Source organism: Mobula hypostoma, unplaced genomic scaffold (genome assembly GCF_963921235.1).
Source record: "Mobula hypostoma unplaced genomic scaffold, sMobHyp1.1 scaffold_62, whole genome shotgun sequence".
NCBI classification, from domain to species: Eukaryota; Metazoa; Chordata; class Chondrichthyes; order Myliobatiformes; family Myliobatidae; genus Mobula; species Mobula hypostoma.
The window spans coordinates 243,236-315,324 of record NW_026948193.1 but is presented as its reverse complement, the minus strand read 5'-3'; the positions used below and the strand labels follow the sequence as shown (position 1 = coordinate 315,324).

At 46.5% G+C, this 72,089-nt stretch overlaps 2 protein-coding genes and 1 long non-coding RNA gene across 3 annotated transcripts; 2 read left to right on the top strand and 1 right to left on the bottom strand.

The window, feature by feature from the left end:
• The first annotated feature begins 4,223 nt into the window (after positions 1–4,223).
• On the top strand, positions 4,224–12,329 carry LOC134341752 (uncharacterized). The gene is made up of 3 exons (XR_010016850.1): positions 4,224–4,510; positions 5,185–5,375; positions 11,789–12,329. It is a non-coding gene; the product is annotated as an uncharacterized LOC134341752 (long non-coding RNA).
• A 17,935-nt stretch (positions 12,330–30,264) lies between these two features.
• On the top strand, positions 30,265–51,492 carry LOC134341751 (NACHT, LRR and PYD domains-containing protein 3-like). The gene is made up of 11 exons (XM_063039661.1): positions 30,265–30,321; positions 31,891–31,987; positions 36,337–36,429; positions 37,338–37,504; positions 39,952–40,123; positions 40,209–40,274; positions 46,979–48,716; positions 49,890–49,976; positions 50,132–50,302; positions 50,458–50,625; positions 50,790–51,492. The coding sequence occupies exons 2-11, from the start codon at positions 31,978–31,980 to the stop codon at positions 50,875–50,877; spliced, it is 2,760 nt and encodes a 919-aa protein (XP_062895731.1). The 5' UTR covers positions 30,265–30,321; positions 31,891–31,977; the 3' UTR covers positions 50,878–51,492.
• A 9,248-nt stretch (positions 51,493–60,740) lies between these two features.
• LOC134341762 (zinc finger protein 721-like) lies at positions 60,741–63,278 on the bottom strand. The gene is given in 1 exon segment (XM_063039676.1): positions 60,741–63,278. A coding segment is annotated over 1 exon segment (1,797 nt). The 5' UTR covers positions 62,972–63,278; the 3' UTR covers positions 60,741–61,174.
• Between the last annotated feature and the right edge of the window lie 8,811 nt (positions 63,279–72,089).

Here is a 72,089-nt window from a genome sequence, read left to right as displayed (position 1 = left end):
GAATACAATCCAAAAGCCGACAAAAGCTCCTCATATGTTAGCCTCTGCATTCCAGGAATCATCCTCGCAAATCTTCTCTGAACTCTCTCCAACATCGGTACATCCTTTCTAAGATAGGGGGCCCAAACCTGCACACAGTATTCCAAATGACGTCTCACTCATGCCCCATACAGCCTCATCAACACCTCCTTACTCTTATACACTATTCCTCTTGAAATGAATGCCAACATAGCATTCGCTTCACTTACCGCCGATCCAACTTGGTGGTTAACCTTTAGGGTATCCTGCACAAGGACCCCCAATTCCCTTTGCACTTCCGATTTTTGAATTTTTCTCCCCATCTAAATAATAATCTGCCCGATTATTTCATCTTCCAAACTGTACAACCGTACATTTGTCAACGTCGTATCTCATCTACCATTTATTTGCCCACTCTCCTAAACTGACTAAGTCTCTCTGCAACCTTTCCGTTTCTTTAACATTTCCTGCTCCTCCACCTATCTTGGTGTCATCCACAAACTTAGCCACAAAACCGTTTAATCCATAATCCAAATCATCGATAAGCATCGTAAAAAGAAGCGGCCCCAACACTGACCCCTGCGGAACACCACTAGTAACCGGCAACCAATCAGAATAGGATCCCTTTATTCCCACCCTTTGCTTTATGCCTATCAGCCAATGCTCCACCCATTTCAATATCTTTCCTATAATTCCATGGGCTCTCATCTTATTAAGGAGCCTCATATGCGGCACCTAATCGAAGGCCTTTTGAAAATCCAGATACCCAACATCCACAGCCTCTCCCTTGTCAATCTTATTCGAGATTACCTCAAAAAATTCCAATATGTTGGTGAGGCAGGATCTTCCCTTCATGAAACCATGCTGGCTTAGGCCTATCTTGTCATGCACCTCGAGGTATTTCAAAACCTCGTCCTTGAGGATTGACTGCAATATCTTTCCAACTACAGATGTCAGGCTCATAGGTCTGTAATATTCTTTTTGCTGCCTCCTTCCGTTCTTAAATAGCGGAACTACATTTGCGACCTTCCAGTCCTCCCGAACGATGTCAGAGTCTATTGATTCCTGGAAGATCACTTCCAATGCTTCCACAATCTCCAAAGCCACCTCTTTCAGAACCCGTGGGTGCACCTCATCCGGACCGGGAGACTTATCTATTCTTAGTCCACTTAGCTTCTCAAGCACTTTCTCTCTAGTAATCTTGACTGTACCTAATTCTATTCCATGATACCTCTGTTTATCAGGTATATTGCTCATGTCTTCCACTGTGAAGACTGATTCAAAATACTCATTCAGTTCCTCCGCCATCTCTTTGTTATCCATTATAATTTCCCCAGCATCATTTTCAATCGGTCCCGTATCTACCCTGGTATCTCTTCTGCTCTTCAGATATTAAAAAAAAACTCTTAGTATCCTTTTTTATGTTAATCGCCAACTTCTTTTCATAATTCATCTTTTCTTTCCTAATGACTTTCTTAGTTTCCTTCTGTAAGTTTTAGTTTCCTTCTGTAAGTTTTAAAAAGTCTTCTAGTCCTCATTTTTTCCCCACTAAGTTTTGCTTCCTTTTACGCCATTTCTTTTGCTTTTATGTTTGCCTTAGCCTCTCTCGTTCGCCACATTTGTGCCATTTTTCCATTCATGATTTTCTTTTTTTCTTGGAATATATACTTTTCCTGAATTTTCCTTATTTCTTGTAGGAATTTCATCCAATTCTGCTCTGCCGTCCCTCCTTTTAGCTTAGTTTTCCAATCGACTTGGGCCAGTTCCTCTCTCATACCACTGCAAATTCCCCTGTTCCACTGAAATATCGATACCAGCTTCTCCTTTTCAAATGGTTCCTTCACCTCCAGCTCCCTAATCGCCTCACGTTCATTACACAGCACCCATTCCAAAACAGCCGGTCCCGGTGGGCTTCTGGACTAGCTGCTCCAAAAAGCCATCCTGTAGGCATTCTACAAACTTCCTCTCCTGAGATCCATTACCTTCCTGACTTTCCCAATCCACTTTCATATTAAAATCCCCCATAATTATCGACATTTTCCTTTTGACACGCTTTTTCTATTTCCAGCTGCAACTTGTATTCGACATCCCGGCTGTTGTTTGGAGACCTGTATATAACTGCTATTAGTGTCTTTTTACACTTGCCATTTCTTAATTATCCCCTTAAGGATTCTACCTTTTCAGATCCTATGTCCCTTCTTTCTATAGATTGGATATCGTTACTTACCATCAGGGCCACCCCACCCCCTTTACCTACCTTCCTATCTTTCCTATACACTGTGTATCCTTGGATATTCAGCTCCCAATCACATCCATCGTTTAACCATGACTTGGTGATGGCCACAATGTCATATCTTTTAACCTGTAGCTGCACAACAGGGTCATCCACTTTATTTCTAATGCTGCGTGCATTGAAGTGCAGTACACTTAGATCAGTATCTGTTGCCGATGTTGCTATATTTCTACTTTGCAGCAAATTATCCTGTATATTCACCGGCCTGTCTTTCTTGCAATCTTTGTTCCACAGTATTGTTGAATTATTTCTATTTTCCTCTTCCTCGACCCTAATACCTTGGTTTCTTTTATTTTTAACCTACTTAAAAAGAAACTTTTACTATCTACTTTGATATTATTTGCCAGCTTACTTCCATATTTCATTCTTTCCCTTCTAATGATTTTTTAGTTACTGTAGGGTTTTAAAAACTTCCCAATCCTCTATCTTTCCACCACTTTTTGCTTTGTTGTATGCCCTTTCTTTTGTTTTTACAATGGCTTTGACTTTTCTTGTCAGCCACAGTGGTACTATTTTGCAATTTGAGTATTTCTTCATATTTGGAATACACACGTCCTGCAGATTCCTCATTTTTTTTCCAGAAACGCACGGCTTTGCTGCTCTGCTGACATTCCTGCCACCAACTCCATCCAATTTACTTTGGCCAACTCCTCTCTCATTCCGATGTAATTTCCCTTACTCCACTGAAACACTGCAACATCAGACTATATCAGATTATCAGTCTGGTCTTCCAAAGGTCGAATTTATCCCTTGCAATCCTTTTGCTTTGAACATGTTTGTGGAATTCCCAAGGATTTTCTTTCACCTTGTCTGCTAGAGGAACATCATGCCTTCTTTTAGCCTCCCGGGTTTCTTTCTTGAGCGTTCTCCTGCTCTTGTTATACTCCATAAGGACCTCATGTGATCCTACTTGCCATTCTCTGCTGTGAACCTCATTTCCTCTTTTAACCGGCGCCTCAGTATCTCTTGGCTATCAATGTTCCTATACTTGTTATTCTTACCTTTCATCTGACAGACACTTGCAGGCTTTGTAGTCTCAAACTTCTTTTTTAAAGGCCTCGCACCATCCAAGTACACTTTTGCAAGAAGGCAGCCTGTCTCAATCCACACTTGCCAAATCCTTTCTGATAACATCAAAATTGTGCCTTCTCCAATTCAGAATCTCAACCCACAGGTCAGACCTAACATTTTGCATGTTTACGTGGACATTATGGCATCGTGGTCAGTGGATACAAAGTGTCCCCATACACAAACTTCTGTCCCCTGCCCTGCCCCATTGCTTCATTGCAGATTCAGTATTTCAGGCTCGCTCGTTGGGATTTCGGCGGACCGATGAAGAAAACGTTTGACCATCTCTATCCCACCTCGTCCATTTTCAATATGGGATTCCCAGCCATTATGTGGGAAATTAAAATCACCTACTGTAACAACTACAAGGTTCTTGCAATAGTCTGGGATCTTACAAATGTGTTCCTCTAAATCCCTAGGACTGTTGGGTTGTCTTTAATATAGCCCCATTAACGTGGCCATACCTTAATTATTTCTCATTTCCACACAGAACGCCTCAGTAGTCGGGTTTCTACAATTTCTCCTGACGGAGCACTGCCGTGACATTTTCTCTGATTGGTAACGCCACCCCTTCTTCATTAATCCTCCCCGCTCTGAAACGCCTTAAAGAACGGTTCGCCGAAATAGCTGTGACGGGCGTGTAGTGTTTGTGCTGAAACTCGCCCAGCGCCGGACAGCCCCGTTCACACGCGGGGTGGAGCCTCAACCCGGCTGGATCAAATTCACAGCCTAGGATTGGCTGAATAACACGGAGAAGCTCCGCCCCGCTGGTTGCGTCAGAGGAATAAGGTGAACAAGAGAGATCCACCCGGAAATCCAGACAGAAACTACCTGCGACCGCGAGGGAAGGTTCACACAGCCTCTGTAGTTCTGTCTCTGTTTTCTGCATTTGTCCTAGTCCCCTCTCCCCCGCTGACCGACCTGTACCAGGCCGGTGAGGAGGTGTGGTACCAGAACTACGAACTGCCTCATTAACCCCGGCACATCCGGACCTGTCTGTCTGTAGTCAGCGACTGACACTCTATAACCGAATAGGGTCGGGAGCGGCAGCACTGACTGAATTCTCGGTGCATGGTCGGCACATTTGTCATCCGGGACAGCACTGAACACCGTCCGGTATCAACATCAGAGGTAAATGTTGTCTCCGATTCTGCAAATCAGTGAGCGATTACTGCGAGGCTCGGCTTTTGTCGGGATCGGGAGGGAATACAAGGGTCGAAGGCAGCTCTGACACGTTCAACGAAGAAATTGTTGACCAAATGCATTAAAAGAAACGACATTGTTACCTTCAGTCATACACATATTTTAGGACGGTTTCTACTGAGTCAGTACAGTTGAAGCTTGTTCACGGATAATAATATCAAAAATGTCCCGCGGGGCAGGGCCGTGTCCCTTCTCCGATTTCTCTCTCTCTTTCTCACAGTCACACACAGAGACACAGATACACGCACACACAGTTAAAACTAACCACCCAGAAAAACAGGGCGACCGTGAGATTTTACTGTTTTACTGTTCGGGACGTGACGGTAGAGAATGCCACAGAGCAATTTATTCAATTAAACCGCAAAGTATGATATGGAAACTACAAATGATGGCAGTTTGTGGTAAAATTAAATGCTGGAATCTCACAAAGTCTGGTCACAATCGGAACAATAGTCATTCAGACTGCAGACACTGGGGAACTTTCTTTTCTATATCAACGGGTGTTTATTGTTTTATTTTCTGTAACAGAAATAATTAAATACAACATTAAGCCACCTTTGTGTACAGCTGCAGTGAAGTGGAACTGGTTTGTTTGGTTTCAGCAGAGGATCCGCCCTGTGGACAGGCAGCAGCTTGTACACAGAAAATCGCGCTGTGAGTCTCACAGAACAGCGACACCGGGCCCTCCCCCATAGATAATAAATATCTGTCGCTGCACTGGCTGGAATGAAGTTAGCAGAAAACCACTCGAAAATATATCGACACGGAGACTGAACATTCTTGGTGAATTGAGGTGAGACTGATTCAGATTCTGTTATTTATTTCGGATCTTTATTTCCAATCAGCACGTTATCTGTGTTTTGGATCAGTGATCAAGAAGTCACCATTTCTATTGTAACCCTCCTCGGGCGGTTGTGGTGTCAGTGATCCTGTAGTTTTCCGTCTGCACGTGTGAGAGCTTCCACAATTTATGTCAAACATAAAAGCTGTTCTCGAACCAGGGGTTACGATTTCAAAGCCAGTGTGCGAAAAGCTGTTTTGCCAACACGGGTTCCGTATCCAAACTTGTCATTTCAGATGAATTCGTGTTCTTTCTTCTATGTGACTGTGTTTATTGTGGGTGTTCCGAGCTGATCTCCTCAACGTCGTGTGAAATCAAAGACTTTGATTTTGCTTAAGGCTTCGATACATTGCAAACATCTGGGGGTGGGGATGGGGAAACAGTTTCAGAAAGCAGCACGTGGTATTGCAAAGCGAAAACCATGATTTCACTGTGTGGGACAGAAAGCTCGATGGGCTGAGTGGTCAATTCTGTGTGTCATGTTCACAAGAAAAGCTCTGACGACAGTTACCGTAAATCAATTTAATGCGAACGGAGCAGAACACGTGTAAATACCTGTCGCTGAACCAAAGCCAAACATTGCCGTAATGTTTGGAAGGGAGGAGAACAGGAAAATCTAAAAACAATCTAATCTAAAATTACATCATCCAGGCCGCTGACATAGGTGATAAACAGCAATGGACCCAGCGCCGATCCCTGGGATATCCCACCACCCACTGGTCACCAGTCAGAGGGTTAAACCATCTTTCAGCATTTGCTGGTTTCTCCCGCACAGCCGATGGCGAAGCCAATTTATCACCACATCCAGAATTTCCAAGTCCCTGAGCCTCAGACCATAAGATAGAGGAGCAGCATTAGGCCATTCAGCCCATCGAGTCTGCTCCACCGTTCTATCATGGTTAATCCCGGATCCCACTCAACCCCATACACCTGCCCTCTCACCATATCCTTTAATGCCCTGACCGATCAGGAAACTATCAACTTCCGCCTTAAATATATGCCTGGGCTTGGCCTCCACCGCAGTCCGTGGCAGAGTATTCCACAGATTCATTCCTCTCTGGATAAACAAACAATCTTCCTTACCTCTGTTCTAAATGGTCGCCCCTCAATTTTGAGGCTCTGCCCTCTAGTTCAGGATATCGTCACCATCGGTAACCTCCCCTCTACGTCCATCTTGTCTGGTCCTTTCAACATTCAGTAGGTTTCAATCAGATCCACACACATTCTTCTAAATTCCACTGAGTTCAGGCTCAAAGCTGACATACGCTTCTCATATGTTAACCCCTTCATTCCCGGAATCTTGCTCGTGAACATCCTCTGGACTCTCCAATGACAACACATCCATTCTGAAATATGGAGACCAAAACTGTTAGCTATACTCCGAGCGCGGCCTAACCAGTGTCTTATAAATGTTCAGCACAACCTCCTTGCTTTTATACTCTATTCCACTTCAAATAAATGCCAACATTACATTTGCCTTTTTCCCAAAGACGCAACCTGTAAATTAACCTTCTGGGAGTCTTGCATGAGGACTTCTAAGTCCCTCTGCATCTCCGATGTTTGAAACTTCTCTCCATTTAGATAATAGTCTGCACTATTGCTCTTTTTACCAAAAAGCATTACCATACATTTCCCAACAATTAATCCATCTGCCAAATTTTTGCCCATTCTTCCAATTTGCCTAAATCCTGTTGCAATCGCATTGCTTCCTCAGCCCCACCTACCCCCTCCAGTTATATTCGTATCATCCACAAACTTTGCCACAAAGCCATCAATTCTATTATTTAAATCATTTACAAACAATGTGAAAAGTAGCTGTCCCAATACTGACCCCTGAGAACCACCACTAATCACCGGCAGCCAGCCAGAAAAGGCCCCTTTTATTCCCTCATGTTGCCTCTTGCCTGTCAGGCATTCCAGTCTCCATGCCAGTATCATACCTGTAACGCCATCAGATGTTATCTTGTTAACCTGTCTCACGTGTGGCACCTTATCAAACGCCTTCTGAAAATTCAGGTAAATGATATCCATTGTCTAAGCCCTTCTGGCATCCCTAAGGAAGCCATAATATTGTTTTCGTTACTACTCCGACAGCATCATATCTGAGGCCGGCCTAATAGCGCCAGGAGATGTGACTGTAAGATGACCGGGACGAGATGCTCGTTATCACACGGTGCTGTGAAAGAACAGCAGCTCAAAGGGGAAAACTCGGCGTAGATGTTAACTAAGGATTCCGAATGTCCTTTAATGGAGATATAGAGGTAATAGTAATGCAGAATAAGTGTGATTTTAAATACTTAATAGCAGGGAAAAGGAGGCTGCGGAGAGAGTAAACACCAGAGATTTTGCGGATGCGGAAAAAAAAAGAGATTCGCACCCGAAAAGTAAGCATACAGGTACAGCAGACAGTGAAGAAAGCTAATGGCATATTGGCCTTCATAACGAGGGGAGTTGAGTATAGGAGCAAAGAGGTCCTTTTGCAGTTGTACAAGGCCCTGGTGAGACCCCACCTGGAGTATAAAATGCAGTTTTAGTCTCCAAATTTGAGAAAGGACATTCTTGCCATGGAGGCAGTGCAGCGTCGATTCACTGGGTTAATTCCAGGGGCGGCGGGAATGTCATATGTTGAAAGATTGGAGGGGCTGGACTTGTATACACTGGAATTTAGAAGGATGAGAGGGGATCTGATTGAAACATATAAGATTATTAAGGGATTGGACACGCTAGAGGCAGGACACACGTTCCCGATGTTGGGGGAGTCCAGAACCAGAGGCCACAGTTTAAAAATAAGCGGTAGACCATTTAGAACGGAGCTGAGGAAGCACTTCTTTACGCAGAGGATTGTGGATGTGTCGAATGCTCTGCCTCAGAAGGCAGTGGAGGCCAATTCGCTGGATTCTTTCAAGAAAGTGTTAGATAGAGGTCTTAAAGATAGCGGAGTCAAGGGATATGGCGAGAAAGCAGAAACAGGGTACTGCTTGTGGATGATCAGCCATGATCAGAGTGAATAGCGGTGCTGGCCCGAAAGGCCGAATGTCCTACTCCTGCACCTATTGTCTATTGTTTATTGTCTATTGAAATGCTGGAGGAAGTCCCCAGGCCTGGCAACATCTATGGAGAGAAATCCCTCGACCCGAAACGTCGTCTGTCTATTCCTCTCCCTAGATGCTGCCCGACCTATGATTTCCTCCAGCATTTTGTAGTTGTCATAGACCCCAAAATAAGATCTGTCGGTTGGGTGAAGGTAAGTAGCTTTTGAAGTTTTGCAGATGCATATTGACAGATGAGCCAATTGCCAAGGCTGTCGCAATTTGTCACAATGTTGTTTTAGAGTGTATGTTATAAACTTATGTGGGAAAAGGTTATTTTGGGTTCGCTCCTTTTGTGCAACAAATACGGATTCATATGAAACATTGTGAGTGGCTCCATGCTGTTGGACGCGGGATCAGGCTCCGCTAAATGGGGCTGAGTCAATGGGCCTCCATTGGTTATCTGTAGCCCGGTCATGGCATTAGGTAACATTGGAAACACAGTACATTTGTAAATAGGATTTGTGGTGTTGCTCTGGTCCGACTTTTGCGACAATCGCGACATGGGCTTTAATACTAGACTAGTGCGGGATTAGATGATTAATCCCGTGACCTGGAAGAATGGGAAATGTGTGACTTGGCTCAAGGATTTTTCTAACCTTCTGTTCGTCCATCTGTATTCACTGTATCTCTCTCCCAGTAACACCTTAACCCCGCTCTTCCTGTCACGTTGCTACTCCTGCCGGGGAGTCAGCATCGCGAACATTCAGTCCCTCTCTGTGTACCTTGCGCTCCTGAGTGGGATCAGAACGCCTCATATCATGACCGGGTGCAGTCCCACCCCACTCCCACGTGTACTAAACTTAATTGGTCTGCCATGTCTTTATTCCCCATCATCAATTCACCTGTTTCTGACTGTAAGGGACCTACATTTGTCTTAAAACCAATCTTTTTCTTTTCACATATCTGTAAAAGCTTTTACAGTCAGTTTTTATGTTCCCTGCCAGCTTTCTCTCATAATCTTTTTTTCCCTTTCCTAATTAAGCCCTTTGTCCTCCTCTGCTGGACTCTGAATTTCTCCCAGTCCTCAGCTGTGCCACTTTTTCTGGCAAATTTGTATGGTTTCTTCTTTGGAATTGATACTATCCTTAATTTCCCTTGTCAGCCACGGGTGCACTACCTTCCCTGAATTATTCTTTTTCCAGACTGGGCTGAACAATTGTTGCAGTTCATCCATGCGATCTTTAAATGCTTGCCATTGCATATCCACCGTCAATCCTTTAAGTATCATTTGCCAGTCTATCTTAGCTAATTCACGTCTCATACCTTCAAATTTACCCCTCTTTAAGTTCAGAACCTTTGTTTCTGAATTAACTATATCACTCTCCATCTTAATGAAGAATTCCACCATATTATAGTCACTCTTACCCAAAGGGCATCGCACGACAAGATTGCTAACTAACCCTTCCTCGTTGCCCAATATCCAGTCCAGAATAGCCTGCTCTCTAGTTGGTTCCTCGACATGTTGGTTCAGAAAACTATCCCGCATATATTCCAAGAAATCCTCTTCCTCAGTACCCTTACCAATTTGATTCACCCAATCTATATGTAGACTGAAGTCACCCATTATAACAGCTGCTCCTTTATTGCACTCATTTCTAATTTCCTGTTTGATGCCATCTCCAACCTCACTACTACCGTTAGGTGGCCTGTACACAGCTCCCTCAGTATCGATTGACAGCGAGGTGGAGATCGGCACACATTGTGGTTTCCCGGTGAGGAAATCGAGGACCAGTTGCAGAGGGAGGTAGAAAGGCCTTTTGATCAGATCTCTAAGAATAATTGCATTACAGGCTGACCTCTGGTCGAGAAACAGCATTCTGATATAAGTATTCGTATTGTCAAAGTAATCCAAAGCCGCATGATGAGCCGATGGAATCGCATTGTGGCCTATTGTGGATACAGCCAAATGACAGTGGGCTCAGGTCCTTGCTAAGGGAAGAGCTAATTCAAGGCATCGCAAACCTCTCACAGTAGTGTGAGTACTATGGAATATAGTCCTTAATGCAGCTCATGCTGCTCTCCTTGGGCACTGGTATGATTGTTACCCTTTTAAGGGATGTGGAATCTTCCAACTGCAGGAAAAATGACCGCATCTCCGAAACAGTCATAGAACACAACTGCTGTTGTTCTTGGGTGGCTGAAATCCCTTTTAACTCCGTGCGACGACTGCACCCGCCACATCCTCTCTCTCCCAAAATCGATGGAAACACAAACATTCTCCCACGATGTCATTAGTACCCCAGGATTAGTCTCAGAAAGGTACACTAGTAATGCCATCACTGTCCCAGGTGGGGTTCGGTCTTGGACACTTGTAATGCCATCAGTGTCGCAGGATGGGGCGTAGAATGGGGCAACAGTGATCGGATTTAGTATCGCAAGGGCGTGGTTATCCGGGGCGAGAGCCGTTTGGCCAGGTCATGAGTTATGTGTATCTGGACTGTCTACTGCTGTCCCTGTTACGGCCTGTCTGTATAAAGTTAATTTGACTAATATCTCAACAGTTTGACTCTGGATCTGAAGAGATGTTGGCACACGTTGCTGTGCTGTAATTTTTTAATAAATGCAGAACGACGGTGATGATTGGACCATATTATTTTAACCACTTAACCTGGAAGTTGAACAATTCAACTCATTCTTGTCAATTTGTTGGCCATGGCGGATTTAAAATCTGGAAGAAAATGTCGAACTCGAATGGGTCAAGGACAGTGGAAGCAGACAGGTGAATTGTCTTTGCTCCTGCCACGTGCTTGGAGACGGAAGCTGCCATTTTGTGGAACTATTTTATATCCTCTATTTTGTGAGATAAAGTTGCTTTGCTTTCTGTGTTTTAAAATAGGCACAAAGATACTTCAGGTCATCTGCTAAAATGGAGATCCTTTCCAAAGAAATTACTTGTGAGGTGTTTTTTGTTATAATATGACATGTAGCTTTGTGAATGATGCGGTTGGTGCCTGCCTGATATGATTCGAGCTGGTTACTGAAGAGAATGCATTAGGGTTCTCTCCCTAGTTATTCTCCTGATCTTGATGAATGCTTAGAATGCCTTAGGATTCACCTTAATACAACTTACCAAGAATTTTTCATGACCCATCTTGTCTTTCGTAATTCCCATTTTTAGGTATGTTCTGGTGTCTTTATACTCCTCGTCTGTTTTGTTTGATCCTAACATCTGAAGCTTTATATAAGTTTCATTTTCCTTCTTGACCAAATTTATCACCTCCCTGGCCATCTAATGTTCTCCTGTCTTTTCATCCCCGTCCTTTCTTTTAACAGGAACTTTTGATAAATGTCAAAAGTTGAATAATTCCCCAAGAACAGTCCAACAGCGTTTTGACGTCATTGCAAACTGCCACATACACTTTCTTCACAACTGCTGAAATCAAATAGAACCGATTCGACAAATCACTTTCAATGGAGTGTGAACAAACTCACTTTAATATTGTATGTAACCATTTCTGCTGAAGTGTAGAATGATAGAGCCTTTAATGTGAAATAAAGAAAATGAACTAGGGTCTCGAACCTGTAACGTTACCAGTTAAATTTGCTGCCCTGTTTTCCGTGAGTTTACAAAATTTTACAAATTTTACAAAAAGAGGAAGGGCAGGGTGAGTGTGTGGAAGTTGGAAGCTGGAGAGGGGGAAACTGAACTTATGTGGGGGAAGAATAAATCAAGGAAGGTAGTGCACCCGTGGCTGACAAGAGAAATTATGGATAGTATCAATTCCAAAGAAGAAGCATACAAATTAGCCAGAGAAAGTGGCTCACCTGAGGACTGGGAGAAATTCAGAGTCCAGCAGAGGAGGACAAAGGGCTTAATTAGGAAGGGGAAAAAAGATTATGAGAGAAAACTGGCAGGGAACATAAAAACTGACTGTAAAAGCTTTTATTGATATGTAAAAAGGAAAAGACTGGTAAAGACAAATGTAGGTCCCCTACAGACAGAAACAGGTGAATTAATTATGGGGAGCAAGGACATGGCAGACCAATTGAATAATTACTTTGGTTCTGTCTTCACTAATAGTAGGGACAGAGGGTCCAGTGAGATGGAGGAACTGAGCGAAATACTTGTTAGTAGGGAAGTGGTGTTAGGTAAATTGAAGGGATTGAAGGCAGATAAATCCCCAGGGCCAGATGGTCTGCATCCTAGAGTGCTTAAGGAAGTAGCCCAAGAAATAGTGGATGCATTAGTGATAATTTTTCAAAACTCGTTAGATTCTGGACTAGTTCCTGAGGATTGGAGGGTGGCTAATGTAACCCCACTTTTTAAAAAAGGAGGGAGAGAGAAACCGGGGGATTATAGACCGGTCAGCCTAACGTCGGTGGTGGGGAAACTGCTGGAGTCAGTTACCAAAGATGTGATAACAGCACATTTGGAAAGCAGTGAAATCATCGGACAAATTCAGCATGGATTTGTGAAAGGAAAATCATGTCTGACGAATCTCATAGAATTGTACAAGGCCTTGGTGAGACCACACCTGGAGTATTGTGTGCAGTTTTGGTCCCCTAATCTGAGGAAAGACATCCTTGCCATAGAGGGAGTACAAAGAAGGTTCACCAGATTGATTCCTGGGATGGCAGGACTTTCATATGAAGAAAGACTGGATGAACTAGGCTTGTAATCGATAGAATTTAGAAGATTGAGGGGGGATCTGATTGAAACGTATAAAATCCTAAAGGGATTGGACAGGCTAGATGCAGGAAGATTGTTCCCGATGTTGGGGAAGTCCAGAACGAGGGGTCACAGTTTGAGGATAAAGGGGAAGCCTTTTAAGATTGAGATTAGGAAAAACTTCTTCACACAGAGAGTGGTGAATCTGTGGAATGCTCTGCCACAGGAAACAGTTGAGGCCAGTTCATTGGCTATATTTATGAGGGAGTTAGATATGGCCCTTGTGGCTAGGGGGATCAGACGGTATGGAGGGAAGGCTGGTGCAGGGTTCTGAGTTGGATGATCAGCCGTGATCATAATAAATGGCGGTGCAGGCTCGAAGGGCCGAATGGTCTACTCCTGCACCTATTTTCTATGTTTTCCATGTTTTCTAAGTAGAGAGAGTGGGAGTGAGAGATGGGAAATGAGGGGAGAGGGCAAGAGAGAGGTGGGGTAACAGAGTGAGACGTGGGGAGGGAAAGAAGGGGAGAGGGGCAAAGGGAGGAGTGCGGTGGGGAGAAGGAGAGCAGGGTGAGAGGTCTAGAAAGAGGGGAGAGAGGGACAGAGAGGGGGAGAGGGTCGGAGAGGGAAAGAAAGGACAGAGAAAGGGAGCAATAAACTAGTCCGTGCCATTCCGAACTGCGACATTCTTTAAATTACGGGACATTACCATGTGTAATGAACCTGCAGCCTTTGCAGTCACAGGTTCCACTAAACAGTTAACTGCTGTTATGTAAGGGTGACTGTGAGGGGAAGGGGAAGGGTAGGATGAGTGTGTGGAAGGTGAACAGAGGGACGATAAATTTGTGTGGGGGCTGTAGAGAGTGAGTGGAGAGAGATGGGGAGTGAGAGATGGGCAGTGAGGGTAGAGGGCGAGAGAGAGGGGAGGGAGCGGGAGGGACGGAGAGGGGGGAGTGAGAGAGTGAGACGTAGGGGGGAAAGAAGTGGGAGACAGAGAATGAGGGGGAGTGAGGTTGGGAGAAGGGAAGCAGGATCAGAGAGGTCCAGAAGGAGGAAAAAGGGTGACAGAGATTGGAGCGAGGGACAGAGAGGAAAAGAAGGGCCAGAGAGAGGGAGGAACAAAGAGGGGGTAAAGTGTGGGGAGAGCGACTGAGAGAAAGGGAGTGAGAGGGATGGATGGATGGTGAGAAGGTAATGGGAGGCGTAGAGAGAGGGGAGTGGAAGAGGAGAGAGGATGAAGGAAAGAAGCAGAGAGAGAGAGAGGAGTTAGAGTGCGGAAGGAGTAAATGGTGGGGAGAGTGAGGGAGTGACAGGGAGTAGGAGATAGGGTTAAGGAGAATAGGAGTTAGAGTGCGGAAGGAGTAAATGGTGGGGAGAGTGAGGGAGTGAGGGAGTGACAGGGAGTAGGAGATAGGGTTAAGGAGAATAGGAGTTAGAGTGCGGAAGGAGTAAATGGTGGGGAGAGTGAGGGAGTGAGGGAGTGACAGGGAGTAGGAGATAGGGTTAAGGAGAATAAGAGTTAGAGTGCGGAAGGAGTAAATGGTGGGGAGAGTGAGGGAGCGACAGGGAGTAGGAGATAGGGTTAAGGAGAATAGGAGTTAGAGTGCGGAAGGAGTAAATGGTGGGGAGAGTGAGGGAGCGACAGGGAGTAGGAGATAGGGTTAAGGAGAATAGGAGTTAGAGTGCGGAAGGAGTAAATGGTGGGGAGAGTGAGGGAGCGACAGGGAGTAGGAGATAGGGTTAAGGAGAATAGGAGTTAGAGTGCGGAAGGAGTAAATGGTGGGGAGAGTGAGGGAGCGACAGGGAGTAGGAGATAGGGTTAAGGAGAATAGGAGTTAGAGTGCGGAAGGAGTAAATGGTGGGGAGAGTGAGGGAGCGACAGGGAGTAGGAGATAGGGTTAAGGAGAATAGGAGTTAGAGTGCGGAAGGAGTAAATGGTGGGGAGAGTGAGGGAGCGACAGGGAGTAGGAGATAGGGTTAAGGAGAATAGGAGTTAGAGTGCGGAAGGAGTAAATGGTGGGGAGAGTGAGGGAGCGACAGGGAGTAGGAGATAGGGTTAAGGAGAATAGGAGTTAGAGTGCGGAAGGAGTAAATGGTGGGGAGAGTGAGGGAGCGACAGGGAGTAGGAGATAGGGTTAAGGAGAATAGGAGTTAGAGTGCGGAAGGAGTAAATGGTGGGGAGAGTGAGGGAGCGACAGGGAGTAGGAGATAGGGTTAAGGAGAATAGGAGTTAGAGTGCGGAAGGAGTAAATGGTGGGGAGAGTGAGGGAGCGACAGGGAGTAGGAGATAGGGTTAAGGAGAATAGGAGTTAGAGTGCGGAAGGAGTAAATGGTGGGGAGAGTGAGGGAGCGACAGGGAGTAGGAGATAGGGTTAAGGAGAATAGGAGTTAGAGTGCGGAAGGAGTAAATGGTGGGGAGAGTGAGGGAGCGACAGGGAGTAGGAGATAGGGTTAAGGAGAATAGGAGTTAGAGTGCGGAAGGAGTAAATGGTGGGGAGAGTGAGGGAGCGACAGGGAGTAGGAGATAGGGTTAAGGAGAATAGGAGTTAGAGTGCGGAAGGAGTAAATGGTGGGGATAGTGAGGGAGCGACAGGGAGTAGGGGATATGGTTAAGGAGAATAGGAGTTAGAGTGCGGAAGGAGTAAATGGTGGGGAGAGTGAGGGAGTAGGAGATAGGGTTAAGGAGAATAGGAGTTAGAGTGCGGAAGGAGTAAATGGTGGGGAGAGTGAGGGAGTAGGAGATAGGGTTAAGGAGAATAGGAGTTAGAGTGCGGAAGGAGTAAATGGTGGGGAGAGTGAGGGAGTAGGAGATAGGGTTAAGGAGAATAGGAGTTAGAGTGCGGAAGGAGTAAATGGTGGGGAGAGTGAGGGAGTAGGAGATAGGGTTAAGGAGAATAGGAGTTAGAGTGCGGAAGGAGTAAATGGTGGGGAGAGTGAGGGAGTAGGAGATAGGGTTAAGGAGAATAGGAGTTAGAGTGCGGAAGGAGTAAATGGTGGGGAGAGTGAGGGAGTAGGAGATAGGGTTAAGGAGAATAGGAGTTAGAGTGCGGAAGGAGTAAATGGTGGGGAGAGTGAGGGAGTAGGAGATAGGGTTAAGGAGAATAGGAGGGGAAGGTGGAATAAGTGGTATCCAAGGAAAGGTGAGCGAGTGGAATGCCGAAGGAGGAATGGGTGAGCGAGGGGGGCAGCAAGTAAGGAGGGGTGTGACTAGGCTGGCAAGGAGGGAGGGGTGAGGGATATCAGCAGTGAGTAGGGAGGGGCGGTGGGCTGTGCATTGAGGAGGATGTGTGACCGAGTTGGGCGATGAGGAAAGACGGGCGAGTGAGAATGACATCAATAACAGAGCAGTCAGGGAGACGGGATTGAGGTAGAAGGAGTTAAAGTGTGGGGTGCGGAGGGGTAGGAGGGTGAGCACTAGGGGGGATGATGAGAAAGGACGGCGAGGTTGATGGGTGGTGAGTAGAGTGGGGCGAGTGTGGAGGGTGAGGCAGAGACATGCAGAAGAGAACAGGATGAAGAGCGGTGGTGAGGAGGCAAAGACGAGTGAGGGAGGCCAGAAGTATTGGATTAAATATTTATTCATCCACAGTGGCAAGCATGTTGATCATAGCTGATCACAAGTCACTGTACAAATCTACCGTAGAGATTGTGGTTCCCGGTCGTGGTATTCCACAGCGGGGGTGTTTACCACGCACGTTTCCCGGTCTCCAATCCCATATGGTGATTTTTTTTTTCGCAACCGGCTGCTTTACTGCGAATGATTCCTATTCTCCCTTTCCCACACCGGGAGTTTTCTGTGCACAGTTCCAGGTCTCCGTGTCGAACTGTTAATCCGTCGAGACCCATTGACCTGCCGTCCATCCCCTCCCATCCATGTACCTATCCAAGTTTCTCAAACAGATGTTGTTAAGACCTCAAACAAAGTCAGGAATCGAAGGTTAACCATGTTGTGATTAATATTCTGAGCTGCGTGTATTTCAATGCAACAAGTATTGAAGGAAAGGCAGATGAGCTTAGATTATGGATCAACACATGGAATTATGATATCGTCACCATTATAGAGACTGGCAGCTCGATATCCTGTGGTTCTGGTTAGTCCTGACGAAGGGTCTCGGCCCGAAACGTCGACTGTATTTCTTCCTATTGATGCTGCCTGGCCTGCTGAGTTCCATCAGCAATTTGTGTGTATTGCTTGATTTTCCAGCATCTGTGGTTCTGTTGTTTTAGACACGACAGAGCCGGAGGGGTTAAAGGGTAGCGGGTGGTTTCAGTACGCAGGGAAAATGTCACAGCAGTGTGCGATAAAGACTGATGAGAGAACTCATCTCGTGAGGTTTTATGGGTAGATCGGAGAAATAAAAATTGTTGACCATGTTAATGGATCTGTCTTACAGACCACCTAAGAGTCTGCGGGATTTAGTGGAACAAATTAGTAGACGTCAGAGAATATTGGAAGAAACATAATTCGTTATATTTTCATTTTAACCTTCCACATACGGACGAGAACTCTCATGCTGTATATTGAGTAGATGTACTCATGTATTTGACAAATGTCTTCAGGAAAGTTTCGTCAATCAGCACATTGAAGTCCCAAAAACACAATTGTGATACTTGATCTCCCATTAGGGACTGGGACAGGACACGTAACAGAAGTCTGTGTTGGGAAACTCTTTGCATCGGTGAACACAATGTCATCAGATTCAAAGGAAGTGTGGACAATGATAGCTCTGCTCCAGGGGTTGAGATTCTAAATTGGAGAAAGAACACTTCTGATGGTATCAGAAAGGATCTGACTAGTGTGAATTGGCTATATTCTGGCAAATGTGTACTTGGTAAGTGGGAGACCCTGAAAGATAAAATTTGTAGACTTCAATGTGCCTGTCCGAATAAAAGGTAAATCTACCAGTTTTTCAAGAGATATTGAGGCCCTGGTACAGAGAAAAATATAGGTGCATAACAGGTGTAGGCAGGAAGGGAAAAAGATGATGCAATTATGGAGTCGAGGAAAATCAAGATAACATTGAGGAAAGAAACCAGGAAGGCTATAGGGTTGCGTACGGTTGTCCTAGCTGACAAGGAGAGGGATTATACAGATATCTTAAAAGCAAAATGATTGCAGTGGGCGCAATTTATCGTCTAGATTATCAGAATGGTCATGTATGCATGGAAACTAAGAAGGTATAGGAGTTCTTAAGTGGATTTTTGCTTCTGTGTTCACTCGGGAAAAGAATCTATAGAAGTTAAGCAAAGGAGAAGTGAAGCCATGGATGTTTGACATATTGGGCAAATTCGAGTGTATAAATCCCCAGCGACTGACAGGTTGACCCCTCGGACTCCGATGGAGGCGAGTGCGGAAATTGTAGGGAAGTAGCCGATATGTTTATGTTATTCTCAAAGACAGGGGAGATACCAGAGGACTGGAGGACAGCTAATTTTGATACGCTGTTTAAAAAAGGCTCCAGAATTAAGCCAGGAAATTAAATCAGTGCACCTGATATCAGTCTTGTGAAGATATTGGAAGGGCTGGACATACGAGTACTTAAAAAAACAGGGCTGATTAGGGATATCCAACATGACTTTGTATGTTCTAGAAAATCTTATTGAGGTTCAAGAAATGTTACCAGGAAAGTTGATGAAGGCAAGGCAATAGATATTGTCTACATGGACTTTAGCTAGGCATTTGACAAGGTCCCGCGTAGGATGTTGGCCAAGAAAGTTAATTCTCTTGGCAATCAAGGTGAGGTAGTAAATGGGAGTAGACATTGGCATGGAGGAGGAAGGCAAATAGTGGTAGCAGATAGTAACCTCTCTGACTGGAAACCTGTGACTGGTGGAATACCGCAGGCATCAGTGCTGATATCCGTTCTTGTCATGATTCATTATCAATGATCTCGATGATAATTAGATGAAACGGATCAGCAAGTTTGCGGATGACGCCATGGTTTGGGGTGTATTTGAAGCGAGGAAGACTATCAGAGTTTGTAGCGGGATCTGCATCAGGTGTAAAATGGGCTGATAATGGCAGATGGAATTGAATGCAGCCTGCGAGCTGTTGCACCGGTAGGATCAACCAGAGTAGGTCTTACACAGTGTACGGTAGGGAACTGAGGAGTGCCGTAGAACAAAAGCTTCCGGGAATGCAGGTGCACAATTCATTGAAAGTGACTGCACACCTGGATAAGGTAATAAAGAGATATTTGGCACTCCGGTCTTCATAAATTAAAGTATTCAGTACAGCAGATTGCATGATTTAAGATGGTTATGAGGCCTAATCTGGAGTATCGTGTGCAGCTTACGTAACATACCCACAGGAAAAATGTAAATAGGGGTGACAGAGTATACCGGGAATTTACAAGGATGTTGTTGCCGTGATTGGAGGGCCCAAGTTATAAGGGAAGATTGAATAGGTCACGACCTTGTTTCTTGGAACGCAGAACATTTGGGGGAGATTTGATGGAGGTCTGCAAAATCATGAGGAGTATAGATAGGGTAGATGGGTAGAGGGATGGGGAGAGTGAGGGTTAGGTCAGGAGATAGAGGGGAGTCAGGCTTCCTTTTTAATCAGCACACAACTCCCCCTCCCCCGTGCTCATTTTCAATCAGAGCATCATTCCCTCCCTGTCGGCCATTTAAACATAAGTGAATTTTCAGTGAGTGCGTCTCTTCCTCCCTCGGTAAAACTTCTGGCCATTTGGAATAAATACCTTTAAAGAGAAACAAATTCCACAAGTATTTCCGGCGGGGTGTGGATCAACAATTATTGTTTGTGAAATCAAACCCGTTGTTAACCGTGGGTGAGGGGGTTTCTTGTGAAAATAGTTGTCCGGATGGAAATACAATAATCTTTCCTAGTTCCTTTCCAGTCGAACTTGTTTAGTTTAGTTGCAGCAGAAAGACAGCTCACTGTACTGAACAGGTGAGGGACGTTTGAGCTGAAACTCTACCTACGCCGGACAGTCTCGTTTACACACGGGACGGAGCTCAGACCCGCCCGGAACCCGGACTGGATCAAATTCGCAAACTGGGACTGGCTGAGTTAAACGGAGAAACTCCGCCCCACTGGTTGCGATGAAAGGAAAAGGATGGATCTACACGGAAATCCGGACAGAAAGGTTAACGCAGCCGGTTTGTTTTCCTCTTTAGGGTTGCTACATTGATCCCACTCCCGCTCCTTCCGCTGTCAGACCCGTCCTGAGCCGGTGAGAGTTAGTGTGACCCGGACTGCGGCAGTCCCGCTCTACCCCGGCTCACCCGGCCCTGTCCATCTGTAATGAGCGACGGACACATCACAGCCGAGTGGCCTCGGGAGCGGCAGTTCCGACTCAACTCTCCGTACAGGGTGAGCACACCGGTGCAGGAACATTGTCGGTCACCCGGGTAGTCAGACTGTGATTTCCAGGGATCTCACTGAACGCCGTCCGGTTACAACGTCAGAGGTAAGTGTTGTCTATGATTCTGTATAATTATTCAGCAGTTACAGTGAGGCTCGGCTTTGGTCGTGATCGGGAGTGAATCTAGTGGGAGAAGGGAGTCCTGACATGTTCATGTTAACGAGTCAATTACTGTCCAAATGGAATAAGAGAAACGACATCATTGCCGTCAACCAGAAATACTCTCCAGGGTGATTTCTACTGAGTGCGAGCAGAAGGCATCTTTCACCCCGATAGTGACATATGAAACATCCCACGGGGCAATGACCCGTCACCGATCTCTTTGAAACAAGATAAAGTCAGCGAATACTGGAAATCCGAGCAACACGCACAAAATGCTGGAAGAACTCTACAGGCCGGGCAGCATCTATGTAAAAAAGTACAGTCGGCCTTCGAGCCCACACCTAATGTACTTTACATCACATCATTGGTTCAATCGCTTTTCCCTGTAGCAGAAAGCGTTAAACTTTCTTCACATTTGAATGACAGTGTTTTGTCGAACCGGTTTGGATTTGATTTCAGCGGAACGGCCGCTCCCTGTTCTGAGGAATGTACACGGACAGGCAGCTACTTACACGCAGACCCTGAGCACCGAGTCTCACAGAACAACAAGCCGCACCTTCCAAATCAGTCAATCATCTGCCCTCTTCCCCTTTCCATTCCAGTCCTGATGAAGGGACTCGGTCCGTAACGTCGACTGTTTACACCCATCCGTAGAGCTGCCTGACCTGCTGAGTTCCTCCAGTGTTGTGTGTGTTGCCATGGATACGAGAGATCCGTGTGGGGCGGTGGGCCGGGTTATTTGTAAGAAACGATACACAGCCTCAACACTGTCAGAATATTCTTGGAGAACTCAGGTGGAAATAATTCAGCTTCTGATATTTATTTCCGATCTTTATTTCCAAACAACCAGTTGTCTGTGCATTGGATCAGCGATCAAGAGGATATTTGTTTTTTAAAGCCGCTTCTGGCTGTGGAGCCTTTCGTGTTCCAACTGTTCCCTGCTTACATGATTTATATTTTCCCCAGGTTAGGTAAAGATTAAGATAAGCTCTAGAACAACGGCCTCCTGTTTCAAAGCAAGCGTGCGAGAGCTGCACGGTAAACACATGCTCCGTTTTCAGAGTTTCTTATTTCAGACCAATACATCTATTGTTCCTGTGTCGATTGTGTGCAATTTGAACTCTTCTCGTCAATCGTCAGTGGAAGCAAAGTCGTTGATTCTGTAAAAGGCCGAGATTCTTGATGAACGGCGGGTTTGGAGTATTCCGTGGGGGAAGAGGGAATGAACTTTTAGATCGAATCAGCCATGATTTTATGATCTGCAGCAGCCGTTTCGAGGGCCCGTGTGGTCCAGTGATGCGTGTTGGTCCGCTGACCAGAAAACCTCTGACAATTTAATTAATATAAACTGGTACAATGACTGCATGCGAAGGGAGATAGGATATTATTTATGTATTTGAACTGAAAACAAACATTAATTCTTTACGTCCAGCTTTGTGCGTTATTTACTTGCCCCAGCTGCACTAGGGGGTCGATTTTTTTGACTAACTCGGAGTGCTGGACAGCAGGGTATCGGACCGAGAGACACGCTCCCCGTTCTCTGTTAATCCCGGTGCAGACTCCCTGGGGCTCTCGCTCACCGCCCCGCCCACTGCCCGACACGCGCGCTCTCGCGGAGCTCGTTACCCTCGCGCTTCCGGGATCACGATGAGACCATTTGGTCATCTGTCAGACACCTGTTGTCAGGTGATGTGCGAGTTATTTAGCACCCATTAATGCCCGGAAATGTCAATTTATGCCTCATCTCAGACTGAAGTGTCTGTGCAGGTTAAGGACACTGATTGTGAAAGTCCATTGTCGCTCATCCGGGAAGTCGGGACCGCACCGAACACCATCTGGTAATAGTATCAGATGCAAGTGGTGTCTCCTATATCACGGTATAGATATTATCGGTTTCCCTGCTGGAAAAAGAGGGTTAAAGCGACTTTGATCATTCCCTAGTGAGAGTGAATTCGGACGTTATGGGCCGAGACCCTTCTGCAGGACTGGAGAATAAAAGGTGGGGGTGGGGGAGGGAGAGAGAAACACAAGGTGATCGGTGAAACCTGAAGGGGGAGGGGATGACCTTTCCCGAACTGGCGGCCTCGCCTCGCTTCCTTGACAGAATCTGCCAGGGTCGGTCCGGGTTGTGAGACCTTCCCACCGAACCGTCTGAGATGAGCCGCCGCTCAGCCCCTGTTGTTCTGGTCCTGTTAGCAGGATGACGTAAAACATATTTATAGATTGTTACTGACAGAGAATTGTATAATTTGTGTTCTGTGTGTTATCTGACTGTACTTGCCTGTGATGCTTCTGCAAGTCAGTGTTTCTCTGTCCCTGTACCTTCCCGTACTTGTGCAGTTGCCAATAAATTCAACAGGACCTGAGAGAACCCAGTGAGATTTGATTAGTGATGATCACCTTGGCAACTCGGTAGGTCGAATGTAAAAGCCAGTACACTGTTAAATGCAAAAACCATGAACAGTGTTGATGATCAGAGGGATCTTTGACTCCAGGTTCATATCTCCCTGAAAGACACTGCCCAGATTGATCGGGTGGTTAAGAAGGGAAATGGCGTCGTTGTCTTTATTAGTTGATGCATTGAGTTCAAAAGTCGGGAAGTTGTGTCGCAGCTTTATAAAACTCGAGTTAGACCACATCTGGAATGTTTCATACATTTCTGGTTGCCCCATTCTAGGGAGCATGTCGGGACTTTGGAGAGGGTGCAGAAGAGGTTAACCAGGATATTGCCTGGATTAGAGGGCATGAGCTGCTAAGAGACGTTGGACAAACTTGTGTTGTTTTCTCTGGACCCACGCAGTCTGGGGTGAGACTTAACAGACGTTTATAAGTTTATGAGAGACATCGATAGAGTAGACAGACAATATCCTTTTCCCAGGGTTGAAATGTCAAAGATAAGAGGCCATTTATTTGGGTTGAAGGTTGGGAGGGGGGTAGGTTAAAGGAGATGTGACGGGTGTTTTTTTTCCCCACGGAGACTGGTGGGTCACTGGAATTTGCTCCCTGGGGATCCCTCTGCTCTAATTGCGCAATATCACTCTGCGCATGCGCATGATCACAGCCCCCGGATGGTCGGTGTTTTTTTCCCGCTCGTTGTTGAAGCGGATCGTCTGCGGGATCCGGAGAGGGAGAGGGTCCTCCAGGGGAGAGATCAGATTCCCATCGGTGAGTACTGAGACCAGTGTTGAATCAGGAGGTCTAATGTCGGGCAGTGAGTCTCGTTAACTTCCCTGAACTGTCGGCCATTTATTCATTTATTTTCCAACTATCTGGGCTCCTCAGTGATACATTTCAGTTAACTCTCCCGGTGGAAGATCCCAATCAGCCACCCAGGCGGTCAATTTCCACACAATTAAAATGGGGAATCGGCCTCAGAATAGAGGGGCGTTTATTTAAAACAGATGCAGAGAAATTTCTTTAGCCAGAGTGTAGTGAATTTGTGAAATTAGCGGAAGCAGCTGCGGAGCCAGGTCGTGGGTATTTAAGACTGAGAGAAGATGGGAAATTGAGAAGAGAAGTGAGGGGTGGGGATGGGGCAAGAGCTGGGGAGTGAGAAGTGGATCCAGGTGAGGGGGGAGGTGGGAAAGTGGAGTAAGTGTCAGGGGTGGGATAAGCGTGGGTGGGGGGAAACACGGGGCTGCAGTCGTTCGAAATTAATTCCATAGAGGATTAGCAAAGACGTTAGAGAGTGCGATGAAGATTCACCAGACTGATCCCTGGAATGGTGGGGTCATCATATGAAGAAAGATCAAATGCGATAACCCTTTCATTTAGAGAATCGAGGACTGAGAGGTGAACACATTGACATGCACAACATCATTACCGGTTGAACCAGGGATCCCAGTCTCTGAAAAAGGGGGTGGACTGTCCGGGACTGAGATGAGGGGAAATGTCTCCACTCCGAGGGTGGTGAATGTCTGTAAATCCCCACCACAGAGGCTGGTGAAGACTCAGTGATCGTCCTCACATAAAACAGAGGCCGGCAGATGTGTGGAGACCGAAGGTATCGAGGAAATGAGGATTGGGCAGAAACATGTGGCTGAGATGGGAGAGCAGCCGCCATCTTGTTGATGGTTAGAGGGGCTGAATGGCCACAGATAGAAACAAGCAGAGAGATCGAATAGACCTGAGATGTAATCTCAATACACAGGGGTAGTGAGTACATGAAATGAGCTGTTCAGTGTTTACATCGTTGGTTATCTACCTCGAGTTCAGTATTCTCATCGTGTTTAGAAATTCCCACTCACTGAAGTCTATCTGTGAGCAGCTGGATATTAAAGAAACACTCAATATGCTGGAGACCTGAAATCAAATCAGAAATTGTTTGAAGCCATTCTGACACAGGGTGTTGGAGGTGAAGCATTAACTTTCTTCCTCTCCACAGATATTCTTTATCTGTTGAGTGCTTCTTGCATTTGCAGTGTTTTTTAGAACATTTATTTGGAATAATTTAACTCTCCTGGATTAATGGACTTGTGTAGGACGCACAATGTAATGCATTCTCTTACAGCACAGAAACAGGGCTTTGAGCCCATCTAGTCGGTGCCATTTTCTGCCTGACACCATCTCCGTGCACCCATACCACAGATATTAATACCTCCCTCGTCCATGTGCCCATACAAACTTCTCTTAAACGCTGCAATTGAACCCGCATCCACATTCGCACCACCCTCTCAGTGAAGTAGTTGCTGCTCAGATTCCCTTTAAATATTTGAGGAAGGAGGAGAAGATGGCGAAGCAACGCAGCGTGCGCGGCCTCCCCGGTGAATGATATCTGTATTTGATAAGTAGGGTACCGTGCACAATTCTCATTTGTTGGAGACAGATGTGAGAGCACGGAGGAACATCAGGAGAAACTTCTGAAATGCCCGCTTCGCTGCCGCTTCTACTGTGTGGTCCGGAATCTCCGGAGGGGAAGGCTTTGTTTGTTTCTGCGGCCAGGACGAGGTAGCCTCGTCCTGCTTCCTGGACACATCCTGCCCGGGTCGGGCGGGGTCGTGGCACCTTCACACCGAACCGCTCGAGATGAGCCGCCGCTCAGCACCTGGGTTCTGGTCCCAGGACAGCGATGAAGTGATGATGCCGGGACTAAACTCATCCATTGATTTGTACCTGGGGAACATTACTCCCATCGCACGGTCCGGTTTCGGATCCAAGTTTCACCTGGATCGATGCCTGTGGTCGATAATTGTTTTACATATTTCCAGCAGACTGGAAGCGGCCGTTCGGCCTGTTGTGTTCTTGCAGACAGAGAAGGTTAGGATCCTTATGTCCTCGTTGTCCACGGGAGTGGTACCGGAGGATTGGAGGGAGGCGAATGCTGTTCCCTTGTTGAAAAAAGTTAGTAGGGATAGTCCGGGTAATTATAGACCAGTGAGCCTTACGTCTGTGCTGGGAAAGCTGTTGGAAAAGATTCTTAGAGATAGGATCCATAGGCATTTAGAGAATCATGGTCTGATCAGGGACAGTCAGCATGGCTTTGTGAAGGGCAGATCGTGACTAACAAGCCTGATAGAGTTCTTTGAGGAGGTGACAAGGCATATAGATGAGGGTAGTGCAGTGGATGTGATCTATATGGATTTTAGTAAGGCATGTGACAAAGTTCCACACGGTAGGCTTATTCAGAAAGTTAGAAGGCATGGGATCCAGGGAAGTTTGGCCAGGTGGATTCAGAATTGGCTTGCCTGCAGAAGGCACAGGGTGGTGGTGGAGGGAGTACATTCAGATTGGAGGATTGTGACTAGTGGTGTCCCACAAGGATCTGTTCTGGGACCTCTACTTTTCATGATTTTTATTAACGACCTGGATGTGGGGGTAGAAGGGTGGGTTGGCAAGTTTGCAGACGACACAAAGGTTGGTGGAATTGTAGATAGTGTAGAGGATTGTCAAAGATTGCAGAGAGACATTGATATGGTGCAGAAGTGGGCTGAGAAGTGGCAGATGGAGTTCAACCCGGAGAAGTGTGAGGTGGTACACTTTGGAAGGACAAACTCCAAGGCAGAGTACAAAGTAAATGGCAGGATACTTGGTAGTGTGGAGGAGCAGAGGGATCTCGGGGTAGATGTCCACAGATCCCTGAAAGTTGCCTCACAGGTGGATAGGGTAGTTAAGAAAGCTTATGGGGTGTTAGCTTTCATAAGTCGAGGGATAGAGTTTAAGAGTCGCGATGTAATGATGCAGCTCTATAAAACTCTGGTTAGGCCACACTTGGAGTATTGTGTCCAGTTCTGGTCACCTCACTACAGGAAGGATGTGGAAGCATTGGAAAGGGTACAGAGGAGATTTACCAGGATGCTGCCTGGTTTAGAAAGTATGCATTATGATCAGAGATTAAGGGAGCTAGGGCTTTACTCTTTGGAGAGAAGGAGGATGAGAGGAGACATGATAGCGTTGTACAAGATAATAAGAGGAATAGATAGAGTGGATAGCCAGTGCCTCTTCCCCAGGGCACCACTGCTCAATACAAGAGGACATGGCTTTAAGGTAAGGGGTGGGAAGTTCAAGGGGCATATTAGAGGAAGGTTTTTTACTCAGAGAGTGGTTGGTGCGTGGAATGCACTGCCTGAGTCAGTGGTGGAGGCAGATACACTAGTGAAGTTTAGAGACTACTAGACAGGTAGGACAGTGACATCCGGATCCCTCACGTTCTCTCAGGGGACTGGGAAGTTTATTTCCTTCTTCTTTGCATGGCTAAGACGTGCCGAAATGCAGCCAATGTTTTCCGGTATATGACCCTATTATTGCGAGAATTAAGTCTTATTTTCCATGTATCTGTGTTTCTCGGAAGTGCGTATACTCCCTCCAGAATTTCCAAAGGAGCAACCCAGGCTGTCTAATATTTCCACATAATTAAAATCGCTTTTTTTTTTACATGTACCGAATTACAGTGAAAATCCTGTCTTCAGAGCTGCAAGGAGTGTTGCAAATTTTTATCGATCTGTGTTCACCGCCTCTCAGCGTAGAGACAGTGGCTTCGGGAGAAAATGTAACAGAATGACAGTGGGAGGAAAGGATGCTGTGAGCATTGACTGTATGGAATGTATTACACCAGGGTCAGAATGAACTCAGAACTAACAAACCAGCGGGGGTGGGGTGGCATTTGCACAGTTTGAGGTGTTGCTGACATTTTGCAATCGGTATCTGTGCATTAAAATGAACAGAAAAAAAAATACAGTTGCAGGAAATTTAAAGTAAGAACGAAAAAATACTGGAAACGCTCAGCAGGTCGGCAGCATCTTGAACAGTCCCACTTCTGTTACCAGGTCTTCCACCATTTCTCCTTTCACAGATGTCGTGTGATGTACTGATCTCCCAGCATTTTCTACTTTATAATGTTACATTTTGTTCCTGCTACACTGCGGGAAACTTCGCAGCAAACTGTGCTTGGCAATGTCCCACACAACAATAAGATTGTGATCAAATTTGCTCAGTTTAGCTGCCGGGGACAAGTTGAAGTGTATCTGCATTCTCTCACAATCTACAGACCGGGGAACCAACCCGAGCTCCGGCCCCAGCAGAGGGTCATTAGGTTCCAGTTTCACCTTAGTTTGTGAATCGGAAATGGCAGGAACACCGCGGCAAATCACCGGCATCTACTCCCTCACAACTTCAATGGTGTCCACTGGTATTAGATATTTCTAAACAGCAAAAAAAATACTGTCTACTCTACCTATCCCTCCCATAATCTTATAAACCTCTACCAGATTTCCCCTCAGTCCCCACCGCTCCAAGGAGAACAACCCAAAATTTCCACGAAAAACTGGATGATATTTGAATCCGTTCTGACGAATGGTTAGGAAACTGAATTGTTAACTTCGTTCCTCCCTCCACGGCAGTCCCTTACCTGCTGAGTGTTTCTATAATTCCATTTTCTCTTTATTAAATTCACTGTGGAAGACTTTAAATAGGCTGGAAATGGACCAGCGTACCAGCGCTTGTTTTGTGATAGTTAGTAGAACAGTAAAGAAACCAGAGCTTTCCCCAGTAAATTATCCAGGTACCAATTGCCCTGTTCTTCCTGGAAATGTGTTCAGTACAGTTGTTACTGAGGAATGACAGGCTTTATGCATGTGGAGCATTTGATGACCCTGGGCCTGTGTTCAGTGGAGTTCAGAGGGCAGAGGGATGGTGATTGGGGTTTGGTGGGCGGGGGGGGGTCGGGAAGGTAGGGCGGGGGTGATTATTTACACCAACAAGCCTGGATACAGTGGGAAAGGAGAGGATGTCTCGATTAGACAGAGTCTGGGATCTGAGAGTGCAGCCTCAGGATAAAGAAACATCACTTTATAACTGAGACGAGAACAATTACTTTAATCAATGTTGGTTGACCTGTAGAATTTGATACCACAGAGGGTAGTGGAGGCTATCATTGGGTATATTCATATTCTGGATTGCTAATTAGGTCGAGTGTTATAGCAGGAAAGCAAGAATACGGCGTTGGAAAAATAATCCTTCATGTTTGATTATGGAGCAGACTAGAATGACTGTATCACCTAATTCTACTCCTATGTGTTATGACTTGTATCTTATACCATGAATCAACGATGACTTCTTTGTATCCCATCACAAACAAGAGAAAATCTTCAGATTAGATTATGAGGACACTCAGTCCTCATTTATCGTCATTTAGAAATGCATGAATGCATTAAGAAATGATACATTGTTCCTCCAGAGTGATATCACAAAAAAAAAAGACAAACCAAGGACTAACACTGACAAGACCACATAATTATAACATATAGTTACAGCCGTGCAAAGTAATACCATATTTTGATAAAGGGCAGACCATGGGAATGGTAAAACAAAAAGTCTCAAAGCTCCGATCGACTCCAGATAGTCTCCGAGTGCAGGCGGTAGAAGGGAGAAACTCTCTCTGCCATAACAACTGTCGATGCCTGGAAGCACCCGATCACAGCCGACTCTGAGTCCATCCGAAAACTTCGAGCTTCCTACCAGTCCTTCGACACCGAGCACCGAGCACCATCTCTGCCGAGCGCTTCGACCTCGTCCCGGCCGCCGAGCAACAAGCAAAGCCGAGGATTCGGGGCCTTCCCCTGCGGAGATTCTGGATCACACAGTAACAGCGGCAGCGAAAAAGGCATTTCAGAAGTTTCTCCAGATGTTCCTCTGTTGTCTCACCTCTGTCTCCATCAAATCAGGATTGTGCACGGCACCCCACTTGACAGATTACAGATATCATTCACCGGAGCGGCCACGCAAGTTGCGTCACGCCGCCGTCTTCTCCTCTTCCAAGATGCTGGAAATTCAAGCAACACACACAAAATGCTGGAGGAACTCAGCAGGCCAGGCAGCATCTGTGGAAGAGAGTAGAGTCGACATACAGATGTTGCCCGGTCTGATGAGTTCCTCCAGCATTTTGTGTGTGTTCCCATGTCAGGTTTTGTAAAGTGTGAGGGACGGTTCCAGATTTCTTCACTTGGATCATTATATATGCGTTCAAGATTTAAATTTCAATGGGTTTAATGCTTCGTTCTCCTCTGTAATAGTAACATGCTGCATTATCTGTCTGGTTAAAGTTAGATCTGGGCTGAGAGATATATTGGAAGAAAAGCCCACGACTGGAAGAAAACCAGAACTGAAGACAAGGGAACAGCAACAATCAACCAGCCTGAGGACTGAGAGCACCAAGTGGAGAGAACCCCTCTGACTCGGAGTTTCCATTGATTCAGTCAGGGGAAAGTTTGGTGAGGCTCATTTACCCAAACACTTGTCCTTTAGACATTACATTTCCGTACCAAGGCGGTAGGAAATAGCTGGAGTGGGACTGAATAAGCCTTGAAATACCAGTTATGCCTCTGTATGACCCAGTTGCAATCACTCCAGATTTGCTAATCGCTCTGTGAAGCCACGCACAGTCCCTCATATTGTTTGCTGATTTGAAACTTCTATCAGTTCTGATGTCCCCTTGCTTGGCTGTGTTGGGTCACAATTATCATACAATGCATTTCCTCAATGTTAAGAAAGAGGTGTTGTTCAATCTACCAATATACACACGTTACCAGAGGAACTGAGGGGAAGGTTACAGGGCATTGACAATGATCATTGTACCCTCTCTGGCCACAGGGATAGTAACACATGATTGGAGCCTGTCAAATGTTGTTCTGTAATTCAATAAACCAAATGGGTTTAATCCTACGGATTATAGACCAGTGAGTGTTACATCGGGGTTGGGCCAACCCTTGGAACGGATACCTGGGGACAGCATTTGGAGGAGCATAATCTTATTTCGGGTTGCCATTTTAGCTTTTTGATGGTAAGTGGAGAAAATGGAAGGGGATGTGCTGGAGATAATTTTCCACAATGTGGACCAGTCACACACAGAATATCTACCAACACTTATTTCGACAGAGACCGATCAAGAGTCACCATGGCACTGTGCATGGAAAGTTGTGTGCAACAACACTTCTTGAAGATTTTTGAGGATGATTGTCACTGAGGGTGGGGGACTTGATGTTGTACATTTAACTCCAGTAAAGCCTTTGGCAAGATGCCTCATGACAGCTTGTTCTGGAAGATAAGGTCCCATGAGGTACAGAAAGAGAAAGTTAGATGGATTCAAAAATTGCCTTGAGGGTAGCAAGCAAAGAGTGTTGGTTGAAAGTTTCTCCTCAGAAAGGAGGCAGGTAACGAGTGGTGAACCGCAAAGCTACAAGTTGGGACATTTGATGATTGTTATTTCATAGCAATGATTTGAATGCAAGTGCACAAGGCTTGACCAGTAGTTCGCGGATGACACAAAATTAGTAGATGGTACTCACAGTGAAGATTATCGTAGTTTATAGGGGATCTGAATGGGCAGAGGAGTGTTAAATAGATTGTAAACTAACACGAGCAGCAACGGTTTCATGCTGAGGCTGGTGATGATGTGGAGAGACCTGCCAGAGCAAGTGGATGAGGCAGGTACAATTGTATCATTCTAGAAGCAGTTGGGATGAGTAGATGGTGTGAGGAAGCCGGGGGGGAAATGAGCCGAACATAGGAAATTAGGACAATCTCTGTGGGCACTGTGGTCAGCATTGTCTCGTTGGGCCGAAGGGTCTGTGTCTGTGTTCTGTTGCTGTGTGACTCTATCAGTGGGATGCGCCAGACATCACTGGACAGACATACAGATGTGGTGTGGGAGTTGATGTTCACAGGAAATGTTGTGTCCTTAAGCGAACTGCTGCTCTGATACACAGGATGGTGAGACTGTCATATTTGCAAAGTAATCGTATTCCTTCTGACTCACTGTCTGCCTGCTGTGTGTAATTCAGGGCATCACCAGTAGGTGGAGCTGTCCAGCACAGGGACTGAAGTGCAAACAAGACGACGACAATCAACAATCGTCAGTCAGAATCACAATGGCTACAGGTACGTTCACTGGGATCCTTATAATTAAACTTCTGTCGCATTTGTGCACAATAGTTGACATGAAGAAACTTACACAGATGCGAACGAGCACGGAAAGGTTTCATCAAACAGGGCCATTGAATCCCCGTTTGGTAAAGGGGCAATAGACAATAGACAATAGGTGCAGGAGTAGGCCATTCGGCCCATCGAACCAGCACCGCCATTCACTGTGATCATGGCTGATCATCCACAATCAGTATCCAGTTCCTGCCTTATCCCCATAACCTTGAGTAATGAATCAATCTAACAGTTGCAGCACAGGGACCTGACACCAGTAATGGTCGAATGACTCCGCTCACCAGGCAAAGCTTCACCTGAGTGAAGGGAGCCAGAGACACTGAATCGGGTGGTTGAGAGTCAAACACACAGGAATGTGACAGCGGTGTTCTGTGTTACGTAAAAGTCCAGGTTCAGGGTTTGTTGCACACCAGGGCCTGCTTAGAGGTGACAGACATCTCCAACTTTCATTTACACAATTCAGAGCCAGATGATTGGAGCATTTCAGGGATTTCAGAGATTGTGTGATAACACAACATTGCAGGTTTTGGAAGGGTAGCTATCAACTCCTGCCTGGTTTTCGTGACTGCTGTGCGAATGAGATGAGGCTGAGGTGTGTTTCTGAAATCTGTTTTCTATAGCCAAGCCGAGAATAGTTGAGAATCAGGATATAGCTCGTTGTAGATAAATGTGTGGTCTGCTTCGATGTTTTAATACCCCAATGAATATCAGGTCTGTTGGCAAATGGTGAATGTGGGTCTCTCAAAAACAAAAAGTTTAAGGAGCTTCGATGGCACAGGAAATATAAAACAGCAGGAGACAAACATGGAATCAAAGAAGTCTATCGAGACAATGCAATGTCATTGGTGAGTAGGATTAATGTGATTCTGACGGCATTTCCAGAGGGGAACTAAAACGGGTAACACACAAAATGATAGGGGAACTCAGCAGGCCAGGCAGCATCTATGAAGGAAAATGATTTTCTCTGAGTCAGAAAATGTTATCATTCGATTCAATCTTTTGTAATTAAATATTCAATCTGCAATCTCTCCGGTACTAATACATCCTTCCTGTAGTATTGGTATCAGAACAGCACATACTACTCCAACTGGTCCAACCAACAGTTTATACCCTTGTCACAAGATCTCTCCTCGCCTGTATTCTGCACTGCAGCTAATGATGTCAAACATGCCAACTGTCGACTCCACACATTGTCTACCTGCAATCTTTGGAGTTCAAATAAAGTTCAAAGTTCACTGTGAATTTATAATCAAAGTACATGGATGTCACCGTAAAATAAAAAGCACTGAGATTCATTTTCTTACGGGCGCAACAGCCAAATGGATATGGAACTGGCAAGGTGGAAGAAATCCGAGGGTTATTAATTTTGGAGACTTGTGACAGTGGTGCAAATGGGTGTTGGTCCACTGCTTGCTCTTTCAGTTAAGGACTTCGTAGATAAAATTAATGTCGTTCGTTAGTTTGTAGATGACATCAAAATTGGTGGTATAGTAGGTTTACGTAAACTTACAAGGAGAATGAGACGAACATGGAAAGTGCTCCAAGGAATGGGTTCACTTTGTAAAGTTAAACCAGGGTAGGAGTTGTATTGTAAATTGTAAGGCCCTGAAAAGTGTTGTAGAACGGTGGGGGGAACCAAGGGTACAGGTGCACCATTCCCTGGAACTGTTCATACATGTAGGTAAGGCACAGGATGGATGTCATTAACCATATAACCATATAACAATTACAGCACAGAAACAGGCCATCTCGGCCCTTCTAGTCCATGCCGAACGCTTACTCTCACCTAGTTCCACCGATCTGCACTCAGCCCATAACCCTCCATTCCTTTCCTGTCCATATACCTATCCAATTTTACTTTAAATGACAATTTCGAACCTACCTCTACCACTTCTACTGGAAGCTCGTTCCACACAGCTACCACTCTCTGAGTAAAGAAGATCCCCCTCGTGTTACATCTAAACTTTTGCCCCCTAACTCTCAACGCATGTCCGCTTGTGTGAATATCCCCTACCCTCAATGGAAAAAAACCATCCACGTCAACTCTATCTAACAACCTCATAATTTTAAATACCTCTATCAAGTCCCCCCTCAACCTTCTACGCTCCAAAGAATAAAGATCTAACTTGCTCAACCTTCCTCTGTAACTCAGCTGCTGAATCCCAGGTAACATTCTAGTAAATCTTCTCTGCACTCTCTCTATTCTGTTGATATCATTCCTATAATTCGGTAACCAGAACTGTATACAGCACTCCAAATTTGGCCTTACCAATGCCTTGTACAATTTTAACATATCCCAGCTCCTATACTCAATGCTCTGATTTATAAAGACCAGCATACCAAAAGCTTTCTTCACCACCCTATCCACATGAGATTCCACCTTCAGGGAACTATGCACCATTATTCCTTGATCACTCTGTTCTACTGCATTCTTCAATGCCCTACCATTTACCATGTATGTCCTATTTTGATTAGTCCTACCAAAATGTATCACCTTACACATATCAGCATTAAACTCCATCTGCCATCTTTCAGCCCACTCTTCTAATTGGCCCAAATCTCTCTGCAAGCTTTGAAAACCTGCTTCATTATTCACAACGCCACCTATCTTAGTATCATCTGCATACTTTCTAATCCAATTTACCATCCCATCATCCAGATCATTAATATATATGACAAACAACATTGGACCCAGTACAGATCCCTGAGGCACACACCAGTCACCGGCCTCCAATCTGACAAGCAGTTATCCACCACTACTGTCTGGCATCTCCCATCCAGCCACTGTTGAACGCATTTCACTACTTCAATATTAATACCTAATGATTGAATCTTCCTAACTAACCTTCCGTGTGGAACCTTGTCAAAGGCCTCACTGCAGTCCATAAGATGGAAAGGGTACAGAAAAGATTCCTCCAAGGGACAGGACAGTGTGCGTCTTAAGGGAATGGTCAGTATGTGACCCAGGGGACTGGACAGTGTGCGTATCCAGGTAATGCTCAGTCTGTGACCCAGTGGACGGGACAGTATGCGTATCCAGGTAATGGTCAGTCTGTGACCCAGGGGACGGGACAGTGTGCGTATCCAGGTAATGGTCAGTCTGTGACCCAGGGGACGGGACAGTGTGCGTCTGTAGGTAATGGTCAGTCTGTGACCCAGGGGACGGGACAGTGTGCGTCTGTAGGTAATGGCCAGTGGATGGGACAGTGTGCGTATCTAGGTAATGGTCAGTCTGTGATCCAGGGAAGTGGACGGTGTGTGACCCAAGACAATGGTCAGTCTATGGCCCAGGGGACTGGACAGTTTGTGACACAAGGGAATGGCCAGTCTGTGACATAGGGGATGTGACACTCTGACACAGCGGATCTAGGGGATCGGGCAGTGTGTATTCCGATGGCTGACACAGGTGAATGTACAGTTTGTGACCCAGGGAGATTTTTTGCTTGTGTTATATAGACTGCTCGTCAAGCGCTGCTGACCGGTTCAGAAGCAGGTGAAAACTTGGCCAGCAACTTGGCCAGCAAACTTGGTCTGCTCTTCAAGACTGCTTTGAGCATACTGACTGGCACATGTTCAGGGAGGCTGTGACTGATGGCAACTCTACCAACTTAGAGTACACGGCATTAGTGACCAGATACATCAGCAAGTGCGGCAAGAAGCCATGGATGACCGCGGAAGTGCGTGCGGTGCCGGGGACCCATGATTCCGCATTCAGAGCAGGCGACAAGGCAACGCTAACAACAGCGAGGGCCAAATTGTCCCGGACCATCAGCGAGGCAAAGTGTGCACATGCCCAGCGAATCCACAACCACTTTCAGGACAGCGGAGACACGCGGCGCATGTGGAAGGGCATTCAGGACATCACCAACTACATGACAACACCGCCTGCCTGTGTTGGTGATGCCTCCCTCTCAGATGCGCTGAATAACTTCTATGCTCGGTTTGAGGCGAATAATGACGTAGCGGCGAGGAAGAGCACCCGTCCTCCAAATGACCAGGTGTTATGTCTTACCGTGGGTGATGTGGGGAGAACCCTGCACAGGGTCAAGCCACGGAAGGCTGCTGGACCAGACAATATTCCTGGCAGAGTGCTCAGAGGATGTTCAGACCAGCTAGCTGAGATTCTCACTGACATCTTCAACATCTCCCTGAGCAGCGCTGTAGTTCCTATGTGCTTCTAGGCTGCCACCTAGAAGTGCTTGAAGTGTTTGCCTCAATTTAAAAACAAAGCAGTATTCTTCTTTAAACCCCAGTTAATGTTTGACCCTCCTGTTATTTTCTTTTTCTTACAGAGCAGCAAAAACGGGTCACACCTGTTCTCAAAATGGGTCAAGGCGCGAGCAGTGGAGGAGTTCCAGTGACGTCAACATCGGGAAAGTACACGGGTATGTTGACGAATTATTTTAATTTATAAATACTCTGCTGTTTCTGTGTCTCGGTATAATTCAACATCGGCAATTCGGAAAATACTTATGAAAACTGAGCAGAGAGATGAGAGTGAGAGTTAACATCTCTGGGGAAACACAGTCACACGTGGAAGGAGTACAATTACCGTCTGCTCCTGCTCCTCTAACAGATTGTGATGGACATTAAAATAGCGAGTTACTCCAGAAAACAAGACATTCTGCAGATGCTGAAAGTTTCGGGCAACACAAAGGCACACAAAAGATGGGCAGAACTCAGCAGGTCAGGCAGCATCCATGGAGAGGATAAATATTTCATGTTTTGGATCAAGACCACAAGGAATAGCAAGTAATGTGGCAATATCTGGAATTTTTGTCCCCTTCATTTCCAGTCCAAATGAAGGGCCTTGACCCGAAATGTTGATTGTTTATTCTCCTCCATAGATGCTGCCTGACATGCTGAGTACCTCCAGCATTTTGCGAGATATACCAGAGATTTGCCGAGGAAGGGAATGACCAGGCGGGCAGACAGTAACACAAAACAAAGTGGTGGTGATGGGCAGTACCAGGAGAGTGATGGTGATGGGTGAACATATTCTCAGGAATAAACACAGTCCTTTCCAAACAGGGAGTTATACTCCTGGGTGCAAGAAAGTTCAACAGAAGGAACTAAACCCCCTCCTACACCCCCGATGCTCCGACCTCCAGGCCGCATCCATTCTCCTCATCCCCAGTCCCACCCCCATCTCCCACAACACCCCCTTCTCCACCATATACATCTCGGATTGTGTTCCATGAACTTATGCACCAATTTTAGTTTCCTGAGAGAAAGTTGCTGTCTAATGGGATGTTGGTAATTTATTCAATTGTTTCTCCATTTTCCTTCACAGGTCCGAGCTCGGCGATCACCGAGCTCCTGGCAGGCTGGAACGATTTCCAGCTGCTGCAGCTGACGGATTTCTACCGGGACAGGCTGGAGCAGGCGATGGAAGGAGGGGTGCACGGAGTGAGCCTGGCGTTAACGGCCGAGAATCAGTTCAGTGGAGAGGAACATCGGGTGAGTGGGAGGGAGAATGGGTTTGAATTTTCGCACATCACAGGACTGATGGGTGTCGGAACTCTGACTCATCGGGTATTAAATTAGATAAAAGAAACACTGGGGAATAAATACTGTACATGCAAGCACAAAGATGTGAATCTGAACGAGTGATAGAAAGGGGTGAAAAGACCCCGCGGACTGGTGGGTGGCTGCTCAGTGTTCGGAGTGAGTTGAGCAGGTAACAGTTCTGTGGGCTCACAGTATTAAATGGAAATATGATGGGAGGTTTCAGTTTGGGAACACCGTACAGCATGACGGCAGGATGTCAGTGAGTACCGGGACATTATCAGTGAATGCTACAGGAGCTCGAGTGTGTTCTGTTCTGGGTGGAGATGATTCTGTTACAATCTGTAACTGCAAACAGTGTGAATCGGGGAATACTGCCATGTTGTAATGTGTAATCACTGAATAAACTTCCACTGGAAAAGGCAAAGGAAAGGAATTAGATGTCAGCCGGTAGTCCGTTGTTATAGAAACATAGAAACATAGAAACATAGAAAATAGGTGCAGGAGTAGGCCATTCGGCCCTTCGAGCCTGCACCGCCATTTATTATGATCATGGCTGATCATCCAACTCAGAACCCAGCCTTCCCTCCATACCCCCTGACCCCTGTAGCCACAAGGGCCATATCTAACTTCCTTTTAAACATAGCTAATGAACTGGCCTCAACAGTTTGCTGTGGCAGAGAATTCCACAGATTCACCACTCTCTGTGTGAAGAAGTTTTTCCTAACCTCGGTCCTAAAAGGCTTCCCCTCTATCCTCAAACTGTGACCCCTCGTTCTAGACCTCCCCAACATCGGGAACAATCTTCCTGCATCTAGCCTGTCCAATCCCTTTAGGATCTTATACGTTTCAATCAGATCCCCCCTCAATCTTCTAAATTCCAACGAGTACAAGCCCAGTTCATCCAGTCTTTCTTCATATGAAAGACCTGCCATCCCAGGAATCAATCTGGTGAACCTTCTTTGTACTCCCTCTATGGCAAAGATGTCTTTCCTCAGATTAGGGGACCAAAACTGCACACAATACTCCAGGTGTGGTCTCACCAAGGCCTTGTACAACTGCAGTAGTACCTCCCTGCTCCTGTACTCGAATCCTCTCGCTATAAATGCCAGCATACCGTTCGCCTTTTTCACCGCCTGCTGTACCTGCATGCCCACTTTCAATGACTGGTGTATAATGACACCCAGGTCTCGTTGCACCTCCCCTTTTCCTAATCGGCCACCATTCAGATAATAATCTGTTTTCCTATTTTTGCCACCAAAGTGGATAACTTCACATTTATCCACATTAAATTGCATCTGCCATGAGTTTGCCCACTCACCCAACCTATCCAAGTCACCCTGCATCCTCTTAGCATCCTCCTCACTGCTAACACTGCCACCCAGCTTCGTGTCATCCGCAAACTTGGAGATGCTGCATTTAATTCCCTCATCCAAGTCATTAATATATATTGTAAACAACTGGGGTCCCAGCACTGAGCCTTGCGGTACCCCACTAGTCACCGCCTGCCATTCTGAAAAGGTCCCGTTTATTCCCACTCTTTGCTTCCTGTCTGCTAACCAATTCTCCACCCACACCAATACCTTACCCCCAATACCGTGTGCTTTAAGTTTGCACACTAATCTCCTATGTGGGACCTTGTCAAAAGCCTTTTGAAAATCCAAATATACCACATCCACTGGTTCTCCCCTATCCACTCTACTAGTTACATCCTCAAAAAATTCTATGAGATTCGTCAGACATGATTTTCCTTTCACAAATCCATGCTGACTTTGTCCGATCATTTCACCGCTTTCCAAATGTGCTGTTATCACATCCTTGATAACTGACTCCAGCAGTTTCCCCACCACCGACGTTAGGCTAACCGGCCTATAATTCCCCGGTTTCTCTCTCCCTCCTTTTTTAAAAAGTGGGGTTACATTAGCCACCCTCCAATCCTCAGGAACTAGTCCAGAATCTAACGAGTTTTGAAAAATTATCAGTTATGTTGGACACTGGCGGACTGAGCAGATGAATCACATCATCCTTTTCTGCATCTTCTCTGCAACTGCTCACCGTTATGAAAACTCTCCTATTTTCTTTTTAACTGCGATACTTTTTTTTCTGATTTTCTGATTTCTGTTTCCATCGTCAAATCTGATGAGGAATTATTTATGGATTTGGAGCCACGTCAATGAAGCGGTCACAGACCAGCCAGGATCTCATTGACTGGTGGGCCAGGTTCACGGTGAATGTCCCTCCGTGTGCTCTGCACTCAGAGTGTACAGTCCATGTCCAGACAGGATCAGCACCCGTCCGGGTGACTGCTCAGTGTGATCCCGTTACAGAGCACATCATTTACTTCTCATTCTCTGTGTGAAGCTGTCAGTCCCCAATATGTTCACTGTTACTCTTCACAGAAAATCTCTGATCTCGCTGATAAGGGAGAGCGGGCGGACAGTTCTAAACTCCTCCTGAGCCTGGTGATGGAGAAAGGCTCCCTCGCCCGACGGGTGATGTGGGAAACCTTTGTGAAAATGCGGATTTGTGTCCCAAAGTTGGACAAAATACTGAAAGAAATACAGGAACATGGTGAGATAATATCAGAGATTAATTTAAATTTAGATTGAACACAGAACACTACTATCATTTCCTCAATTTGTTTAACTTCAAACAGGTTGTGATCCCTCCCATCGATCAAATCCCGCTCAGGCTTTGCTGACGGTTCTCAGTGAGCTGAAAGGTAAGTGAACGTGCATTGAACATTGCAGAGTATAACACGGGGATAAGCCATTAGGCATATCATACTTTTGCCGAACCAGCTCAGAAGTAAATCAAACATGCCCAAACTCTAATCTCTCCTTCCTACACCATGTCCCTATGCCTCCATCTTCCTTACATCCATGTGCCTCTCCAAACGTCTCTTAAAAGCCTCTGAGAATCTGCCTCTACCACCTTACCAGGCAGTGCGTTCCAGGCATCCACGACTCTGATTAAAAATATATATATATATATCCCTCACATCCCCCTTAAACCAACCCCCTCTCACCTTCACTGCAGGCCCTCTAGTAATAGACAGTTCAACACCAGGAGACCGATTCTCTCTGTCCACTCTGTCTAAGCCTCTCATAAACTTGTCAATCTGTGTCAGATCCCTCAGCCTCTGATGATCCAGAGAAAATAATCTAATTTTCTCCAGCCTCTGATGATAGCACATGCTCTCTGAACCAGGCAGCATCCTGGTGAACCTCTTCTGCACCCTCTCTAAAGCCTGAACATCCCTTCGGTAGAGGGACGATTGGAACGGTACGCAATGGCCCAGATGTAGCCGAAGCAGAGTTTATAAAGTTGAAACTTAACCTCTGTTTCCACCAATGGTTGTAATTTTTGGAGGGCGGTTAAGTAGTTGAACCACAAGGATCTGACCTGGTAAATTGTTGGCACTGTGACAGATAACACAGTGAGACACAGGGAAATATGTTTGCTAGAGGGAGAGTTTTCAAAGGACACTTTGAGAAAAGAAGCAGAGAGCTGGCGAGTTTGAGGAAAGCGGTCACAACACTCTAGGGTCTGCAACTACAGATCTCTCCACAGGTGTCTGGGTGGAGAAGGCTGTGATCTGGAGAATGAAAAAATAAACTTATATTTCTTCACACCAGAAAGTCAAAACCTTCTCTTTCCAGCCACTGTCCCCTCCTGAACAGCCTCATCGTTGACTTTTTTCTAAACTCCCCCAGTTCCTGTGGACTATCTTTTCTTAGAGTTGGGCGTGCACTGAAGTTCCAGTCACAGAATAGTAATAATAGCATCACTTTAATTAGAAAAGCAGGTAACATCCCAACCGGTCTGTTCAACCACAGAGCAGCATATGAACACCGCTGTGTTCACATCTGCACTCCCCAGTACAAACACTGCTACAGTGTTAGAGAGGGTGAGATTGGGGGGCATATTCCTCAGCTCAGTCCACAGAAGCTGAAATTCATGTCTGCCGGCGTTGTGTGATGGACACTGTGGAAGGATGAGAGATGGGAATTAGGACAGGGAAACCGAGAGTTGTGGGATCGTGGCAATGAAGGTGCAAAGGACTGAAAATATCTATAAATAATATTGCAGTTAATTAAATTGTGACCGTCTGGATGGGATGCTCACTAAATCCATAAGCCCATCATGTCTGTGAAAATGGAGCCCGGAGCAGTGCACAGGCTCAAGAGATTGTGAGGCTTCATCATCGCAGACTGAGTTGGATCACTCAACTGGACATTGAACAGAGGAGAGAGTGTAGGAAAGACAGATATCACAAAACTTACTAATATTGCATCAGTCCATGTTTTATATGATTATTCGAAGCTCTTAACAGAAATATAAGGAATCTCGGCCAGAACCCTGGTTCAGTCTCTTTCATTTACAAGAACAAATCCCGAAGATGATAATTTAAATATGGGACCAGAGATAGACGAATCAGGAAGTTTCCAAACTACTCACTTCGCTGTCACCTCTGTTAATGCTATTCCAGACCACATCCGGTCAATGAAACCCCTCAGTTTCCCTGAACCATGGGTTTGGTAAATCGCTACAAGCTTGTTCGTCACCATTCCTCATGTTGCTTGCCGAGGGAACAGACACGACAGTGAAATTCCCACACCCATTTCTGAATAGGAAGCAGATAGACTCGTTGATTATTGAAGAACATCATTTATACCATTGTCACATACTCTAAAGTAAATATGTCCACAATCAGTTTTCCTGCGCTTCCTAGCACAGCGAATACATTGAATGGAGACCCCACACATACCTGACAGCGTCCTAACACACTGTGAGACCCCCAAAACCACTGACAGTGTCTTGACACACTGGGAGATCCCCACACACCCCGTTAGGATCCTGACACACTGTGAGACCCCACACACCCCTGGAAGGGTCCTGACATACCGTGAGACCCCAGACAGATAGAGAGGGTCCTGACACACTGTGAAACCCTACACATCTCTGGAAGGGTCCTAACATACTGTGAGACCCCACACACACTGCCAGGGTCCTGACACACTGTGAGAAACCCCCTCCCCCCCCCCCCCGACACACACACACACCTCTGACATGGTCTTGACACATTGTGAGACCCCACACACACCTGACAGGGTCCTGACACACTTTGAGGTCAGATCTTATCAGAGAGATTAATGTAAATGAACCCTTAGGAGGCAGAGAGGGACTGCAGAAAAGAAAAAAAGAAATGCAATGTGATCTAGGAAAAGTGAATGGGAAGTTAATTGATTGGGAAGCTTTTAAAATGTAACAAAAGCAACAGAAAAGCATAAAGAAGGGATGAAGGCAAAAAAAAAAAATTAGGCCAACACACAGAAAATGATGCAGAACCTCAGCAAACCAGGCAGCCTCTATGGAGAAAGTACAGTCGACGTTTCGGGCCGAGAAATTTCGGTGGGACTGGAGAGATAACGCTGAGGAGTAGGTTTGAAAGGTGGAAGGCGGGAGGGGAGAGAGAAACGTCAGGTGAATGGTGAAACTTGCAGCGGGAGGGATGAACATCGAGCTAAGACCCGACGTAGATTGGAAAACCGTTTCGCCGAGTATCTACGCTGTGGCCGCCAGAGCAAGTGGGTTCTCCCAGTGGCCTGCCATTTTATTTCCGATACGTCAGTCCATGGCCTCCTGCAAAGTCGGGATAAGGCCACACTCAGGTTGGAGGAACAACAGCTTATATTGCGTTTGAGTAGCCTCCAACCTGATGGCACGAATATCGATTTATCAAACATCCAGTAAAGCTTCCCCTCCCCCTTCACCGTTCCCCATGTCCTTGTACTTCCTTCATGCTATCTCCTTGCCTGTCCATTGCTTCCTTCTGGTGCACCCCCTACACCTTTATTTTTCTTCCAGGGCCTTCTGTCTCTATCAAGAATCAACATCCTAGCTCTTTGATTCATCCCTTCCCCTCCAAGTTTCATCTATCTCCTGGCATTTCTCTTTCCATCCGCTCCCTCACCTTTCAAATCTACTCCTCAGCTTTTTGTCTCCAGTCCTGCCGAAGGATCTCGGCCCGAAACATCAACTGTTCCACAGACACTGCCTGCCCTGCTGAGTTACTCAAGCATTTTATGTGTGTTGCTTGGATTTCCAGAATCTGCAGATATTCTCTTGTTTGTGAAATAATAGGCCAGTTAGCCTAACCTAAGTGATTGGGAAACTGTTAGAGCCTATAAATTTTAAATTACTATGATTTCACATTGCACATTTATATGGAGACGTAACATATAGATTTTTACTCCTCATGTATGTGAAGGATGTAAGAAATAAAGTCAATTCAATTATTAATGTTCAGGTTTCCATGTATTTGGAGCCTAGTGATAACATAAGTCAAAGTCAGCATAGTTTATATTAAGGAAAATCTTGCTTTACTAATTTTCTAGAGTTCATTGAGTATTTTCCAAGCAGGCTGGACAAAGGACAGGCAGTGGATGTCATTTACTTGGATTTTCAGAAGGCGTTTGATAAGTTGCCATACATGAGGCTGCTTAACAAGATAAAATCTGATGGTGTTGCAGGGAAAGTTACTGGCATTGATAGACCCATGGCCGGTGGGTAGGAGGTAGGGAGTGAGAATAAAGGGAATCTTTTCAGTTTGTCTGCCGGTGACTGGTGGTTTTCCTCAGGGGTCAGTATTGGCACCGCTACTTTTCACATTGTGTGTCAATGATTTAGATAATGGAATTGATGGCTTTGTGACCAAGTTTACGGATGATACACAGATAGGTGAAGGGGTAGGTGTGCTGAGGAAGCAATGCCATTGCAGCAGGACTTGGAGAAAGGAAAAATAGTGCGGACTGTTATCTCAATAAGGAAAATGTTTAAACATCCGAGGTTAATGTGGCATCATGCTGGCACCAACGTTGTGAGCCGAAGGGCATATTCCTGTGTTGTTCTGTGTTCTATGCAGGTCCCGTGACGGCTGAAATCCTGTAACACCTGCTACCGAAATTCATCGGTCTCTGCTCTCTTCTTCACCACCCGGCCAGTAATCGACATGGTTTTCAAACTTGTATTTCAAGTCATAGACCAGTAGCATCTCCTCTTTCTCCCCTTTCCACAGACGTTGTCTGACCTGTACTCACATCTACATTCCCGTCCTTCTACAGCTGTGCTGCAGAGGGCAGGCCAACATGCTGTATAACTGTGGCGGACTGGAAGGCTCTACAACGGGTAGTCAAAACCGCCAAACGCATCACCGGCACCCCCAGCCTACCTTCCATCAGGGACATATATACAGAAAGGCTCCGAAAAAGGGCCAGCAGCATCAGGAAGGATCCCACCTATCCTGCCTGTGGGCTGTTTGCCCCTCTCCCATGAGAGAGGAAGTGACGTACCATCCACAGTAGGACCACCAGACTAAAAGTCAAGTCAAGTCACTTTTTATTGTCATTTCGACCATAACTGCTGGTACAGTACACAGTAAAAACAAGACAACGTTTTTCAGGACCATGGTGTACATGACCAATACAAAAACTACACTGAACTACGTAAAAAAAAAAACTCAAAACTACACTGGACTACAGATATTCACAGGACTGCATAGAGTGCACAAAACAGTGCAGGCATTACAATATATAATAAACAAGACAGTAGGCACAGTAGAGGACAGCAGGTTGGTGTCGGTCCAGGTTCCGGGTATTGAGGAGTCTGATGGCTTGGGGAAGAAACTGTTACATAGTCTGGTCGTGAGAGCCCGAATGCTTCGGTGCCTTTTTCCAGATAGCAGGAGGGTGAAGAGTTTGTATGAGGGGTGCGTGGGGTCCTTCATAATGCTGTTTGCTTTACGGATACAGCGTGTGGTGTAAGTGTCTGTAATGGCGGGAAGAGAGACTCCGATGATCTTCTCAGCTGACCTCACTGTCCGCTGCAGGGTCTTGCGATCCGATACGGTGCAATTTCCGAACCAGGCCATGATGCAGCTGCTCAGGATGCTCTCAATACAACCTCCGTGGAATGTGGTGAGGATGGGGGTGGGAGATGGACTTTTCTCAGCCTTCGCAGAAAATAGAGACGCTTTGGGCTTTCTTTGCTATGGAGCTGGTGTTGAGGGACCAGGTGAGATTCTCCGCCAGGTGAGCACCAAGAAATTTGGTGCTCTTAACGATCTCTACGAGGAGTCGTCGATGCTCAACGGAGAGTGGTCGTTCCGTGTCCTCCTGAAGTCAACAACAATATCTTTTGTTTTGTGCACTTTCAGAGTCAGGTTGTTGACTCTGCACCGGTCTGTTAGCCGCTGTACCTCCTCTCTGTGTGCTGACTCATTCGTTCTTGCTGATGAGACCCACCACGGTTGTGTCATCAGCGAACTTGAGGATGTGGTTCGAGCTGTGTGTTACTGCACAGTCGTGGGTCAGCAGAGTGAACAGCAGTGGACTGAGCACACAACCCTGGGGGCCCCCGTGCTCAGTGTTAAGGTGTTGGAGATGCTGCTTCCAATCCGGACTGACTGAGGCCTCCCAGTCAGGAAGTCTAGGATCCAGGGTATCCAATCAGTTACTTCCTCAAGCAGTAAGACTGATCAACACTTCCAATGACTAAACCACCCCTCCACAACTAACAATCCCACCCCACCACCAGCACTATTTTAAAATATTCTGTCACAACCACCCGAGGTCAGAGTGACTCTTGTATCGTTTGTACTTATATTTATTGTGTTTTCCGTTGCTTTCTTTATCTGAGTTTTTATGCTACATCAGATCCAGAATAACAATTATTTATTTCTCCTTTACATTTTTGTATATTGAATTTTAAATCTGTTGAGTATTTGCAACACATACTCTGTAAGAGACACCAGACTCAAACCACTTTCTGGAGGAACTCAGTGAGCTGAGCAGCATCTGTGATGATGGAGTGGGGAAGCTGTTTGCGTTTGTGTCAAAATGCTGACTGTCTCATTCTCCTGAACAAGGCGTTGATATTTTCTCCCCCAATCACCCACCCACAGTACACATGCTGATCAACAAAGATACTTCTTGGTATTTTGAATCAGTAACAGTGGGAGGGGAGGGGGGAGGTGTAATTCCCCGACCTGTTCTTTTGACAGATGCCCACTATCCTTTTCTCTGTTCCCATACGCCACATCAACACTGGGCTTTCAAAGTTCTTCCACAGGAACATTGATAGCTGTGGTACTAGTGGGATGATCTCCAGTACGGGGCAGTCGGGGGTCAAAAACTACCAGGGAAATACTCACCTTCACAGTACAATTAATGTGGAAATCTGATGACCTGCTCTTTATCTGGAACATGTCTCTCCTTCTATTTTGGGGTCTGTTAATCGAATTCACTTTACTGTACGAAAATCTATTGATGAATCCAGTTAATGCAATAGTGTTGAACTAATACTAGCGTATTTAAATACTGAGTTCTGAGTTCAGGCGTCTAACACTGTCTGTTCCCGTGGAAGATGTTCAACAGAAACACAAGGAGACTCTGCGGGCACAAACTGAAGCACTGAGAGTCAACACGATCCTGATGAGGGAGAAGGTGAAGGTTTTCCAGCTGGTTGATCGATACGCTGAGCTCACGGTCATTTCTACTGTTCGACATCGGAGACTGGTGGAACATGAGCTGCTGGCAAGAGGCAGAGACCACGAGGAGTGGAGAGAAAATCAGCTCTGCGGAGAGCTGGAAAAAATCCGGACTGATCAGTTATTCCAGAGCAGTTTTTCCCGGAGTAAATCCAAATCTTTGAGTTCGGCAGCAGTGGCCGGAGTCCCGGGAATTGGAAAAACAACAATGGTACAAAAGCTTGTTTATGACTGGGCCACGGGGAAAATATACCAACAATTCCAGTTTGTCTTCAGTTTCAAATTCCGCGATTTAAACTCATTTAACTGCAGAATAAACCTGAGGGAACTGATTCTGGATCAGTATCCTTACTTTGATAATATCCTGAGAGAGGTCTGGAAGAACCCAAAGGGATTGCTGTTTATATTCGATGGTTTGGATGAATTCAAACACAGGATCGATTTTGCTGACCGTCGGAGAGATGCAAAACCCAAGCACCAGTGCCCAGATCCCGAGTGGTGGTGTGAAGTGTCTGACATTGTGTACAGTTTAATCCAGGGCAAGCTGCTCCCAGGGTGTTCAGTGCTGGTGACCACCCGTCCCACTGCGTTACATTTATTGGAAAAGGCAGAGGTCAGTATCTGGGCTGAAATCCTGGGATTTGATGGTGAGGAACGGAAGAAATATTTCATCAGACATTTTGAAGATCAGACGGTGGCAGCAGCTGTTTTCAAACATGTGAAGGAGAACGAGATCCTGTACACCATGAGCTACAACCCCTCCTACTGCTGGATCCTCGCTCTGGCACTGGGCCCCTTCTTCACACAAAGAGTCAGCGACCCGCAGCGAGTTCCCAAGACCATCACCCAACTGTACTCCTACTATATTTACAACATCCTGAAAAACCACAGCCGTGAGATTGAGAAGCCCCGTGCTGTGTTACTCGGGGTTGGTCAGATGGCCTTCAGCGGAGTGTCCGAGAGGAAGATTGTGTTTACAGATGGAGATTTGATCAACTACAATCTGCAGCCTTCCCAGTTCCTGTCCGGGTTCCTGATGGAGCTTTTAGAGAGAGAGGATTCTGCCCGGTGTGTGGTGTACACATTCCCACACCTCACCATCCAAGAGTTTGTAGCTGCAGTTGCACAATTCCTGAATCCACATGCCATCGATATCCTGAATTTCCTCACTGAAGCCCACACCATGAGAGATGGGCGATTTGAGGTTTTTCTCCGTTTTGTTGCTGGTCTCTCCAACCCAATGACAGCTCGGGGCCTGGAGGAGTTTCTGGGTTCTTTTTCTCATCAAACAACCTGCCGGGTGATTGACTGGGTGAAGGAGGAGGTTAAACGCCGGAGTGGAAACACAGAGAGTGAAGCTGGTAAAAGGAACCTCCTGAACACATTGCACTACCTGTTTGAGTCTCAGAATCGTGGACTGGCTCAGGCCGCACTGGGATCTGTGGAAACACTTTCACTCAGTGGAATGACACTGACCCCGATTGACTGCGCGGTCCTGTCTCATGTCATCGGACTCTGTGATACTATAAAACACCTCGACCTAGAGAACTGCCACATTCAGTGTGAAGGAATCCAGCGGCTGGGACCCGGGCTGCACAAATGCCAGGAGTTGAGGTAACTTGATTTATCTTTCACTCTGAACAGTGAAATTGTCCCATTGTTTTGTTTCAATGTAAAAGGATTGGGTATGACTGTAGTAAACCAGAGAGTAAAGAATTGTGACAAATGACCAGGGTATAGGTCAGTAATTTCCCAAGGACGGGAGGGTTCTGTGGTTCCTTATGAAGGAATGTTGGAAACTTCATCAGATCAGTGAACAACGGCCATTGGTTTAATGGTAGTAAATCACAGGAATGGCCGTGTTTCCCGCTGCCTGTGACACGTCCATTGACAATGTTCATTCTCACTGTTACCAACACCCAGACCGACACTGACTGCAGCAGGTGGGACAGAGAATCACAACCCCTCCCGGTGAGGGACAGGAGACCCTCACCGGCCTGTCCCAGCTTTAAAACACCTTCGCGGTGAGGGAAAAGACACCGTTAGTGGACTGTCCCAGCCAGAGGGAGAGAATTCCCTTTGTGAGATTGTCCTCCCTCTGCCCTTCCACGTGTGTGAATGTGCTCACTAACCCCCCCCCCCAACCCCGCCCCACCACCCAATGGTCATGTCCTCTACCAATTATGGGCCTTATTCAGACCTTCCATTCACAAGCGATCTACCATTCGTCCTGTGGGATTTCTGTTCCCCATCCTCTTCCTTCTGTGGGAACTCTCTTTCCCATCCCCCTTCCTCCTGTGGGAACTCTCTTCCCCATTCTCATTGATCCTGTGGGATCTCTCTTCCCCATCCCACTCCCAGCTGTGGGATCTTTCTTCCCCGTTCCCCTCCCTCCTGTGGGACCTCTCTTCCCCATCCCCCTTCCTCCTGTTGGATCTGTTTTCCCATCTCTTTTCCTCAGGTGGGGTCACTTCCATCTCCCGTCGACACTTTCCCGATTACAGATCTTCCTCACTGTGGAACTTTCGTCCCATCATTCAACCCTGCCCCTCCTGACCCTCTCACATCAGTAACACTTTTCTAACCAGGGTCACACCGACAGACAAAATTACTGACATTCGGTGAATAGCCTGGAGCTGGGCAGTGAGGGACATTGACAGTGATGGGAACTCCGATCAGTGATTTACCTGAAGGGTTTAATGTTTCCTGAAATATCGGAAAGAGAGAAATTCCCTCAGACCCACGGTTTGAATCACTTTGTTCTTCAATTTGTCTTTTTGTGTTTAGACTGGTTGATAATGAACTGGGAGATTCAGGAGTGAAACTGGTGTCTGCGGCTCTGAGGAACCCGGAGTGTAAAATACAGAAACTGTGGTAAGTACCAGACTGAGGGAGATTGTGTTTACAGTCACTGGGTGTCTGACACTGAACATTAATGTGATCAGTAACAGTGTTACTGATAAACACTGGGGATCTGTAACGTCTCCGGTCTCTCTGTGTCCTTCACCCTCACTCTCTCTCATCTCCAGGCTGGGGGATGTCGGTCTCACAGATTCTGGTGCCGAGGATCTCGCCTCCGCTCTCACTGCCAAACCATCACTCTCGGAGCTGGATCTGAGTGGTAATAAACTGGGAGATTCAGGAGTGAAACTGGTGTCTGTAGCTCTGAGAAACCCGGAGTGTAAATTACAGAAACTGTGGTAAGTACCAGACTGTGGGAGATTGTGTTTATAGTCACTGGGTGTCTGACACTGAACATTAATGTGATCAGTATTTGTGTTACTGATAAACACTGGCGATTTGTACCGTCTCCTGTCTCTCTGTGTCCTTCACCCTCACTCTCTCTCATCTCCAGGCTGGAGAATGTCGGTCTCACAGATTCTGGTGCCGAAGATCTCGTCTCCGCTCTCAGTACAAACCCATCACTGACGGAGCTGAAGCTGGAATTAAACTCGCTGACAGACCGATCTGTCCCCGCTCTCCGCCGCCTCATACTGACCCTCCCGAGTCTGGAGCTGATCAAGTGGGTGATTGTGTTAATGTTCAATGTGATAAAATATCAGCGGATCCGCGGGTTTTCTGGTGATATTTGTCTGTGAGTGTTGTTGAAACATTAACCCCAGTCCCCTGTTACTGACACTGTTGTGTAAACTGTTTATTTCATCTTTATTCTCCCATCTGTTTCAGGCTGTTGGCGAATGATTTCAGTAGGACCGGGAGGAAGGAACTGAGATCTCTGCAGGAACCCAGACCCGGACTGACAGTGGATCTGTGAACATCTGAATATGTGAACATCCCCGCCCGCCGGTTGGGGACATTTTGGCCGATTCTCCGCCCTCCCCTTTAACTCCCGACCTTACCTTTAATGGTCGCGCTCGGGGTTTAGTTTCCAACGCTTCTTACAGAACTGGCTCCAGTCTCGCGCCTTGTGACGTTCGGAGCATTCCCGCAGTGACGTATTTCCGTCTGCTGTCCAGCGGCGCTGCTTCAGCCTTGAGACCCCGGGTAATTACACAGACAGGAGGAAACCGGTGGGGCCGGGGCTCAGTCTGGGACACCGATGTCCCGGGGTGATATTTTCCCCGGAGAGAATCATTTTGGTCCATTTGCTGAGGACGGTGCATTTGGCAGTCTGTTAAATTGACAAATAACTCGGCAGTGACCCTGGATCTGCAGCGATCTCGGACACGGCCCTGAAGTGTGGTTTTAGAATCATCGATGCAGAGTGACGGAGAGAAACGGGACTGATTATTCAAACCGTCGCTGGTTGTCGTCGGTCGGTCAGTTAATTGTGTGTGACTGTGAGTGAGTCGGGAGCTGCTTATTTATTCCCGCACGTCAGCAGCTCACACGTTGTTTAATTTACATTTGTCATGATGAAATCAATAAACCGCTGTAACTTCCTGTCTTGGTGTCGGACTTGAGATTTATTTGAGGTTTCTGTTGCCCCCTGCACCCTGTGCAACGCAACAGTGGGTCGGAGCTCCTCACACTGACACAGTAGCGTCTCAGCTCCAGGCTGAGGGAGGTCGGACTTGACACACGGGGTCAGACACAGAGTGAAGCTCCCTCCACCCCAACCCATCACACAGTCCCGGGGTCAGACAGGGTGAGGAGCTATTCTGATTCAGCTGGGAGAAATTGAGGAAAAACTGCTGTATTAAGGTCGTGAGATGCATTAGAGGTGGTTCGAAATGTCTCTTGGACATGTGCTGTTTTAGTGTGGCTGCCTCGTTTGGAGATTTTCTGCCAGTTTGGACTGGATTTGTTGACGGCTGCTAACTGCGTAGCTCTCAGCTGCGGCCGCTGGCAACTCGCCAGGAAGCCGATTGGCTCTAAAAACCAGAGAAAAACACCGTTATTCCCCCACTAACAGCGGGACAACGTCCTTCCACCTTTATCGCCGTGATTCTCGTTCAGTGTAGGATCTGAACCATCTCTTGAGACCTCTCGACCTCTCATGGCCTGAAAGTTCTTCAGAACCGACGGAGCCTTTCCTGCTGTTGGAATTTCTGGCGCAGAGCCAGTAAGGTACTATCGAGTGCATATTTTTTTTTCCCGAGCCAGATACTCTCCTCGCTGCAGGACTTGATTACCGGCAACGGCGTATATTTCTCGATTCTGACATAGTGCCAGCTATGTGCCGGACCGGTCTCCAGGGAGTCAGGGAGTTGCAGGCCTTCGGGGAGTTATGCAAAGGCGGCTGCCTCTCCAGCCTCGGACAGCACCCTGTTTCGGTCGGTGAATGTAAAACGCGGGGTGCAATGTATTTTGCGTCCTGGAACTACTCTGGAATAGTGTGTGCAGGCCATGGAGGAACTGGGGGTGGGGGGGAGGAGGAGGGGGGCATGGGGAAAGATCGCATTTTCGCCACCGGGAAAGAGTTCGGGAAGGCAGTGTTTTATCTGGGGAATGATGAGTTGGTGCATCGGGCTCTCAGTGGGGGGATCATGGTGGAAAACATCTTTCTACAGATGGAGCTGGTGACAGCTCCCACGCAACGCATCGGCCTCGGTCACGTTAAGCCTTTCATTCCCAACGAGGACCTACTTCCCCCAAGAGCCCACCTGGGACAAGTAAGGTCGGGGATAACTGCCATCAGACGCAAATTTAAGAAACGCACCCTCCGTACCGTAATCTCTTACCGGTGTCAGATATTCATACAGTTGGAACGGGAGGACGACGTTGAGGGCCAGTTTACTGTCCAGCACTAGGGGGCAGACTATCAGGTGCATTGGAGCTCCGAGCGCCCACGGTGCCATGCGGATAGGGAGGTGGGGCACTGTCAGAGGGTCTGTCCTAACATTCGAAACCCTAGGGAGCCCACTACGGGCACCAGTGTCCCAGCTACCTCTGCCCTTGATCCTATTCCTGCCTGCACCAGCTCCTGCTCCTGTCCCTGCCCTGTCCAGCGTGAAGAGGAGAAGGGAATGTTCCCCCAAGAGGGCAGGGAATGTAGATGCGTGGGAGTCCCAGGAAGGGATGGGAATCCGGGCGGAGGTTGGTTCTAAACCTGAGTCCCCAGATGTAGGCACCAGTCCTGTGGTAGGTGGTGTGGTTGTGCAGAAAGCTTGTGATAGCCCTGTTTGCACAACTAAAACAGACCTGGAGCCCTCCACCCAGGACTCAATAGTAGGCGCCTCCCTGTAGGCAAGTGTATTGAATAATATGCGCGGAGAGGAGACAAAGCTCTCTCACTGTCAGCATCAGGCCAGAGGTGAATCCCTAGGACCAGAGATGCTGGGGTCCCCTCACACCTGTCTCCTGGGGAGGGTGATATACTCTGCATGCCGACCCCATCAATTAATAGCCTGCAGGCAGTCCTTGGGGATTATCCCTCCATTGTCGTAACTGTGGATGAGACTGATCCGACGGTGGAGCGGGCAGGTATGAGTGTGGGTTACAAGTGGAGCCATCTATTAGAACACACGATGAGGAAGATGGGGGATCTATCTACAGTGAGGGGTTGGAGGAAGACTCCTTTGATAGCGAGACATTGGACATCATCACCCCTCCTGAGAAATCCCCATTGATACCTGTGGAGGAAAGTTGAGATTTCATTCTCACCTCTAAGGGTGCAAAGCATCGACCTCAACTAGCCTCGCTTCGCTGGTCTAACATGTCGAGGTTGAAGTCTCTGCGAGTCATCCTCAGACAGAAGGGAAAGGGGAAGAGGAATGCTGTGTCGTGGAATGTGCGGCGATAGCTGAAATCCTTCCTGGTTGACCTGGTGAGGGACACCAGAGTGGCAAACAGCCTCATTCCTTCGGGAGATGGTGGGTTACAGGGTGGAGTTGGTACCACTCGATCCCGGAAAACAAAGAGAGTTCTTGCATTTTTTCGGGATAGTGTGGTTGAGGGAGCCTTCGCTCTCACCGGAATGGTACTGGTGTTGAGGCCTAGTGTGCTCCCGACATGAATCTCACTGTAGCTAGTCTAAATTTTAATAGTAATTCACCGCAGATAAAACAATCTCGCAGTCTTCAGGGATTGGAGATATGCGGTGAATTTCCTGCAGGAAACCCAGAACCATCCCGGGGTACCAGACGGCTTGGCTTCTGGAGTGGCAGGGAGGGGTATACATGAGCCACCTCAGCTCCAAGTCTAGCGGGGTTGCGATCCTGTTGGCCTCAGCCTCCCAGCCAGAAATCGTGACAGCTCAAGATGTCGTGCCCGGCCGCCTGCTCCATCTGGCTGTGCACCTGGATGGTCTACCTCTGCATTTCATCAACGTGTATGCCCTGAGGGGCTGGGGTGATGCAGACGCGCCTATTCCCTATTCGGTCAGCTGTCCACTCCACTGAGCTCCATGGATCCCGAGGTTGGGGACCTCAAATGTACCTTCGAGGTGGAGAACCTCTGTAGTCTCCAGCGCGACACGGCATCGGCAAAGCAGTTACAGGAGTTAGTCGGCTGCTTTGACTTGGTGGATATCTGTCGGAATCTATATCCTGACACTGGAGACTTCTCGAGAAGATCTAGAGGGGGAGATTCCCGAATACACCGCCTCTATGTCTCTCAAGCGTACAGCTCCCCCGTGACGGCAACCTGCATGCGGTAAATGTCGGCCTCGAACCATCACCTTGTGTGGATGGAATTTGCTCCTCTGCACTCTGAGGTGGGGACGGCTGGTGGCGTGCTGGCATCAGCGCCAGACTCCGGAGCGAAGGGTCCCGAGTTCGAATCCAGCCGATCCCGTGCACGCTTTCCATCCGTGCTGGGTGGAGCGTCGAGCTAGCAATTCGACCTCGTAAAAAAAACCTGGAGAATGCTACAGAAATGCCACATGATGAGCACTCACCGGAAAGATCGGTGTAAAAAGCTTGTCATGACGGCGCCCCGATGACTCTACCAGGAGTTAAGGGCATTCTTCTTCTTCTACTCTGAGGTGGGATCCGGGCACTGGCACTTTAATAACCAACTGCTGGAGGTCTCGTTCCGAGCGTCCTAGGTCGCCTGGAGGGAAAGACGGGGGTAATTGTTTTTATGTCGGGAGTACACTAGTGGGTCGACAAAGAGGCGGGGCTCTGAGATTGAGCGGTTTGAGAGAGTATTGAAATGTCGTTCCCCCAAGCTCAATAGTTTGGGAGTTATATTTACACACACATACACATAACACTGTTAACTTTTGTTTATGGTTAAGTTGCTATATTATCAGTAGATACTAATAAAGACAGTGGTTTTCAAAATCCGTGCGCTCCAGTCACCACTGCCGATGGTGCCGCTCAGCTGGGGGCTCCCTGGACTTTGAACGGGACCCACTGGATTTGCGGCCACCGAACCTCCCCGTGGCTCCCCGCTAGCTGGTCCGGTTGTTAATCTCCAGCACATGTGGTGCCCTCCATCCACCCGCTGAACGACCTGGGGGAGCAGCCAGCGCACAGCGGCCACCGGGACAAGAGGGCCGTCACGGAGGCGGAGAGGCTCTGGATGACAGCCTGTCCCGGATATGACGCGGCCCCATCGTCCCGTGAGGTGATCCAGATGACCGGTGTGCTCAGTTCGCTGGCCAGCGACACGACAGCGGCATTGCAACGCACCGAAGATGCCCTCACCCGAACGGCGGCGGAGCTGGCGGCCGTCAGGATGGTCACCCTGCTGGATCGACTGGCCCTGGATTACCGACTCGCGGCTGATGGTGGTACCCGTGCAGTGATGGTAAGGAGCGCTGCACGTTTGTCCCTGACGAGTCGAGCAACCTCACCCACTGGGCTGCTCATATTCGGGACTCGGTGGCGAAAGTTTAAAGATCGAGTGGCCAGCTCCTCCAGCACGACACCTCATGGGGAAACTGGTGGCCGTTTGGGTCCCCGGGGTGGAAGGGTGGGGGATGGTGGGCAACTGTCATCCAATTGTGTATTAGGCTGTGTTTGTCAAGCTGTTCAGAGCCTGTCTGCCTTTCTTTTGTTCCGTGTAGTCACATGCAGCGTTAACCTCAGAAATAGTTAAGTGTAAGACTTCCATTGAGATACATTACTTTCCCTCTCACTGGGTTACCTGTAATGCATGGCGAGGGGCACGGCTTCCGGAGGGGTGGACTGTACTGGAGGGGTCGTGACTGTCACGTGACAGCACTGACCACTACCTGGTCGGAAGGCACGCCACCTGCCAATCAAGGTTGGACTCCTCCTCGCCCATCAATGCACACCTCACCATTGGCCCCTTTAATTAGCCTTGTACCTGGCCTCGAGTAATTGGACATTGTAATCGGCTTAGTTCTGCTGGCACCGAGCCATTGCCCCCCGCCCCGGGAATTACCTGGGCGGGACCCTCCAGCCCTGTGTGCACGATAAAGGCTGGAACGTGTGCTGGACCCTCTCTCTTTGCCATCTCCGAGGGACCACCCTGCTTCACTCCCGGTTGAGAACCATGGAACGGCGCTTGAGAAATTGTTGGTGAGCTGTGCACTGAATAGGGTTGGGAGCGTAGATTATTGTCCGTAATAGCATAGCGCCGTGCCTACACAGAGTCAAAGGGTATTGACTTTTCCCTTGGTTGTATGTGCGTGTGTGTTTGCCTGTGTGCGCGTGTGTATTTTGTTCCCAGGCGATTTACCCACGTTTGTTAGCAATTGTCCGCGTGTTTTATTGCCGATCTGACTTCCCAACAACTGCTGTAAAGTGTGTGTGTCTGTGCGTTCATGCGTGCCATTTTCCCACGCTTGCCTTCTGTAAATAGAATCCTTTACTACCAAGACTGTGTGTCCAAAGTCCTTGCCTTTGAGACCTACCGAATCTGTTTCCCTACTTCCAAAACTTGCTCAGCCAACTTACACTTTTCTGCATTCATGCGATATGGGTGTTGTTTAATCAGTTTGGCTTGATCAATATCTATGTCGTGTACTGCGACCGTGGTTTACTTGGGAACATCGAGAAATAAATCTTTAAACTTCAGAATTAATTCCTTCAGCTGTTGTTGTTTTGGCTGCAGATGAGCCAACTTGTTGTCAATGTTTTCTTGAACAACCGAGTTCAATAGCCTAACCGGGACCATGTTTGGCTTGTGAAAAGTCTCAGACGAGTCAATTGTCTCATTCTCAGGGTTGTCAGATTTATATGTTTTGACAACAATGCTCACCGATGGTGCCTGCTTGTCAGAATAAGGCTTTATCATAACTATGTGTACCACCTGTGTTAGTTTACGTCGGTTAGTTTACGAATTAATAACATAATTCACATCATTAATTTGAGAGACTATTTCATACGGTCCATTGAATTTCCCTTGAAGTGGATTCGTCAACACTGGAAATAAGGCAAGCACATTATCCCCCACCTAGTATTTTCTTTTGTTTTGGTCCGCTTATCAAACCAACACTTCACTTTGTTTTGAGAAATCTTTAAGATTTGTCTGGCTAGACTACAGGCTTGGTATAGTTTATTTTTGAACTTCAAAACATAGTCTAACAAGTTAACATATACATCCCCCTCAATCCACTGTTCCTTTAACAAGGTCAAAGGTCCCCTCACTCTATAACCAAATACAAGTTCAAATGGACTAAAGCCCAGTGATTCCGGTACCGACTCCCTTACTGTGAACAAAAGAAAATGTATTCCTTCATCCCTGTCTTTTCCAATTTCAACACATTATGTCTTAATCATTGTTTTGAGGGTAGAATGAAATCTTTCTAAGGCCCCTTGGGATTTTGTGATTCCGGATGGTACTCAGACAAATATAATTTGTTCAGCTCCCAGTTCATAAACTACCTGCTAGAAGAATTCATTAGTAAAATTACTTCCTTGATAAGACTGGATTTCTCTAGGCAAAACAAATTAATGTTAAAAAAAAACTTGTTAAGTGTCTATGCCACAGTTTTAGCTTTAATATTTCTGAGGGGTATTGCTTCTGGGAATCTGGATGCACTACACATAATAGTTAGCAAACACTGATGGACAGCTTTAGTCTTTGGCAATGGGCCAACAAAATCCACTATAAATTTGGGAAAGGGTTCTCCGAATGCAGGTATAGGCCCGAGGCCACTGGGGTGACCTGATTAGGTTTACCCACAACTTGACAAGTGTGACAGGTTCTGCAAAAGGTCACAATATCTTTCCTCAAATTCGGCCAGTAAAATTCTTTCATAATCCTGTTTACAGTTTTATTCACTCCAAAATGGCCACCTACGGGCATACTGTGGGCCAAAGTTAAAATTTCAGTCCTATGAACTTTAGGAACTACAACTTGGTGAACAATTGCCCATTCCTCACTCGCAGGTATAGCAGGTGGCCTCCACTTCCTCATTAACACTCCGTCCTTGAGATAATATCCTACTGACACTTTCTTTATCTCATCATCTGACAGAGATGTTTCTTATAAAGCTTCAATCTCAGGGTTTAGGTTCTGTTCTGCTATAAACTCCTTCCTCGACAGGGATAAATCTTTCTCATCAGATTTACTACTTGAATCCTGTTGAAACAATGAAGGCTGAAAGGTCCCTGACAAGTCATCATAACCTGAATCCTGGTCAACCTGATTTTGGCTATCATGGGTATCAGAATCATGCTGCACAGAACCGTCTGCATTGGCAGACTTTTTAGCCATATTTCAAGTTACTGCGATAAATGTTAAAATCCATCTGTGGGTCGTCAGTGGTTGGCTTAGCTGGCAACTGCACTGCAGGAACAACTTTACCATCTGCCAGGTCATTCCCTAACAGCAAAGTAACATCTCCACTGGTTAACTGGAGCATAATCCAATCTTAACAGGTCCCGAAACAAACCCTGACTGTATAGTTACCTTGTGCAATGGAACAGAAACAATGCTGCCCCAATGACTGTAATAAGATTTACCTCACCAATGTTAGTCTCATCACCAAACTTTAGAACACTGTCTAATATAAGTGACTGAGAAGCCCCAGTATCTCGAAGAATTTTCACTGGTACCGGGGTTGACCCTTCCATTACTAATACAAACCCATCTGACATAAAATGATGGAATCCCTACTTAACTCAGTCAGACCTCTCAGTCCTTAACTGAGCCTCAGCAGAATGTTCAGAACCCTGTGGGTTTATAGGTGCTTCAACATACTGATCACAGGCATGTGGGACGGCCTCCTTTTCCTTTTTCTTCTTCAGGACAGAACAATTAGCCACCATGTGACCAGATTTCTTACAATAGTAATAAGTAAGACCAGAACATTTCTCCTTCAACTGCTTCCCTTCATCCTCACTCTTGTTACGAGTCTCAGCTTTAATTTCTGGTTTACCCTGGTTATCCCTGCTATTCTTTTGGAAGCTCTTATTCTGGGTAAACTTAACATGATGAGTTAAAGCAAACTCATCTGCTAATCTAGCAGACTCCTGCAAAGTGGCAGCATCCTTTTCATCTAAATCTAAATCAAGGATGCACCTTTTGAATTCTTCAATTAAAACCAACTCTTTCAAGCTGTTAAAATCACCACCTACATTTTTATATGTGCACCAGCAGTCAAAGCACACAAACTTCTCATTAGCAAATTCCATATAAATCTGGTTCACAGATTTCTTCAAATTTCTAAACTTTTGCCTGTATACTTCTGGGACCAACTTGTAAGATTTGAGCACAGCCTGTTTCACCATGTCATAATCAGCTGCTTCAACAACTGTCAAAGCAGAATAGGCTTGCTGAGCCTTCCCCTTAATTACACTTTGTAAGAGAATGGGCCAACCCTCTTTTGGCCACTTTAAACTCAGAGCAACCTTCTCAAAATGCTGGAAGTATTTATCAACCTCTGCCTCGTCAAATGGGGGTACCAATTTAACTTCCCGACTGGCCTCAAACTTATCACCAGAGTCTAACGCTAGACCCCTTTGCTGCAATTGCTCTATCTTTTTCAGTTTGAACATCCTCTACCTTTCTGCTTCCTCTCTGTTTTTCTGCCTCTCTAGCCTCAATCTGCCTCCTGCTGTCCACAGCCTCCATCTTTATTTTTTCTAACTTGTACGGGAGCTCAAGCTCACTAGGTTTACTTTCAGAAACCACCTCCAACTCCTCCACTTTAAACACACCCTCAGATACATAATACTCAGCTATTATCCTCTGCATCTGTGACCTCCTCATTGTCAATTTCATCTTAGCAAGTTTTAACCTTCCAGCAATACTCAATAACTCAATCCTTCTGGCGTCCTCTAATGCCTCAGAGGTTGGCACTTCCAGACATCTATCAACATGCATTGCTTCAGATTTTCTACACACAAATAAATCAAAAGGGATTTCACCAATGAAATCGAGAAGTAATCTATATGCCCCCAAATCTGTTCATATCCAGGATGCAGGCCCCAATTTTTTTTACGAACCGTAATGGTTTAGAAATGAACCAGCAGCAATGGGCTACACCTGGAGTCTGGTTTTGATGTTAAAACCACTATCTTTATTAGTATCTGCTTATAATATAGTAACTTAAGCAAGATAAACAATAGTTAACAGAGGTATGTGTATATATGTGTGTAAATATAACTCCCAGCCTACTGAGCTCGGGGGAAACAAGGCTTGGAGTCTTGAGATGGTAAAGTATGAAAGTTCAGTTCATCCACAGAATAGGTGATGAGAGAGAGATATTTGTAATCCAGGGTAAATGTTGAGAGAAGGCAATTATGTCAAATTCCTCAGTATCCATGCTGGTAAAACGAGAGAACAGTCACTGTAGAATTTATCTGTCGTCATTCCAAATCCACATAGGAATTATCACCGAAAGTGACTTGTCACAAGGGGTATCGTCTTCAAGTGAATTACCACACCACACCCAGGCAAGGGTTAACACATAAGTGGTCTTCACAGGATACCCCAAATCAGATCCACTCCTATGGATCAAACGAGATGACAACCACACATTCGATGTTCGCTGAATCAATAATTAACCCACCCTTGTGGGCAGAGGAAAGTTCTAAACAGTGACCCATGGCCACTAGTTCCCTTGTTTCGATCCTTGCATGTTTCCTCCTTCATCTCCACCTGACTGAGTGTCTGTGTCCTCGGTTAAAACTAAACAAGCTGTGAGCGATGTAAACGAGATGCAAGTCAGACTGATTCACCTTAATCTCTCCCTCTCTTAGAATGAGAGCCCACAGCAAATGATACCTAGGGATTCATAACAACGGTCACTCCCCATTGTGAACTGACTGGTGTGCCAGTAGTTGGGATGACTGAGTGAATTCCTTACCACATTCTTTGCAGGTGAATGGCTTCTCCCCAGTGTGAACTCGCTGATGACTCTGTAGGTTGGATAACTGAGCGAATCCCTTCCCACATTCTGAGCAGCTGAATGGCTTCTCCCCAGTGTGAACTCGCTGATGACTCTGTAGGGTGGATGATCGAGTGAATCTCCTCCCACATTCTGAGCAGGTAAACGGCTTCTCCCTGGTGTGAACTCGCTGATGACTCTGTAGGGTTGATGATCGAGTGAATCTCTTCCCACATTCTGAGCAGGTAAACGGCTTCTCCCCAGTGTGAACTCGCTGATGAACCAGTAGGGCGGAAGAGTGAGTGAATCTCTTCTCACAGACTGAGCAGGTGAATGGCTTCTCTCCAGTGTGAACTCGCTGATGACTCTGCAGGTTGGATGACTGAGTGAATCCCTTCCCACAGACTGAACAGGTGAATGGCTTCTCCCCAGTGTGAACTCGCTGATGACTCTGTAGATCGGATGACCGAGTGAATCTCTTCCCACAGACTGAGCAGATGAACGGCTTCTCCCCAGTCTGATCTCGTTGATGACTCTGTAGGTCGGATAACCGAGTGAATCCCTTCCCACAGACTGAGCAGGTGAACGGCTTCTCCCCAGTGTGAGCTCGCTGATGACTCTGTAGGTTGGATAACTGAGTGAATCTCTTCCCACATTCTGAGCAGGTGAATGGCTTCTCCCTAGTGTGAACTCGCTGATGACTCTTTAGGTGGGATGACTCAGAGAATCTCTTCCCACATTCTGAGCAGGTGAACGGCTTCTCCCCAGTGTGAACTCGCTGATGACTTTGTAGGTGGGTTGACCGACTGAATCTCTTCGGACAAACTGAGCAGGTGAACGGCTTCTCCCCAGTGTGAACTCGCTGATGTACCAGTAGGCTGGAAGAGTGAGTGAATCTCTTCCCACAGACTGAGCAGGTGAACGGCTTATCCCCAGTGTGAACTCGCTGATGACTCTGTAGGTTGGATAACTGAGCGAATCCCTTCCCACATTCTGAGCAGGTAAACAGCTTCTCCCCGGTGTGAAGTCGCTGATGATTCTGTAGGTGGGATGACTGAGTGAATCCCTTCCCACATTCTGAGCAGATGAACGGCTTCTCTCCAGTGTGAACTCGCTGATGACTCTGCAAGTGGGATGACCGAGTGAATCTCTTCCCACATTCTGAGCAGGTGAACGGCTTCTCCCCAGTGTGAACTCGCTGATGACTCTGTAGGTTGGATGAATGAGTGAATGTCTTCCCACATTCTGAGCAGGTGAACGGCTTCTCCCCAGTGTGAACTCACTGATGACTCTGTAGGTGGGATGACTGAGTGAATTCCTTCCCACATTCTGAGCAGGTGAACGGCTTCTCCCCAGTGTGAACTCGCTGATGATTCTGTAGGTGGGATAACCGAGTGAATCTCTTCCCACATTCTGAGCAGGTGAACAGCTTCTCCCCAGTGTGAAGTCGCTGATGACTCTGTAGGTGGGACGACTGAGTGAATCCCTTCCCACATTCTGAGCAGCTGAACGGCTTCTCTCCAGTGTGAACTCGCTGATGACTCTGCAAGTGGGATGACCGAGTGAATCTCTTCCCACATTCTGAGCAGGTGAACGGCTTCTCCCCAGTGTGAACTCGCTGATGACTCTGTAGGTTGGATGAATGAGTGAATGTCTTCCCACATTCTGAGCAGGTGAACGGCTTCTCCCCAGTGTGAACTCGCTGGTGAGCCATTAGGTTAGATGACTCAGTGAATCCTTTCCCAGAAATTCAGCAGATGACCAGCCTCTACCCAGTGTGAACTGACTGGTGTGTCCGCAGGTGGGAAGACCGACTGTATCCTTTCTCACGCAAAGAACAGATGAATGGCCTTGCCCAGTGTGAACTTGCTGATGTACCTTCAATTGAGATAACCGAGTGAATCCATTCCCATTGTCTGAGTAGGGGAACGGCCTTTCCCCTGTTTAAAATGACGGGCGTGTCAGTTGGTCAGATGACCGAGGGAATCCCTCCCCACAGTCTGAACAGGAAGGATGGTCGATCCCTTGCTCCACTTCTTAAAGATCCAGACAGAGACAGCAAAACTGGCGTGCCATGTTTGAGATTGCTGGAAGCAAATTCCTCCTCGTTTTTAACCTGTAAAAAGATTTACAAAATCCATCAATGGGTGTAGGACAACATTTCAGGTGAGATTACTTGAGTTGCCAAGGTGTGATCTGGTATCATACTGTTACAGTGAGGTTCAACCCAAGTTGGACAGAGAAATCATCTTCTGACTGGTATCTGGAATGACCATCAACTCCCTGATGCTCTTCCTGTCTCTATAAGAATGGGACATTTCTGCCGTCTGCAATCTGTGACTTGGCTCAGTTTCACTCTCTCCATTGGTATTATTCCCTGTTCCTGCTGAGCAGCATGGGTGCCTGGCCCCACAGTAACTGAAACACTCTCGTGCAAACAGTCTTTCTTGACATGCATTTGGGATTTTCTTTTATGTATTATTAACTTAAAGTGCCACAGTTTTAACGCCATATAAAAAATTGCCGCTGAGATGAATGGTTGGTCCGCACAGCTGTTAAAAGGACTTGGAGTGAATTTTTGTATTATTTCAGGTTCTTGTCACAGTCATAGAAAATTACAACACAGAAACAGGCCCTTTGGACCATCTCGTTTGTGCTGAACTATTTGAACTGCCCAGTCCCATACCCCTACCATCCAGGTACCTATGTGGACCTCTTAAATGTTGAAATTGAGCTCACATTCAGCACTTGTGCTGGCTGCTCATTCCACACTCGGATGACCGTCTGTGTGAAGAAGTTTCCCCTCATGTTCCCCTTAATGTTTCACCTTTCACCCTTAACCCATGGCCTCCAGTTGTAGTCCCACACCATCCCAGTGGTAAAAGCCAGCTTGCATTTACCCTATCTATAACCCTGATAATTGTCATATACTCCATCAAATCTCCACTCAATCTTCTACGTTCCAAGGAATAAAGTCCTGACCGTTTAGTCTTTCCCTATAACCCAAGTTCTTCAGACCTGGCAACATCTTTGTGAATTTTCTCTGAACTCTTTCAACCTCTTTTACATCTTCCTGTAGGTTGCTGACCAAAACTGCACAGAATTCTCCAAATTAGGCTTCACCATTGTCTTGTACAATGTCAACAAAACATCCATCTCCTGTACTCAGTATTTTGGTTCATGAAGGCCAATATGCCAAAATCTTTCTTTCCGTCCCTATTTAACTGTGACACCACTTTCAGTGAATTATAGACCTGTATTCCCAGATTCCTTCCTTCTACAGCACTCCTCAGTGCCTGACCATTCCCTGTGTAAGACCTTGGTCCTACCAAAATGCAACACCTCACACTTGTCTCCATTAAATTCCATTTTGCATTTCTTCACCCATTTTTCCATCTGGTCCAGATCGCACTGCAAGCCATGATAGTCTTCCTCGCTGTCCACTACACCCCAATCTTGGTGCCATCGACAAATTTGCTGATCCAGCTAACCATGTTAACATTCAGATTACTGATATAGATGACAAACAACAACAGATCCAGCTCTAATCCCTGTGGCACACCACTAGTTACAGGCCTCTGGTCAGAGAGGCAACCATCTGCTGCCACACACTGGCTTCTCCCAAAGACAGTGTCTCATCCAATTTACTATCTCATCTTGAATGCTGAGTGACTGAACCTTCTTGACCAACCTCCCATATGAGAGTTTGTCAAGTGCTTTGCTAAAGTCCATGTAGACAACATCCACTGCCTTGCCTTCATCCACTTTCCTGATAACTTCCTCGAGAGACTCTATTAGATTGGTTAGACATGACCTATCATGCACAAAGCCATGCTGCCTATCCTTAATCTATCTATCCAAATACTTATATATCTGGTTTCTGCACATAAGTTCCAATGACTTTCCCACTACTGATGTCAACCTCACTGACGTATGACTTCCTAGTTTATTTTTAGAGCCTTTCTTGAACAGCGGAACAACATTGGCTGTCCTCCAATCCTCCAGTACCTCACCAGTCACTAAGGATTATGTAAATATCTGCGTTTGGGCCCCGACAATTTCTGAACGTCTTCCGTAGGGTCCTTGGGAACAATTTGTTAGGCCCTGGGGATTTATTCACGCTAATTTGCCTTCAGACAGCAAACACCTCCACCTCTGCAATCTGTACAGGGTCCGTGAAGTTGATGCCATTTTGCTTCACTTCTATAGACTCTGTGTCCATCTCCTGAGTAAATGTGGATGCAAAAAATAATATTTAAAATCTCCCCCATATATTTTGTCTCCTCATACAGATTACCATTCTGATCGTCCAGAGTGGGCATGTTTCTGTACCGAACTGGCCAAACTTGATTGGGAGGGGAAACTGGTAGGAATGATGATGGAGCAGCAATGGCTGGAGTTTCTGGGAGCAATTCGGGAGCTGAGTGATCGATACATCCCAAAGAAGTGGAAGCATTAGAAAGGCAGGAGGACACAACCGTGGATGAAATGAGAAGCCAAAGCCAACATAAAAAGCAAAGAGAGGGCAAACAAAAGAGCAAAATCTATTGGGAAGCTTTTAGAAAGCAACAGAAGATGACTAAAAAAGATGTCAGATGAGTTCAGGGTGTGGAATTATGATATTGTAGTCACTAATGAGTCTTTGTAGCACCCAACAGTCTGAGGCATTTGGAGGAACAAAATATCCGGGGCCTCAATATCTCTTGAAAACCAAGGTTCCCTGCACCAGTTACCTTTCAACTTTTATTTTGACAGGCACATACAAACTCTACACCCTCAAAACTTCACTTCTGAAGAACTCCCACTTACCAAGTACTCCTTTGCCAGAAAACAGCCTGTCCACACTTGTCAGATCCATTCTGATACCATCAGAATTGACCTTTCTCCAATTCAGAATCTCGACCCATGGTTCAGTCCTTTCTTTTTCCATGTTAACTTGGAATCTCATGGCATTATGATCAGGAGATGCAGTGTTCCCATACACTAATATTCTGTCACTAGCCCTGGATTATTTTCTAATAGCTTATCGCACATTTCTATGCTGGGAGTTCTACGTGCTGATTAATGGCACATTTGACAAACTCTACCCCATCTAGTCCTTTTACATACGGGAGTCACGTCAATCTATGGAAATTTGAAATCGCTTGCTATATCAAGCATTAGCGTAGTCTGCGATCTCTCTTGCTAATTTGTTCCTCCAAATTCCTCAGATTGCTGGGTGCAAACAAGTCCCAGTCATGGCAACAAGATCACAATTCCATGCCCTGAGGTCTGAACAGCATTTGCCTGGTGTCAAGAAAACAACCTCTCCCTCATTGCCACAAAAACAAAGGAGCTGATTATGGACTACAGAAGGAATGGAGACAGGCTAACCCCTACTTACATCAATGGATCTGGGGTTGAGAGGGTGAACAGCTTTAAGTTCCTCGGCATACACATCACCGAGAATCTCATGTGGTCTGCACATACCAGCTGTGTGGTGAAAAACGCACAACAGTGCCTCCTTCACGTCAGACGGTTGAAGAAGTTTGAAATGGGGCCCCAAATCCTGAGAACTTTCTACAGGGTCACAATTTTCTTTTATGTATTATTAACTTAAAGTGCCACAGTTTTAACGCCATATAAAAAATTGCCGCTGAGATGAATGGTTGGTCCGCACAGCTGTTAAAAGGACTTGGAGTGAATTTTTGTATTATTTCAGGTTCTTGTCACAGTCATAGAAAATTACAACACAGAAACAGGCCCTTTGGACCATCTCGTTTGTGCTGAACTATTTAAACTGCCCAGTCCCATACCCCTACCATCCAGGCACCTACACAGACCTCTTAAATGTTGAAATTGAGCTCACATTCAGCACTTGTGCTGGCTGCTCATTCCACACCCGGATGACCGTCTGTGTGAAGAAGTTTCCCCTCATGTTCCCCTTAACGTTTCACCTTTCACCCTTAACCCATGGCCTCCAGTTGTAGTCCCACACCATCCCAGTGGTAAAAGCCAGCTTGCATTTACCCTATCTATAACCCTGATAATTGTCATATACTCCATCAAATCTCCACTCAATCTTCTACGTTCCAAGGAATAAAGTCCTGACCGTTTAGTCTTTCCCTATAACCCAAGTCCTTCAGACCTGGCAACATCTTTGTGAATTTTCTCTGAACTCTTTCAACCTCTTTTACATCTTCCTGTAGGTTGCCGACCAAAACTGCACACAATTCTTCAAATTAGGCCTCACCATCGTCTTGTACAATGTCAACAAAACATCCATCTCCTGTACTCAGTACTTTGGTTCATGAAGGCCAATTTGCCAAAATCTTTCTTTCTGTCCCTATCTAACTGTGACACCACTTTCAGTGAATTATAGACCTGTATTCCCAGATTCCTTCCTTCTACAGCACTCCTCAGTGCCTGACCATTCCCTGAGTAAGACCTTGGTCCTATCAAAATGCAACACCTCACACTTGTCTCCATTAAATTCCATTTTGCATTTCTTCACCCATTTTTCCATCTGGTCCAGATCGCACTGCAAGCCATGATAGTCTTCCTCGCTGTCCACTACACCCCAATCTTGGTGCCATCGACAAATTTGCTGGTCCAGCTAACCCTGTTAACATTCAGATTACTGATATAGATGACAAACAACAACAGATCCAGCTCTAATCCCTGTGGCACACCACTAGTTACAGGCCTCCGGTCAGAGAGGCAACCATCTGCTGCCACACACTGGCTTCTCCCAAACACAGTGACTCATCCAAATTACTGTCTCATCTTGAATGCTGAGTGACTAAACCTTCTTGACCAACCTCCCATATGAGACCTTGTGGAGTGCTTTTGCTAAAGTCCATGTAGACAACATCCACTGCCTGCCTTCATCCACTTTCCTGATAACTTCCTCGAGAGACTCTATAAGATTGGTTAGACATGACCTACCATGCACAAAGCCATACTGTCTATCCTTAATCAGTCCACATCGATCCAAATACTTGTACATCCGTTTCCTGCACACACATTCCAATAACTTTCTCACTACTGACATCGGGCTCACCAACGTATAATTTCTAGTTTATTTTTAGAGCCTTTCTTGAACAGCGGAACAACATTGGCTGTCCTCCAATCCTCCAGTACCTCACCAGTATCTAAGGATCATTTAAATATCTGTGCTTGAGCCCCGACAATTTCTGCACTTGTCTTCCACAGAGTCCCAGGGAACAACTTGTCAGGCCCTGGGGATTGATCCACGCTAATTTGCCTTAAGACAGCAAACAACTCCACCTCTGTAATCTGTGCACGGTTACAGGAAGTTGATGCTGCTTTGCCTCATTTCTATAGACCCTGTGACCATCTCCTGAGTAAATACCGATGCAGAAAAGATCTCCCCCATCTGTTTTGTCTCCTCATATGGATTACCATTCTGATCTTCCACAGGATTAATTTTTTCCCTTGCAATCTATTTCCTCTGAACATATCTGCAGAATCCGTGAGAATTCTCCTTCACCTTGTCTGCTGGGGCAACCTCATGCCTTCTTTTATTTCCTTCATAAGTGTTCACTTGAATTTCCTGTATCTCATCAGTACCCCAACTGTTCCTGTCTGCCTGTACCTGGTGTGCACCTCCTTGTTTTTATTGATCTGGGCGAGGAAAGCCAAAGGAGTGATAGAGCTGTATGGTGGGAGGTGGGGTAAGAGGGGTTAGACTAAAGTTGAAGGGGGAATGGGAACCTGTGGAAAGCGGCCAGTGAGTGAGTGGGCCAGTGAAGGAGTGGAGCTTTGAGGCTTTGACTCGAGAGTTTCTGGCAGTTTTGGGCAGTTGGTCTGTGCAATCAAGTCAATCAAGATTTAAATTGATCAGCAGAAAGCCATTGATTAGACAATCAAGATTTGAATAGCTCAGACTCAGCAGAAAGCAGCTGATTGGGCAGTCGAGGACAGGTGACCAAGTATTTTGAAAAGCTTAACCAGATAAATAGAGAGATAGCTCAAGCAAAGCGGACAGTGAGTGAGTGGAGCTTTGACTCGAGTGGCTTTGATGAGAAGAGAGGGAGGACCAGCTTGCTCGCAGTTAGTCTTTTCAATGTCTCCTGAGATGGTGATGTGCCTCCCATGTGAGATGTGGCAGTCTTGGGGGAACGCCCCTCTCCCGGAGAGTCACATCTGCCAGAAGTGCATATGGCTGAGTGATCTGGAAGACTGTGTCAGGAATCTGGAGCAGCAGCTGGATGACGTTCGACACATAGGGGAGAATGAGGCAGTCATAGATGAGAGCTACATGGAGGTAGTCACACCTAGGCTGTCGGAAGCAGGTCGTTGGGTGACGGTCAGAGGGGGGAAAGCGAAGGTGAGCAGACAGGTAGTGCAGAGCACCCCTGTAGCCATTCCCCTGAATAATAAGTTTACCGTCCTGGATACTGTTGTCAGGGACAACCGACCAGGTGTGAGCCATGGTGGCAGGGCCTCTGGCACTGAGTCTTACCCGGTGGTGCAAAGGGTGGGACGGAGAAGAGGAGAGCTGTCGTCATTGGAGACTCTATAGTCAGGGGAGCAGACAGGAGATATTGTGGACGTGAAAAGGACACCTGCATGGTTTGTTGCCTCCCAGGTGCCAGGGTCCAGGATGTCTCTGACCAGGTGCACGACATCCTGGTAAGAGAGGGAAAGCAACCAGAAGTCATGATACATGTTGGTACCAATGACATAGGCAGGAAGAGGGATGAGGTCCTGAAATGTGAGGTTCGGAAACTAGGCAGAATGCTGAAGAACAGGACCTCAAGGGTGGCGTTCTCAGGATTGCTGCCAGTGCTACGTGACAGTGATGGTAAGAATTGGAGGAGATGGCAGTTGAATGTGTGGCTGAGGAGTTGGTGCAGAGAGCAGGGTTTTAGATTTTCGGATCATTGGGATCTCTTCTGCGGAAGGTGGGACCTGTACAGATTGGATGGCTTGCACCTGAACTCGTGGGGGAGCAATATCCTTGCAGGTAGGTTTGCTAGCATGGTTCGGGAGGGTTTAAACTAATTTGCGAGGGGGATGGGACCCGGAGTGATAGAGCAGTGAAAGAAGTGCATGGAGTAAAGCCAGATCGAACATACAGAGAGGCTTTGAGGAAAGAGAAGCAGAATAAACGGTGTAAAGACAGTAAGGTAGAAGGGCTGAAATGTGTGTACCTCAATGCAAGAAGCATCAGGAACAAAGGCGATGAACTGAGAGCTTGGATACATACATGGAATTATGATGTAGTGGCCATTACAGAGACTTGGCTGGCACCAGGGCAGGAATGGATTCTCAATATTCCTGGATTTCAGTGCTTTAAAAGGGATAGAGAGGGTGGAAAAAGGGGAGGAGGGGTGGTATTACTGGCCAGGCATAGTATTACAGCTACAGAAAGGGTGGGTAATGTAGCAGGATCCTCGTTTGAGTCAGTATGGGTGGAAGTCAGGAACAGGAAGGGAGCAGTTACTCTATTGGGGGTATTCTATAGGCCCCCTGATAGCAGCAGAGAAACAGAGGAGCAGACTGGGAGGCAGATTTTGGAAAGGTGCAAAAATAACAGGGTTGAGATCATGGGTGACTTTAACTTCCCTAATATTGATTGGCACCTGAGTAGTTCCAAGGGTTTAGATGGGGCAGAGTTTGTTAAGTGTGTCCAGGACAGATTCCTGTCACAGCTTGTGGACAGGCCGACTAAGGGGAATGCCATACTAGATCTAGTACTAGGTAATGAACCGGGTCAGGTCACAGATCTCTCAGTGGGTGAGCATCTGGGGGACAGTGACCACCGCTCCCTGGCCTTCAGCATTATCATGGAAAAGGATAGAATCTGAGAGGGCAGGAAAATTTTTAATTGGGGAAGAGCAAATTATGAGGCTATAAGGCTAGAACTTGCAGGTGTGAATTGGGATGATGTTTTTGCAGGGAAATTTACTATGGACATATGGTCGATGTTTAGAGATCTCTTGCGGGATGTTAGGGATAAATTTGTCCCGGTGAGGAAGATAAAGAATGGTAGGGTGAAGGAACCATGGGTGACAAGTGAGGTGGAACATCTAGTCAGGTGGAAGAAGGCAGCATACATGAGGTTTAGATGAGGTTTAGATGGGTCTATTGAGGAATATAGGGAAGCAAGAAGGGAGCTTAAGAAGGGGCTGAGAAGAGCAAGAAGGGGGCATGAGAAGGCCCTGGGTTGTAAGGTAAAGGAAACCCCAAGGCATTCTTCAACTATATGAAGGAAAAAAGGATGACAGGAGTGAAGGTAGGACCGATTAGAGATAAAGTTGGGAAGATGTGCCCGGAGGCTGTGGAAGTGAGCGAGGTCCTCAATGAATACTTCTCTTCGGTATTCACCAATGAGAGGGAACTTGATGATGGTGAAGACAATATGAGTGAGGGTGATGTTCTGGAGCATGTTGATATTAAGGAAGAGGAGGTGTTGGAATTGTTAAAATACATTAGGATGGGTAAGTCCCCGGGGCCTGATGGAATATTCCCCAGGCTGCTTCATGAGGCGAGGGAAGAGATTGCTAAGCCTCTGGCTAGGATCTTTATGTCCTCGTTGTCCACGGGAATGGTACCGGAGGATTGGAGGGAGGCGAATGTTGTCTCCTTGTTCAAAAAAGGTAGTAGGGATAGTCCGGGTAATTATAGACCAGTGAGCCTTGCGTCTGTGGTGGGAAAGCTGCTAGAAAAGATTCTTAGAGATAGGATCTCTGGGCATTTAGAGAATCGTGGTCTGATCAGGGACAGTCAGCATGGCTTTGTGAAGGGCAGATTGTGTCTAACAAGCCTGATAGAGTTCTTTGAGGAGGTGACCAGGCATATAGATGAGTGTATTGCAGTGGATG

Bases quoted from the DNA above. Each gene is read 5' to 3' on its own strand.
- LOC134341751 (XM_063039661.1), top strand. The intron at 36,430-37,337 runs GTATGTTGACGA...TTTCCTTCACAG, and splicing joins AACATCGGGAAAGTACACGG to GTCCGAGCTCGGCGATCACC. The intron at 40,124-40,208 runs GTGAGATAATAT...AACTTCAAACAG, and splicing joins GAAAGAAATACAGGAACATG to GTTGTGATCCCTCCCATCGA.